Genomic DNA, 66,313 nt, shown 5'->3' on the forward strand with positions numbered 1-66,313 from the left:
CCGACGGCCTGGTCCCACAACTCCTATCGCTGCCAGGTGGGCCTCACTTATTAGCTTCGTCTTCCACCTCCGGCTAGTTATCGCACGACGTCGCGTTGGCGAAGGCCGCCTGCACGGCGCTACTGCGCGGGCCCCAATAGCGGACGGCCGCGGAGGCGTTGGCCTCGAGCGCGCAGGAGAAGCCGTCGCCGGAGACCAGAGACCGGAAGGTCCCACCAGCCTGCGCGGGGAACCGGCCGCCGCCGCGCCACCATAGGACCCTGCCCGCGGCGGCATCGTAGGCCGCGACGTGGTCCGCACCGACCGCGAGGTCCCGGAGCGCGCCAGGCCCGTTGTAGAACTTCTCATGAATTCTTTTGTCTCTGATTCAGATAGCGATGGAAGGAGTCGGAGATATATAAACACAAATTAAACACGCTCCTCCAGAATTCAGCAGGAGACATGTCAAGAAACGCACTACACGTCTTGGCGCAGCAAGGAAAACCTTCGAGTTCAAGCTTGATCCCGTGTGCGTTTTCAGATAGGCACAAGTGATTGAGAAAAAATAAAACAGAGAGAAAGGAAATCACCTTGGATTCTAGTCCAAGATTGATGAAGAAGTCAAGCTAGGGCAAGTCAAAAGCTCTCCTGCTGATTTGTTGCCGCGTCGCCGTTGCTCCGTCGTTGCAGCGCCCCCAGTGGCGTGGGCACAAGCGCACAGACGAGGGTGCGGTTCTCCTTGGCGACGCCGCAGACGACGGGAGAGGCAGCGCCGGCGGCCGAGACGACGAGCGTGGCCGCGGAAGTAGGGGCCGAGGACGGCGCGGCCGCAATGAGAACGACGAGCAGGAGGGAGGGCAGCGGGGTCACTGGTAGGTCGAAGGGGGGAGACGAAGCTGACGAGTGGAGCCCACCTAGCAGTGATAGGAGTTGCGGGACCAGTCTGTCAAAGAGGAAGAGAGAGAGGAGCGAGTCAGGGGCAGGAAGAATATTTTGCATCTCCGAGTTGACTAGGCGCCAGCGTGTGATGCCTGCGTGGCTCGCTACTTCAGCAAATGTGGTAAAAATGAAATTTAAATTTCTCTCCACTGATAAAGTTGTAGATGACATTCTAAAAGTGATAATCTGATAGGTGATATTCGTTATAATGGTAAAAATGTAAAAAAACCCGTTAGACCACAAACAAATTTGCCGCAAATGGTTCGTGAGTTTTTTTGTCAACTTTCTTCCTTTCCGTCAGGGTTAAAAAAGAAACGAATTCGGACGCTGGAGAGAACAGATATGGACAAATTTCAGAAAATAACAAAAACACATAAGAAAAAAAAAGCTTGAGAAATGAAGAAGGGCTGCTGCACTGCACATTATTAGACGTCTACAGTGGAAGGAGCAAATACACTGTTTGACACTGTAGATGTACTGTTTGACACTGTAAACAGAGAGGGCGTGGGAAACGAAGAGGAAGCAAATTTACTCTTGCTCCCTCCGCTGTGGTCAGCCTTAACCCCCTCGGAGACCAAAAGCAAGACAGCCAACCAACCGGGCAGGATGGAGCACACCAAAGGGAGTAGCATAGTTGCCGGGCGCCAATGATTTGCAAGAAGAGGGATAGGATTTAGGCAGCTGGTAGGTAGGTTTCAGAGAGAGAGAGAGAGAGAGAGAGAGGAGCCAGATTGGGTCTCGGATAGGTCATAGGAGTCGAGAGAGTGGAGTGAGAGAGATTGGCCGCTGCCAGATTCTGAATCTCCTCCTACAATCCGTGCTCCCACCATCGCTGAGTCTCAGGTAAGACTTAATGATTCTGAATCTCCTCCTACAATCCGTGCCAGATTAATGTTTCAAAGATCTCCTGGGATCAGCCTGGCTGTGTAGGAGATTTTTGCTAGATTTAACAGTTTCTTTTGGGCTGGTCTTAATGCTTTTGAGGCGCAAATAAACTCCATTCTTGATTCCCCGTTCTGCCGTCTTTGGTTTGATGCGCTTCGTACGCTCTTTGTCAAATCTCCGTTCTTTATCACCTTCGAGTTTATTTTTTATTGCTTTCCTTAGGGAGGGAACAATTTGAGATTTCAGGGATCAGTTTCGGCGTCGTGCGTAATTTCTTGGAACTGTTCCGAATTCCGACACTGTCTGCCAGGTTTTTTTCTCCCTTCCTCAGTTCCTCTGATGCTGCACCTCGACAGAGTATGGGCATCAGGGCATGCCATACTTTGCTGCTGGTCAGAAAGACAGGGTGGCATTTTCTCGCCTAGCAAGAAGGAAAATTTTGAACATTAGTGTGTGGAATATCTTATCTGATCTTTTCAGTGTTATTCTTTGTTGGTTTTGAGAAAATTGAGAAACATTTGGTTACTTGATTTGAAGATGAGAATCTGACCGTCGTCAGAGAATCAGGACAGTTATGCATAAATTTTGGAGTTTGTCCTTTTCCGAACGAAATAATTTCCATAAACTGTGTGGATCTCGTACCGAGCCTTTTCTAACGGCTTGTTTGCATTTATATTTCAAAGAAATCTACTATTACATCCACCAGGTGTTTTCATGCAAGTACTGTTAGCACTTGGAAGTTATCATTGGTTATCTAAATTGGAAGAAATACAGAATGAATTCTTTGTGTTCATAAACAGGCCTGTTTTGTAATTTTTCTTAATATTATTGTTTATATTATGAACTATATGCTAAGTATTGATTTGTTGCGCAACATTCTCTTTACAGTCAACAATTTTCATGTACAGGCTTCTAGTTTATCCAGTCAGTAATTCTATGTGTTCATAAACAAGCTTCATCTATTTTTGATTTTATTAATATTATTGTTTGTATTATAACCTAGATGTTTATTTCGTCGCACAACAATCTCCTGACAATCAACAATTTTCTTGTACAGGCCAGCCTATCAAGTCAGTAGTCAGCATAAGAAAAATGAGCTCCCAGAGTGTTGCTACTGGGGAGCAGATTATTGCTCCTAACCAAATAGTACACGCCTGCACATCCACACAAACTTCAGTTCATAAGCTGTTTGATGCTAAACTGGACCACGGGTTCTTGATAGATGACACTTTGTCATCCACAAGTCAATCATCAAACATCAAGACTGAATTGATCCGGACATCGAGCTTGTCAAGGAGCCTATCAGTTAACCTTCAGAAAAGAAGCCCTGAATCTGATCCAGAAAGCCCGCTGTCTCACGTTTCACATCCCAAATTTTCTGACCCAATATTGTCAAACTCGTCAACGTTCTGCACAAGTTTGTTTTCTTCGTCTTCAAAAAACACAGATCCATGCCGGCAAATGGGCACTTTACCTTTCCTGCCTCACCCTCCTAAGTGTGAGCAGCAGGTTTCAGCTGGGCAGTCATCGAGCTCCTCTCTTCTCTTAAGTGGTGATACTGGCAATGCTTTAGATGAAGCTGGACAGTCAGATGATCTTAAAGATTTTCTCAATCTTTCTGGAGATGCTTCTGATGGGAGCTTCCATGGAGAGAACAATATCTTGGCTTTTGATGAACAGATGGAATTTCAGTTTCTGTCTGAGCAGCTGGGAATTGCCATCACTGACAACGAGGAAAGTCCTCATTTAGATGTAAGTGAAGTGAACTGTGTCCCTTGCTGAAAGTCTAAAACCTGCTGCAGCACTCCAGACTCCAGAGCCTCCTTTTCAGTTTCTAGATCTTTTCTTAGTATTATTTCTCTGACACAATGTTTTAGGACATATACGGCACACCACCACAACTGTCATCGCTTCCAGTGTCATCTTGCTCCAACCAGAGTAAACAGAATCTAGGGTCACCAGTTAAAGTCCAGCTTAGCTCATCTCGGTCATCTTCTGACTCTGCAACAACTAACAAGTCGAGATTGAGGTGGACACTTGAGCTTCATGAGCGTTTTGTGGAGGCTGTGAACAAGCTTGAAGGACCAGAAAGTAAGCTGGTCATTTTGCTTCATCTCCCACTTGTTTTCAAGTTGTCTGTATTTACTCTACCACATGTTTCAAGTTCTATATTTGACAGACCATCCTTGATGAATTGTTTACTTTCATATCTCTACAGAAGCAACTCCTAAGGCTGTGCTGAAACAAATGAAGGTAGAAGGCCTAACAATTTATCATGTAAAGAGTCATCTGCAGGTAAAAGTATACTCATTCTTTCCACTAAAAAATCAAATCGTTCGTTGCAACTTACATTTTCCCCTACACTTGTCATGTAGAAGTATCGACTTGCGAAATATCTTCCTGAGCCTAAAGAAGGTAAGCTAAAATTAATTGTAGTGGGTGCTCAATGCGGACTTCTATATAATAGTATTTTTTCTGGAAAAAAAATGCCATCCTAAATGCTTACTCTGTGTAGACAAGAAGGCTTCCTCTGAGGATAAGAAAGCACAATTGGGTAGCAGCAGCAGTGATTCCAGCAAAACTAAGTGAGCCCTCTAATTGCTTAAACAGGGAACATGCTTATAAGCATCACAATCTTAGATTCTTACATCGCTTTGTTTGTTTTTATTTTAGGAATTTACAAGTAGCAGAAGCTCTAAGGATGCAAATGGAGGTTCAGAAACAGCTTCACGAACAATTAGAGGTGGGTCTCAGAAGATCCAGATTTTAGAGTGTAGGCCATGTTATCACGTCCATGTTGCACGAGTACTACTGTTGGATCATATGCTTGATTAAATAAATTTATCCAAATTCATACTGGAATCAGTCTGGGTTTCAGATCTAGATCAGCATGTACTTAGATATATTGGCCACTTGTATTCTGTTCGTCAGCCATCACTATCCATCCTTGAAGTTGAACAGGCCAACTTATGTCCATCAGTGGATACATACAAAGAACTAATTGCCACTGTGAACTTTGACCGTAATAATTAAAATTTAATAGTTGGAATCGAATATGTCGCAGGTACTCTGTACTTCTGGTTTAATATATATCTGAAACAGTCAGGAAGCATGTAGTGCACTGACAGAAAGCTCGATGATGAGATATTTCCAGAACTGATAATTTGAATTTCACCATCAGGTCCAAAGGCAATTGCAGCTACGGATAGAGGAACATGCAAGATACTTGCAGAAAATACTGGAAGAGCAACAGAAGGCTGGCAACTTGTCGATGAAAGCGCCAACCGAAGCACAAGCAGGATCACCTGAGACGACTTCAAAGGAGAGAAGCGAATCTGAGGGAGGCACCACTTCGCCGCGGCCATCCAAGAACAGAAACCCGGACGTAGACGCAGAATGCAAGTCGCCTGGAGGGAGCAAGAGAACAAAGGTTCAGGTTGATCCTGAGAGAGTGGCCCCGTGCTCGTAGCCGTGCGGCCGAGGCCAATGACTCTGAATGTTTGCCCCCCGTTCTATCTTCTTTCAGGAGCTACTTGCTACTGTCTGTAGCTTGCACAACCGTAGTATCTCTAGACTCTAGTCACCTGTTGATATCTTGGCATGAATTGTGGAATGATGTTTGGTACGGACTTCAGGTCTTTGCCATTGTATCATATAGCTCCACTTTGGAATGGAAATTGGAAGTTAATGACTCTCTGAATGTATTGTTGCCGCTATATTTTGGCGGTAGCCTCGATTTGGAACATCCAAAAAAAATATAGATACGTAGCTATGTGGAATTCGCCAGGTAGCTTGTCGAAGTAAAAAAATTCACCTGTTCGGCTTGTGTGCTTTTTTCTATTCCAACTTATTTCGATTTATTTTCTCTCACACAATACTATTGAATCAGCCGAAATTATACTAGCCTTGAAGAATATTTGTGCTTGTAGAGGTTAGGGAGGACAAAGTCCCCCCAAGCTATAGGCCCCACCCACCCACTAGGCATACATATTAAAAATGTTGTAGTGATTTTTATTCCCTCCTCCACAAAAAAAATGCAACTTTCATTTTTCAAGGAGTTAAACAATTTCAAAATTGACTAAATTTATACAAAATAACACTGAAATTCACAAAATAAGTACCTTTAGATTAATCGTGAAACATATTTTCATACTAAATCTACTTAAAAACATAATTTTTTTTTTATAAATTTCAGTCAAACGTAAAATTATTTGACTCCTCAGCAAGCTAGAGTTGCATTACGGAGGAAGGTGATCCGTTTTGAAAGGGTTCTTAGCAGCTCTAGCTCCCATCAGTGCAGGGAGAAGCCGAAGCTAGAGCTGGCGTACGGCTACATGCTCTAGCTCCCATCACGGCGATGTTGGAACGACGAGATGGAGATCAGCCACGATGGGGGAGCTGAGCTCTACGGATGCAAGCTGCTGCTCCTCTCGTGGCTGTCCGTGGCCAGGGGTGTGGGCCTGTGGCGATGCTGCTGGCCTCGCCGTCGCCGCCGGCCGTCGCTTCGTTTCCCCGGCACGACCTCGTCTGCCAGGGGTCCCCGACATGCCGGTCAACAGTCAACAAGGGTCCAACGTTGACAATGTGGCGACCACCCACTCAGGCTGGCCGTCCGATCTCGTTTGACGCGGCGGATTCGGCCCCCGAGGCCCCCCCAGGGTATAAATGCCGAGGAAACCTAGGAGAGGAGGGCCCCACCGGATATCGCCGTCGCCGTCGCCGTCGCCGACCACGACGCTCCTGTCTCCTCCGTTCCCCTCTTCCGGTCGGCGTCAGATCCCCTCCACCCGACCGCTCTCTCGCTCCCCGTTCCACCGCGTCCATCTCAGCGCCGCTCCTGAGGATCGGTTTCTCGCTGCTTGGAAAGGTAGTTCCTTGCCTGCGATGCTCGAGCGGATTCAATCTCCCTTGTGCTGTTGCCTATCGAGTGCTAATCCTTCTCCACTCTGCTCAGTGAACTACGGATTTGTCTGCCTGTTGGGTTGGCCTCCTGCCGCGGCCGCCTCAACCTTGCTAGTTGCTACCGATCGGTTCAGTGGAGCGGAGGTCGACCGGGTAGTGGATTGGGTTTCTTCGCTTGCTGGAAAGGTAGTTCCTGCTTGCAATGCTCGGGTGGATGTGGATTCGATTTCCCTCGTGCTGTTGCCTATCAAGTGCTAATCTTTCTTTCTTCTGCTTAGTGAACTGCGGATTTGCCTCGGTGTGATGGCCTCTTGACCGATCCGTGTACCCTGAGTCCATCAGGTTCTTCTTCAGGTACGGAACTAGCTTGCTCAACCTGGAATTTTCTAAGTGTGGCTTTTGTTTTTGGTGCCTGTTTCATTATCTGTGAGAAATCGAGTCCATTTCTTTCATTCTCTGTGTACTGTTAGTCGCGGGTTCATTTGCTGCAGCAGCATGCTGATTAGTCCAGCCAACCATGCATCCAATGGTCTAAGTCAGCTCTTCAAATCACTCTAAGAGCGTCCAGCCCATGGAATCTCAGTCAATCCCATACTGATGGTGGGGTGGTGGCTTTCTGTATGCAAGGTTCAGTCGTTGAAGGAATGTGCATGGTTGTATAACTAAACAGCCATGGGAACATTGGACGCGGGAGATTCTTTGCTGCCTCTGACAACTTCAATAAATTTTAGTTGTTCGTTCTCATCTCCACGTGGCGGGTATTAAAAGCCAAATTGTCATGTGCGCATCCCCTCACTTCACCACTAGGAAATCATGAGGGACCATGCTGCGTACAAAAGAAAGTTCTTTTTGCCCCTTATGTATGTAGTTAAGGAGTTCAAAGTGTAATGGAGCCTTTTAAAGTATTTTATGCAAATCAGAGCATGGTCACGTAGTGCAGTTTCTTAATTTAAAAGCATAATGGTGGCTTTTTAAAAGATGTCATGCCAATTGGAGCATGGTCACATGGCTTGTTGTCTTAGTTTTAAGAACATGCATACAAGGAAGTGTTCTCTCTAGATCCATGCATGTTTACATAGAGCATGGATGTGTCAAGCACATGACTAGCTACACCGTTGCTATTTTATTCGTTGTGTGCCCCTCAAGATTTGAATATGCTAAATGCAGATAGCAGCAGCATTGATCTACAGTATTCAGTCTTATGGACCTTTGAGGCCTTGTTCAGTTGCAAAGGAATCAGAGGGGTTAGGAGGGATTAAATCCCCAACAATTCAAAATCCCCCTCTATCCCCTTGTGGAGTCGATTAACCAAACAAGGCCTGAGTGGGAACTCGTATTGTCATTCTAGTATTGTTATTTATTCTAATTTGTGTCGACAGGTTTTTGCTATGTACTTCAGTATTTATTTATGTGCTTTTCCTTCTTTAATTTTCTGAAAATTAATTTGACTTTATGAATTGGAAGTTTATTTCTAATCACAATTGGCTTACTCCTGAGACAAACCAAATATCGTTTGATCATTTTTTTTTTCAGTGGACTGCATATATGGTAATGCTATTGTTCTGTTCCCTACTTCTACTTGTAGGATTTCATTTACAATTCCTCAGATGATCCTGAGCTTTGTTAATTTTTCCCCTATCGGATTCTATATCCTAGTGTTTGGTTCCAGTTTTCCCTTCTGCATATATGGCTATGGAAGTTCAAGTGTAATGTTATTCTATAGTTAAATTTCTTTGCCATGGCATTGCGCTAATTCAATTCTGCCATTCCTGATTTATATTATACATTTATAGGAGTAAAAAAAATCCAATTAGCCAGTTAAAACAATTATTTAATGTGGATACTCTGCTCTTGATTTTGCATTTTTTGTGCATGATTTCTGTTACATCAAACATCATCTGGACAAGCATGGGGCTCCTAAATGCTGGACAAACATTAATTATTATTGCAGAAATAAAAGAAATGCTGCATTTATAGATTGTATCCCAAGGTGTAAAGAAATGCATGGACATGGGGTATAGCTACCATTATGGTTAGAGGGAAATTTTCGTTGCTACCTATTGAGTTGCATGCACCGACCAGTTCAACCCAAAAGCTTAAGCTGATGGGGAGAGGTGGGGCAATTCGCTTATATTCCAACACTCCCCCTCACGTGGAGGCTCCCTCAGGCCTCAGACGTGTAATAGGAGCGAGCAACAATTATTTTATTTAATTGCGCTAACCAGGATTCGAACTCGAGACCTCTGGCTCTGATACCATATTGAGTTGCATGCACCGACCAGTTCAACCCAAAAACTTAAGCTGATGGGGAGAGGTGGGGCAATTCACTTATATTCCAACACTACCAATTGCCTGGATATCACTTACTCTGTCAGCAATTTCATACTGGACCGTGATTGCAAATCCTTGTAGCTTCAAGGTTGTAGAAAATCAATGTATAGATAATTGTATCCATGATTATATTGTTTCTCATTACAGCATGGTGAAAATGATAAATGGTTGAACTCCCCTGTCATGATTATTGTAATTCATTGTATTGATGCCCAAAGCTTTGTAACTCCGTAACTATAGGTTTTTTATTTGAAATTGGAATCATGCAACACATATAAATGGTTGAACTGCCCTGTCATGATTTTTCTTTCTAAAAAAATAATTTGCTTTTATGGTGACAAGGAAGCACCTTAATTCTGGTAGTTTGTGTATATTACATTTCTGATGTGATTTTTAGAAATAAAAAACTGTTAGATTAATTTTCCTTAACAGCCTGTCTTTGCTCCTTTTCAGGATTTTGCATCAAGGAGTTTATTTAGCAAACTGACTGGGCTTCCTCTGATGAGGAATCTGCCCCCCACCAGGTCAAGTGTGCCAACACTTTTGCAGCTGGCTAGTACATACTACAAAGGAGAAGGGGCTTTGTCTTTGTGAAGCGCTTTTATCAAGTTCACACATGATTTGAAGACAATTTGATGCAGCCCATGGCAACCACAAGGACAAATGCAGATGGTGTTTATTTGGATGAAGGTGCTTCTAGGAAGGAATTCTGTGTTTTGAGTAGGCAAGCAGGACCATCACCATCATCATCAGGCCAGAAAATAAACTCATGCAACCGCTACGAGGACAAGTCTGTGTCACATAGGCAGGAATCTGAATCCTCCATGGAAGCAAGTGATAACATTGATTCTCTAGTGGCGAATTCAATAGGCAGGCTCATCTTTGAGGCTGGACTTGAGCCTGATTTTGTTCACTTGCCATCTTATAATGGAGTGATTGATTTGCTCACCCGCGGGGTTCGGATTGTAATGCCTTCTTATGAATATATTCTTCAGGTGCAACTAAGTGAAGTTCAGCAGCGTGAAAGGGCTTTGAGGCAACAGTGGGAAAAAAGTGGCTGCACTGTGATATTGGATAGCTGGAAAAGCCGATGTGGGAAAAGGTTCGTTAGTGTTTTTGTGCATTGCAGAGAAGGCATGGTGTTCCTCAGATCCATTGACGTATCTGCAATATTTGATGATGTTGATGAGCTTGCAGCAATGGTCTGTCATGTGATTGAAGATATTGGTGTCCGCAGCATCGTTCAGATTATCATAAATGATGTATCGCCACATATGCAAGCTGCAGAGCATGCTGTCTTAAAGAAATATAAGCAGTCATTCATATTCACAGTATGTGCCGATCATTGCATCAATCTACTGCTTGAGAATATAGGAGCACTTGATAATGTGAAAGATGTCCTAATGAAGGCAAGGGATATCACTAGGTTTTTGTATGGACATGCACTGACAATGGAACTGAAAAGGCTGTATATCGGGGATGCTGAGATCATAAGTAATTCTAACCTGAAATTTGTGTCTGTGTTTGACACACTAGAAAAGCTAGTGTCTCACAGGAATAATCTGATGGAGATGTTTGCCTCTGAGGATTGGGTTTCCTCTGATCTGGCTTCTACAAGCCTATCCATGCATATCTGTGAGGTAGTACATACGGAAGATGCATTCTGGAGTGCTGCTGCCAACATTCTGAAGGTGACAGGCCCACTTATCAGCGTTTTGTATAAACTGGAAGGTGATAAGTGTCCAGTTGGTGTCCTGTATGATGCCATGGATAGCGCAAAAGAAGACATAAAACAGAATCTTGGTGACGAGCATGGCAGTTACTGGCTGATGATTGATCACATCTGGGATGATTACTTGCATTCCCCAGTCCATGCTGCTGGTTATTTTCTCAATCCAACTATTTTTTACAGTGATCGATTCCGCAATGATGCTGAGATCAGCAGTGGCATCACGACCTGCATTCTACGAGCATCCAAGAGTCATTACGATGCATTGCTCACTGCTGAACAAATGGAAGTCTATCTGAGAAAGTCAGGGACGTTTGATTCTGATTCAGCCATTGAGGAAGCCGTGGGAACACCTCAAGGTAAAGGCCTTCATTTCCTGTGCGAGCATATTAGATTGGTAGGATGTATCTCACACACACTGCACACTTCTTTTTTTTGCTGGTATAATGCATCACACAGGTGGACACACACTACTTGTTGGAACAATCACTCTATCTCCAAACTGAAGGAGTACACCCTTGCCTTGGTTTATTTGGAATTGCAGATGTGTGGTGGGTGAAGCATGGGACTGGCACGCCGGCGCTGCAATCCTTTGCGAGCTTGATCCTAGGGCAGACGTGCTTCGGCGCCTCCAGGTACAACCTGGACAAGAGCTTGTCCGAGAGGCTGCACACCGAGCGGAGGGCCTACACCGAGCAGGAGAGGTTCCGCAGCATGGAGTACATCTACTACAACCTCCGCCTTGCGAGCTCGGTGCCGCGCGTGGCCGGCCTTCCCGCGGACCAGCACAGTAAGCTCACTACTCATCTGGGCGATTGGCTCTCAGCGCAGTGATTGCGCTCGCCAGTGTGGTGGCTGACCGACTGTTTGTATCATTTGCGCCTGTCTGTACATACTGGGCCGGCCGGGCCGGGCCGGGCCGGGCCCTTGAAAGAAAGCCTGTGCTTGCTCCACCCATATCCTTATTCGGGCCGGATGACTAATTTTCCATTTTTGTGATATCTGATTCGATGATTTTTCCATGTGTGAAATGATTTGGTTGGCTGACGAGTCGACTCTTTGCTCGTTGATTGACCCCCCGTGACGACAAAGCTTTGCTGTGTGCGTGCCCTGCGGTGTTCATTGCTCACCGGCCAGCGGCACTAGTTTTTTGGTGCCAGTAGGCTCTGCTTTTGGGCGGCACGGGCACACCTGCTTCAATGCTGTCCAGTCCTGCGCGTCGCTCTGCCGCCTGCTTCAGCTCACTGCTCCCGCATTACTCTCGTCTCATCGCAACGAATTGAATCGGGGCTGCGCCGGCGCCGGCGCCGGCATGGCAGCGGCATGGTGGGTGCCGGAGCCTGCGCCCGTGCAGAGATAGTAGTGGAGCGGTTGCATTTGGTTTCCCCCAACTACCCGTGGCAGCTTGCGCTTCCCCTGCGTGTCTCATGCTGTGTCCATGGCTCCTGGAGCCTGAGGGCGTTTAGTTTTCTTTAATCAGGTGCGTTCAAGTTTGAACTCGGCTATGGATCCGTGACGGGCAGGCAGCACAGGCTCCCTGAACCTGATCCGATCCTTGGGCTCCGTACCGTAATGGGCGTGTCGGGCGGCGTGCAGGGGCGGCACAAGGCTGGCGAGCACTAGCGGCGGTTCGCAGTAAACTAGTACACGGAAAGCCGCGGCGGTGCTGGGAGTAAAAGAAGAAAGCGTAGCAAGGCAACAAGCGGGGCGGGACAAGGGAGGCGTCTCGGGTCCGGCGGCGCCCCAGCCTTTTGCTCCTCCCCCCACCCCCAGCTGCTCCGGCGAGCTCGGGCTGGACCCCTTCTGCTTGCGGCCAAGCATGCACGGGCGCGTCGGCGCGCGGATCGCGCCGCCATGCCGCTCGCACCCCGCGTAAAAACAAAACAAAACGCCGTTCTAGGCGGCTGGCTCCTGGGACCGGAGCGGCTGTTGGAATAAACACGCCATGGATGTGTTGCTGGTGTGTGTTGTGTGTGTTGGCGCCATGCAGTTGAGCTGCTGTGCCAATCAGAGTCCAGGTCTTGGGGCAGAACGAATGCATGGTTGTTGCATCCAGGCTGCAGTATCCTAGGAGGAGGTTAGGAGCAGAGGGATGCGCCTGTTAGCACGGGAGGTGGCCGAGTCGTCCGGAACGAGCATGCATGACGTTGAGGGTAGGATCGTGCGAATCTTGGCGAGATGGCCAGGCTGGGAGTTCGTGGCTCCTATGTGTGTGTTCCCTGGCTGATAAATAGCCTATGTACTCCACCGTTTCTTTTTGCCAAGTCCAGTGAAATAACAAGCCAAGATACAGACGTTCGTCGCCGCGGCGTTCGTCGCCAACATTTCTTGTGTTCATCGTCTCCCTCGCCGGCATCGTGTGTTCGTGAGTGTGAGAGAGTTCCTGGGCGAAGCCAACAATTGGTATCAAGAGCAAGGTTAGGTCGTCAGGAGATCCGTTCCCCTCGTCGGAGGTGTGCTGGTGGTGGCCGGCACGAGCTGGCGTTCATGGCGGCGGCTGGCGCAAGCCGGAGTTCGCCGGCGACGTGATGGTGTTGTCCGGTTGCGAAGCGACGAGGTTAATTGCCGGGCCGTGTGTCGGCCTGTGCGTGGTCGCCGGTGGAGGCGCTCGGCAGCGGATCGTGTGTCGATCTTGCCGGGCAAGATGTGCTCAGCGGCGTGTGCGTCGCACCGGGGCCGAAAGAAGATGGTGTGCTGCTCCGCGGCGTTCGTCGCCAGGGATAGGGCGTTTGTCGCCCGGACCGTGCGGCAGTCTGCAAGTCATGGCGCTTGGCTCCATCGCAAAAAATTGTGTGGCACTCATGGCGCTGATGAGGAGGAGGCGTCAACCAGTTCGCGTTTGTGCGCGGCGTGTGTCGCCGGCGTACATGGAGCTCGGCATGTGTCGCTGAGGACGAAGATGGTGGCTGCAGTGCGTATGGTGCTGTCCATAGCCACAAGTTGCTTGTGGAGAAGAAGCTCGGCGTGTGTCGCCGGAGCTGGAGACAACGGCGTGTGTCGCCGGAGAAGATGATGAAGGCCATCAGGTGCTCGGTTCGCGTCGAGGGTGGAGGCCGTGGCGGCGAAGGCAAGCGTGCAGCATTCGCCGGAGATGGACATGCAGAGGTGGCTCGTGGCCGTGTCATGTCGGGAGGGCGTAGCGGCGGCTGTGGCGATGAAGACGACGGCAGCTGCGGCAACTCCGACAATGACATGTCGTGTTTAGGGAGAGTTTGTTGGAATAAACACACCATGCATGGATGTGTTGCTGGTGTGTGTGTGTTGTGTGTGTTGGCGCCATGCAGTTGAGCTGCTGTGCCAATCGGAGTCCAGGTCTTGGGGCAGAACGGATGCATGGTTGTTGCGTCCATGCTGCAGTATCCTAGGAGGAGGTTAGGAGCAGAGGGAGGCGCCGGTTAGCACGGGAGGTGGCCGAGTCGTCCGGAACGAGCATGCAGGAGGGTAGGATCGTGCGAATCTTGGCGAGATGGCCAGGCTAGGAGTTCGTGGCTCCTATGTGTGTTCTCTGGCTGAAAAATAGCCTCTGTACTTCACCGTTTTCTTTTACCAAGTCCAGTGAAATAACAAGCCAAGATACAGGCGTTCATCGCCGCGGTGTTCGTCGCCAAAAATTCTTGTGTTCATCGTCTCCCTCACCGGGTGTTCATGAGTGTGAGAGAGTTTCTGGGCGAAGCCAACAGCGGCCCGGTCTGTGGAACACAGGACGAGACCGTGCCGAAACTGGAAGATCCCGCTACGCGAACCGTGCTCTCTTGGTTTGGGTCCTGGCTGGACGTGCCTGACGCGGCACGACCAGGAGCGGCAGGTGGTTCTCGGTTGGTTGGTTGGTTGGGTCTTGGGTGTTTGCTGCCTCGCATGCGCACTCCGTCTTGTCGCGCTCGCTTCGCACCGCACCACCACCACCGCCTCGAGTGGCGAGTTCGGCCACCCACTCCCCTCCACGGCCACGCCACCGCGCGGCCTAGCCCACCACGTAGCGGCGGCGTCGCCGCCCCGGCCAATAAGTGACCGTGCATTTCAAATTTTCAAGACCAGGCGGTCAAACCAGAAGATCTCTCCGCCGTTAAGTCTCCTGCTGCCGCCGCTCTCTCCACACCGAAAGCTGCCATCACACCTCTCGCCGTTCCTATCCCGGAGGAGAGGAGGGAGAGGCGGGGAACCCGTCGGGCCGGCCATGCCGCTGCCGCTGGCCAGGGCGAGGAGGGGGTTCTCCCCGCAGCCGCCGGCCCGCCCTTCCTCGTGCAGGCTGCAGCTCGAGCAGGATGTAAGTCACCACCGAGTCCTCTCCGTCTTCTCCTCTCTCGGCAGGTTGCCCCCGCGGCCGTGCCGTTCTCTCGCCCGACCTGACCGCCCCCCGTCTCTCGTGCGCGCGCGCAGGTGCAGGAGCTGCAGAAGGCGCTGCGGGAGGAGACTGCGCTGCACTCCGTCCTCGAGGGCGCGCTCGAGCGCGCCGCCGTCACCCTCGCCGACATGGCCTACCTCCCCACCAACGTACGCACGCGCGGTTGCTGATTCCAACCCACCACGGTGCGTGCGGGTGCTGACGCGAGATGCCTCCTCCTCACCTCCACTCCCACTGTCTGTCTCTGCAGGCGCAGGAGCTGCTCTCCAACACCTGCATCCTGGAGACCGCGGTCACGAAGCTGGAGGAGGAGATGGTCTCCCTGCATTTCCAGCTCATCCAGGAGAGGAACGAGAGGAGGCTCGTCGAGTACCGCCTCAAGCAGCTGCCGCCGCCGGCTTGCTCCTGCCACTCGGGGAAGCTCGAACCGGAGGTACGGATTCCTGTGCTCGTTATGATTCTTGCTTAATTAGAAGATCCTTTGAGGATTACAGATATAGTAGAATCCCAATCGAGTCTGATTTCACTGAATCGATTTGATTAATGTGCGTTGCCACCACTGTCATTTCCTCTAAATCCGGTGTTGCAATCCAAAACTTGCAATATGCTGTATGATAGTCCTGCCAAATAGCTTCACCTCCCATTCTGACCTCAATGCACCGATTCCTTACTAAATTAAGGAACTGTGTCGGGTATACACGAAGTCGAGATAGAGCTCACTGTTTTATTTTTGTTGGCTTGGCAGTTGGCACTCAAACGTGTAATTCATGTTGCTAGCAGGATACCACAAGAGGAAAATGTAATCAAGGAGAGAAGGTTTATCCTCGTGCTGTCCTGCATGAACAGGCTATGAAGTTACAGAGACAGATCTCTGTTAAAAGCCTAGTGAATCCTAATCAGCTTTCGGAGGACATCGTGCGCTGCATGAGGAACATTTTTATTTCCTTATCAGATTCCTGCAGAGACTCCTCAAGGAATTCCTCCATGGAGAATCAGCAGTCTGTTCCATCTCCCAGCGGAAATTATTCAATTTCTGCATTCTGGTCTCTATCAGAACCGTCTTCCATATCTTCTTGGGTACAGAGCCCTCAAGTTGATTTGAACTACAACAATAATTTATTAGCTTCGGAGACTGTTTTTGACCCTTACAAAGCTCGTGAGAAGCTTAGCTGGGCTGACATAGGAAGCTACGGCGCAGCAGCTGAAGTTTCATGGATGTCAGTTGGGAAAAAGCAACTTGAATATGCCGCGGAGTCACTTCGCAAATTCAGGTAATGTGTTAAACAATCTTTGTAATATCCTCAACTTACTATTTGTTATTAACTTGACAACCAGTGCACCTAATCATACTTACTACTATAATTCACTGGCTTGAGCTCTACGATTCGGTACATTGTCTCTTTAGTACTGCATGACCTTTTATTTCAATGCCATTAAAGATGAGCGCCTGTTTCTTCATTCATGATATTTTGGTTAATCCAACAGTACTAATGATTGCCTATTAGAGTGCAGGTTATTCATTGAGCAGTTGGCAGAAATAAACCCTGTTCACCTCAATGATGATGCAAGGCTGGCATTTTGGATCAACCTATACAACGCGTTATTGATGCACGTAAGCGATTGTGCAAACTCTAATTCTAATGGTAGTTGAATGTGGGAGAATATCTTTTTTCTTTCTTTCTCAATGGGCGGGAGAATATTTCATTCTGAACATTAGTGACTTTTTGACACTATTCACAGGCTTATCTTGCTTATGGTGTTCCACGGAGTGACATGAAACTGTTTTCACTGATGCAAAAGGTTTGCTAAAAAAAACTTACTATTGTACATTAATTTGTTCATATGTCTGCTGTTACTTCAAGTAAATAGGATGTCAGCATCTTAAAATTTCCATTTTGTGACGCATGTTGTCTAATATGCTTTTCTTTCTGGATAATCGTATTTTTATATTTGTTGTCCCTCTAGGCCGCATATACAATTGGGGGGCACTCATTCAGTGCTGCTTTTATTGAATATATAATTCTGAAGATGAAACCACCAAGTCATAGGCCACAGATGGTATGTCACTTACTAAAACCTTGCAGGGCATATAGCTCCTGTGCTACTTATTTTCATTACCTTCTGTTAATCAATAATTATTTCATTCTTTTGTCAAGGCCCTGCTTCTTGCCCTTCAGAAGATGAAGGTACCTGAGGAGCAAAAAAAATTCTGCATTGAGGCACCCGAGCCACTTTTGACGTTTGCTCTCAGCTGTGGAATGTATTCTTCTCCTGCAGTAAGCTCAGATTCCTTCTTTGGCTTCATCTAACATGGAGAACTTTTTTTTTTTTGACAAAAGGCCTTCATGATTATTTCTAGTGCAGAGATTTTATGGCTGACTAAGGACTAATTGTCACTGTAGGTGAAGATATACACAGCAGATAATGTGAGGGAAGAACTTCAAGATGCACAGCGTGATTTCATTAGAGCAGCAGTAGGAGTAAGTCGAAAAGGGAAGCTTCTGGTCCCTAAGATGCTACACTGCTTTGCCCGTGGTTTTGTTGATGACAACAGCTTCCCTATTTGGATATCGCATTTTCTACCTCAGCAGCAAGCTACATTTGTTGATCACTGTGTGTCTCAAAGGCGGCAAAGTCTCCTGGGCACCCGTACTTTTGGCATCATCCCATTTGATTCTCGGTTCCGGTACCTCTTCCTGCCAGATACAGGATCATTGAATTAACTGCCATCAATATTCAGATTCTTCATTGCCCAGATAACCTAATTGGTAAGCTATAATAATAGCCTTTAGTGTTTATTTTTTCTATCATGGATTCAGGTCCAGCATAAAACCATATTTTGTTGCTTCTGCTGATGTGTTTGCATGTTTTCTAACAGCCTAACAGCCAACAGAACATAAACAGCTCACATCTCCTGTCCAAGCCTTGGTAGACAGTTGAAACAAGAGAGTATCTGTCTTTGGAGTCGAGTATATCTCGGAAAGTAACTTTATATCCATGGATCATGGGATGATGGGAGTATCGACTTCGAGAAAAAAGATGCGATCTGTATTATTGGAAATCAGATGTATATCTTTGGAATGGCTTATAGTTTCCCTTGCTTTGACGCCCTGTCGAGTTTCCTGAAAAATCTGTACATATCTCCTACTTCCAAACAAAAATAAATTCCTCATGGTGCTGCTTACCAAGTAAATCTGTTTATCATTGATCTGACAACACGTATATCCGCATGCATTGTGCACGAAGAACCCACTGTCATGGATGAGCTAGAATGTAAAATTAGACAATTCCAATCCCTGGAGAATTTAATCTCTACATATACCTTCTATCGCACCGGGACCTACCAAAATTACTACTATGCTGCAATCCTGCAGTAGTTTCATTGGACTGCAACTTCTGGGAGCAATCCTAGCGGATTTGCTCAGGTTGTTGCATACAATTCCAGCTACCAAGTACCCCTGAATCCCATGTGCTACCTTACCTTTAACGCCTCTGAAATGCTGCAAGGCCTGGCAGAACTCGGTCCCCATTGCAGTTGCTTCAGTAACCCCGTACAAATTTACAAATTAATTGCTCTGTTACTCTGTCACGGACGGCTCAGGGTCCATCCTTCCCATCCTTGATGCGATTGCAGATATCCGAGCACTCTATCAGGCTAATGAAAACAGCAAACTGATCAGAGTTCAACTATCTTTGAAAGAAAAAAAGAAGAGAACAGGGAGCAGCAGCTACCAGTACTGGCGGGTCCGGAACCCGTCCTTGAACACCACGAGCGGCCTGCGCACGCCGAAACAATCAGAAACCATCAACAAAACAGCCGGACGAATCGTCAGGAACCGTTGGCTCTTTGCAGCTTAGGAGCAGTTGAAGAGCAGTTGGTCAGGTCACCTCCTGACGTTGAGGGGCCCCTCGCCGGGCGCGCCGCCGCCGCCGCGGATGCAGGTGCCGACGCACTTGGTCGTGCACTGCAGCGCCTTGGCCGACCTGGGGTGCTTGATCCGCTCCGCCTTCCCGTCGCCCCCTGCCCAACTCAGCTCAGCTCAGGACGCCCACGTCAGCGAGTGACCTGACAACCGAAATGGAAGCACGTGCCGTGCTGGATCGGAGACGCACCGGAGAGCGTGGGCGGGATGTTGGAGAAGGTGTCCGGCTGCGGAGCCGGCGTCGAGAGGATGGCCGCGAGCGCCACCGCCACCACGGCCTGCGCCACCGCCGTCATCCCTCCGGCAGGCGCCTCTCCGGCGACGGCAAGACGCGCCGTGGCCTCGCGGAATCCAGGTAGAGCCTGGTGTGGCCACCGGTCAGCCACTCGGCCTCGCTGCCGTTGCAGATACAGCGAGGCGGCGATACGCGAGACCAGTGGCTGGCTGCGCGCCTCCCTGCGACCGAGAGGAAGATACGATGGGCCCACCTGCTCCTCCTTTTTTGACATGCGGATGCGGGCCCACCTGCTCCTCTGCTGGGCCGGCTCTTAAGTGGGCCTGAAGCCCAGCCCAGATCCGGCATTGCAGGCCCAGGCCCAGGTCCGATCACTATTGCTTCGGCCCGCTGCTCACCCTCGTCGTGCCGGTCTGCTTGGACTCCGGCCGCGGCTTCTCCCCCAGTCGGGCTCCGTCCGCCCGCGTGCCCCGCCGCCGAGGAAGGCAGGCTTGGGAGGTCCCTAGTGCCGTTCAAATTTCGCCAGGCCAGGTCCGTGCGTCGCATCCACGCAAATTCCTTGGCGGTGGCGGGAAGGAGCAGGGGCTTGCAGGCGAACGCGGCGGCGAGCGGGGACGAAACCCTAGAGCCGAGCTCCAGCGCCGCGCTGCTCGCGGATCGGTACCCCCCCCCTCCGTTCCCGGCGATGAACCGGCGGCAGGAGCTCTGCAGGAACTTCCAGCGCGGCAGGTACGGTGTCTCCGTTGCCCCGGCTGGCATGTGATTGGTTCCCGCTGGTTGCTTAGCTCGATTGCAATGTTCCCTCTGAATTCCCGTAGCTCGAATGGGGATCAACTTGTGATTGTAACGCTCGTTCTGGGTGGTGCAGCTGCAAATACGGAGCGCAGTGCAGATTCGTGCACGCGTCCTCTCAGCAGCAGCAACAGCAGCAGCAGGCGAAGCCCAACCCGTTTGGGTTCGGCTCGGCGAGCAGGCCGCAGCAGCAGCAGTCGTTCGGTTCGCAGTTTCAGCAGCAGCAGCAGCAGCAACAGCAGAAGCCCAACCCTTTCGGATTCGGGGTGCAAAGTGGGCAGTCCCGAAACGCTCCTGGCCCGGCTAAGGTTTGTGTTTCTAACAGGGAAAGGGAATGGAACCTGTTTCTGTTATTGGTCCTCAGTTGTAGGATTCAGCATGTGTAATGGGTCTTTTTGTGTGTGTGACTGATGGATTTTGTCAAATCAGCCATTTCAAAATAAGTGGGTAAGGGACCCTTCAGCTCCAACGAAGCAACCGGAAGCGGCGCAGGCACCAGCAGCAGCCCACACGTGAGTCTGCGATGCTAAATTGATGTACTTTTGATCCTACTTGATTTATTGTTGTTATGTTTGAGTAACTAACTTTGCAAGTTGTTTGCCAGATCCTGTACAGATCCTGAGTCCTGCAGACAACAGATTGCTGAGGATTTTAAGAATGAAACTCCACTCTGGAAGCTTACATGTTATGCTCACCTCAGAAGGTAAATATACTCATTGTGCTTCAACCAGTGCCATATGCCTTCCCCCAATGTTTTTGTACTCAACCTTTTGTATTTTTTGCATTTAGTGGCCCTTGTGACATCAAGGGGGATATCAGCTTCGAGGAGCTGAGAGCTAAAGCATATGAGGAAAGCCGACAAGGGCATCCTCTGCAGTCAATAGTAAGCTTACTGCCACTCTCAACTTGTTACTAGAATTTCGTGATTGGAATTTTGCACTTTGAAGTATGTATCTTGCACTTGAAGTATGTGATAAAACATTACTAGTGAGCTCATCTTCTGCAGTTCAACTTCATTATACTGATATATCAAAAGTGGCATGGAAAAATATATCTATCTATCAGAATTGTTTGAAACCATCTGTACTGATTCTCTAATGTCAGAGGCATGTAAAAACTACCTGTGTGGGCAACATGACCTGTACTCATCAGAAAACTGCAATCTGGGGTCTTGGGCATTTTTAGCAACGCGATGCCATTTACTTTAGCTTCACTTATATGTTTTGATCACCATAAATCTGATTGTTTTCTGGATTTACAACAATAGACTCTCATTCATTGGTTTTGTTGCTTCAGATCGAGGGTGAGAGGAATCTGCAAAATGCAAAGTTGATGGAGTTTACTAATTTCCTGAACAATCCACGTGTATCAGTATCACAAACTCCAAGCTTTCCAACTGTGGCTTCTTTCCCTGAAGTGAAGAATAACTCGTCTTTTGGGGTTCCTCAAACTAATGGACCACCAGTGTTTAGTAGTTTCAGTCAAGTTGGATCAGCAAATAACTTTGGACCTGGGCCCAGGTAATATTTGCATGATCATCTTAGAGTAGAGGATAAGCACTCAAAACGATCTACTGGCATTATTGTGCATATGATCAGTCTATTTTTTTTGTGTGCTCGTGTATATTAATTTCGAGGAGTTATCTCATGCAGAACTGCACCAGGAGTCCCAACCAATAGTCTCTTTGGTCAGTCTAGCCAGGCAAGCCATCCAGCATTTGCTGCACCTACTTTTGGCCGTTCTGATATGAAATTTGGAGTTTCAGGTATCATTTTCTTTATGTGAGCAACAGTTTCTATGATTATGTCTATTGAATATTGATGTATAGATGGTCTTTAACTATTCTGATTCTTGACTCTGTTAATTTTTTGGCATACAGTGATAAAGAACTTAACCATCTTGTAAATTGCTAATGTACATGTCTATGTTTGGGGATGATCAGAAACCCAGAGGCCCAGACCTGTAATTTAGGCTGGTTTAGGGTTATAATTGGACTCAACAGGAGCTATCTTGGACTCTGGACACTAGTATAGGCTCAGAATCTCGTAAATCTCATAAAAAATCCCATAAAATCCTACTAGCCACTCACTGTTGAATATTTCTGCATATCCTTTTTTGTTTCTTTCATTTCTTAATTTATGAAATAGATTCTGCCTATTATTTTGGTTGCAATTTGAACTATATAGGATTTTACAGGTTCATTTGGAAGTCAGACATCACAACTGCCATCTGGTAGTTTGCAAGGCTCAAGCATGTCCAGTGTTGGCAATTTCCCAAAGCCTCCTGCACGCTACCCACAGTCTGCTTCCTCTAACCATCACAGAGACATTGATAGGCAGTCACAAGATTTACTTAGTGGGATCATAGCTCCTACAAGTGCCATAAACCAAGCTCCTGTTGAGTAAGTTCTTCAATAAGATGTACATAATATAACTAATCAGATTTGAATGTTCAGAAAAATTATTCTATACATGTTTGCTTTTGTTGATATTTGTTAGTGATCTTTGAAATTATTATGTGCAACAAGCAACATTGTGAATTTATTGTTGCTTATCTCTATTTTCTCATCCAACAGGGAGAATAAAAATGAAAATCAGGATGATAGTATCTGGTTGAAGGAAAAATGGTCAATTGGAGAGGTGCGAAATACTTTCCTCATGGGCCATCTTGATTGCTTTGTTTACAAGACATTGTTTGCCTGCAGACATTACTACTCCTGATATAGCACAATCATGTGTTTTACAAATGACCACCCATTTAGTTGACAATCATTCACATGCTATTGCATGCGATGTGCATTTGTGTCTGATGTGCAATTATCTCTAGCATTTGAATCAGGCTGATAGCAAGATTTTGCTTCTCCAGTACGTCTTGATTGTATCTTCATAACTTGTTACATCTAGTTTCTTTCCTTGTTGGGAACAGTACAATGTACATTTCTCATGTTTGGTTCTTTGGCTGTTTTTCTAAGTTGAACTGTTGTGAGACTTATGTTATTAGGACATAAATTCATGTCAGTAACAATTAGGTAATTAACCCATGTTTCTGTTTACTCAAATGCCACCCATAATTAGTCCTACTCATTGACTATTGATGGGAACCTGGTTATCTATCTTGTGCTACATTTTTATTGCATATGCAATTATATTTAGTAGTCACTAGTCACAAATATTTCTGCTTTTGATTCACATAAGCTGGTTTTCAGATTCCGTTGGGCGAACCGCCACAGAGGCACATCAGTCATGTGTTTTAGGAATTCAAGGTATTCTGTGTTGCGGAGCAGCTATCAAGTCAGCTTCATTGACCGCTTATATGCTGTCGAGATGCCATCCATCGTTTTTTTTCTCATCCAAGGTAAATGCTCTCTGGTTTGCTCTGTTTCATCTGAAAAACAAACTCTTAATTTTCCTCATCATGGTCACTCCATGATTCTACTATGTTGCAGCTTCGGATCGGAATTCTACAGCAAACTGGAGGAGGACAGATGTACATTAAGGGCTGATAGGCAGCGTAAAGCCTTTGCTGTGTCTGGCATCATATACTCTCTATTACAGTGTTTCATTCCCATGGTCATGTGCTCTGTGAAGTCTTATCTAGACACCTAGGGGCTGAGCCGTTTTGTGTTTTCGAACTGATGAAACTAGTTCTGATTGCTCCGTTCATCAGTTCCGGGGGTAGTGTGACCTGCAGTGCCTTCTGAATATCCTGGATGGCGCCTCGGCCATTCCACGTGCATTTGGGCTGGGCCTTTATCAAGAAACCGGGCCGTCACTTCTGGGGTAAGTCGGCCATTCCACGTGCATTTGGGCTGGGCCTTTATCTAGACACAGGTCTTGAGGTCCGCTGTCTATCTCGACTGGCCTCTGCATGTGTAGTACACTTGTACTGTAGTTGGTCTACGACCGTGATCGATCACTGCTTACGTGCTCTCTAAAAGAAGAGAGAAGAAAAGGATCACTGATCCACTGCCTTCACAGCCGCGTTTCACCTCCACGCCCATGCACCTATGGCACATGCGTCTCTCTGAAAGTAGCTAGCAGATACGTACGCCAAACTGTGGCCAGAAGTTGGGCCCAGGCCATGGCAGAAGGTTAATTGCTTTATCCGGTCGTATTGGCAGCACCCATTGAATGCACCGAAAATGCAGGGGCTGGCTGGAAGAAGATTCGCAGCACACAGCACACAGCACACAAGCGGCGTTGGCCCTCCCAACAGGCTCTAGTGCTCTACTACAGTCAGTCACTGCCTCTCTTGCTCTCGCCAAAAAGGAGGGGGGAAAACACATTTACGCGTGACACGTCACTGTTACAGGCGAGCTGCCGGCGCTGTAGTGTCGGCAGCCGTTGACCGTCCGCCAGAGCGGTAACGGTAAGTGGTGGTGGGAGGTCGAGCGGAGAAGCTTCCATCCAAAATTCGAAAGTGTTTTGGACGAGCCCTCCTGCTCCTTGGAGTCCAGATCAGGCGCGCGTCGTGCCTGGCTGCATTGAGATTCACGAGCCCACGCGGGCGCGGTGCAGATTACAAAGCCTGCGACATAAATTAGTGTCCCTGATGATTATCAGAGGAGTTGGAGCGGACGTCGGTTCTGGGAACTTGTGACTGGCGATGAAGCTCCACTCCGGACAGCTCGTACAGCGTGGCACCATCACCTGCGTTGCCGACCGGATGAACCTACGAGTTGAGAGGGCAATGCTAATTCGCGCACGCGCGCCAGCAGGAAAGCTAGCACACGATCGGACAACCTAACATATTCTATTTTGGGCATCCACTCAATTCCCTTTCCCTTTTCGGACTAGCCGCAAGCGCCCACGCCATTTTCCTTCTCCTTTCACTGCGCGAGTCCTTCTCCTTGTTGGGCCGTGAGCATAATTATCTTTCAGGTCGCATAATTTTTTTTCGGGAACGTGGGAAAGAGGGAGTAGTATTTCGGGTGGGGGGAAGTGAAATAAAAGTTAGATTCAAACCGAAAAATTATTTTTAGAAAAATAAGAAAAACAATAATTTTAGTAAAAACGTTATTTTCCATTTTTCCAAGATGCAGTAGAAAGTTACATATATAGGTTATACGAAAAAGTTGGGTAGACAAATTTTTATATAAATCATTCATTGTTCTACGTATGTAGCATAAGTTATATATCTAAATATGTTCGAACAAAAAGTTATATACATGAGTTTCTATTTTTTTCATGGATGCACTGCAAAAAGTAAAATATGGGTTATAACAAAAAGTTATGTATACAAATTTTTATATTAATCGTTCGCTGTTCTGCGTATCTAGCATAAGTTATATATCTAAATATGTTCGAAAAAAAAGTTATATACATAAATTTCTATTTTTTTTATGCACTAGCAAAAGTTAATGTGGGTTATAAGAAAAAAGTTGTGCATACAATTTTTTATATCAATCGTTCACTGTTCTGCGTATCTAGCATAAAGTTATATATCTAAATATGTTCGAATAAAAGTTATATACAAAATTTTTCTTTCTGGATAAGTTATTACATCCTTTTTGCATAAGTTTAATATATAAAACGATAACACTGATGATATTGAAACAACTTGCTGGCTAACATAGCATTATCATATATAAGTGCGTAGAGAAAATTAGGTACGCAAGTTTTTACAAAGTAATTACAAAACTTATGTGTATAACTATTTTGTAAAAAGCAAAAATTAGGTACGCAAGTTTTTACAGTAAAAAAGTTTGAATAAGAAAACTTTGCAAAAAAATAAGGCAAACAACTTAGGTAAATAACTTGTTTATATATATGATGGTAAAACGTTAGTGGATTTGTGCTATATGTATAAGTTATGTGACCAATTTTTATGAACTTAGGTGTAAATCTTTAAATGAGATATATTTATTTTCAAAAAAATTAGTCGTTATAATTTGTATGAATAAATAATAAATTTTGCATTTTTTGGTGTAACAAAATAGCATATAATTTGCGTTTTGGGAAAAAAAATAGATCCATCACATTCCTAAAATAGTTAATGGGAGAAAAGATCCAAGTGTATCTGCACCAACCACTCCCCACACAGGTCCTAACTCGTTGGGCCGTCGTATGACTTGACTGACCCTAACTAGTTAGGACGAGAATGCCAGTATTACGTGACTGACCCTAATCAGTATGGCAGGTCATCCTTAGTATATTGAAAAAACCCATTATACAAAAGTATATGGGTCATGGAGTAGAACCCTTAAAAATCCAGAGTACCCTAACTCGTTGGGTCGAGTATGACAGTATGGCGTAACTGACCCTAATCAGTTAGGACGAGAATGACAGTATTACGTGACTGACCCTAACCAGTTAGGACGAGAATGGCAGTACTACGTGACTGACCCTAATCAGTATAGCATGTCACTATTAGTATATACTTAAAACCCATTATACAAAAAGTATATGGTCATGGAGTAGAACCCTTAAAAATCCAGAGCACTCTAACTCGTTGGGCCGAGTATGACAGTATGACGTGACTGACCCTAACCAGTTAGGACGAAAATGACAGTATTACGTGACTGACCCTAACCAGTTAGGACGAGAATGGCAGTACTACGTGACTGACCCTAATCAGTATAGCATGTCACTATTAGTATATAGTTAAAACCCATTATACAAAAGTATATGGTCATGGAGTAGAACCCTTAAAAATCCAGAGCACCCTAACTCGTTGGGCCGAGTGTGACGGTATGACGTGACTGACCCTAACCAGTTAGGATGAAAATGCCAGTATTACGTGACTGACCCTAATCAGTATAGTAGGTCATCCTTAATATATAGTAAAAACTCATTATACAAAAGTATATAGTCATGGAGTCGAACCTAAAAAAATTCCAGAACACCCTAACTCGTGAAAGGAGAGAGGGAGACGAAAAGGCCAGATGAGATGAGAGGGGAAACGAAAAGACCAGATGAGGGAGAGGAAAAAGAAGGCACAGATTTCAAAAATCCACCGCCGTCCCTGTCTGTGGTTTGGAGAGTTTGATATTTGTGGACCCCACATATTTTCAATTTCTAATATCCCAAAAATCTGGGCTGTAAAAAATGAACTAATGACACACATAACGGGCCACGCCGGTAGCAACAAACTAGGCCAAAAAAATAAACCACATGCGAACTGGGCCAGACAAAAACGGAACAGTGGGAAAGGGAAGGAGAACGCGCTCTCGCGCCGGATGCCGGCCCGCGCCTGTGGGGTCGCAGCGGCTGTCGGATCGTTTGTTGGAAGGAGAAGTAGCGAGCGATGGCCAGAATGGAATCCGCGAGTTGAGATGCTGTTGCTCGACCATTGCGAGCTGCGAGTATTTCATAGTAGTATTTCCGTAGGGCGTAGCGCAAGTACGTATTGTGAGGCCAGTATTAGTGGGAGTTTTATAGAGAGTTTTACGACATTAAATATTATTAATTTTGCTGACGTGGTAAGGAAAGAAATGATGAAATTTTATAAAATGTGAGGAGAGTTTTATCACTATAAAACTCATCTGGCATAGTTATCTAGTTTCTAGTCTAAATATAAGTGTCCATAAAACTCTCAGCGAAGCTCACCTAACGCAGGAAACCACCCCACTCCAAACAGAAAACGTCCTGCTACCGTGCTACGACGACCGGCGACCTCACCGCCGCCACCACCCAAAAGCACACGAGCCCGCCCGTGCCGCGCGCCGATCTGTTCGTCTCGTCCCAGGCTGCAACCGCTAGCGCGCTCGCACACGGACGAAACGGCAGCGCAGACGCCACGCCACGCCACGCGGCCCTCCCGTCCGGCACCGCCCCGCCGTGCCGCGGCCCACGCCTCCGCGTTAACACTCGCCGCGCCATGTGATTCCCCTGACACCGCGAGCTGCCACCCGCCGGCCTCCTTCACTTCACTCCCCCAATCCCCCCCCCCCACCCACTCCACCACTCTCTTCTCCCCTCGTCCCCACCTAAAACCTCACGCACCCCACCCCGCGCCGCCGCCGGGTGCCGCGATGACCGCTGCTCCTCTCGACCTCGGGGGTGGGCGGGGCCTCCGGCTGCTGCCTCCTCTCCTCCTCCTCCCGCTCCTCCTCCTCGCCGCGCTCGCGCCCCCGGCGGCGTCGCAGCTGCCGGCCACCCCGCGGCTGCAGGCGGCGTACGCGGCGCTGCAGTCGTGGAAGCGCACGGCCATCTTCTCCGACCCCTTCAACTTCACCGCCAACTGGGTGGGCCCCAACGTCTGCGCCTACAACGGCGTCTTCTGCGCGCCGCACCCGGCCGGCGGCGGGCTCGCCGTCGCCGGCATCGACCTCAACCACGCCGACATCGCGGGCTACCTCCCCGACGACCTCCCCCGGGGCCTCCCCGACCTCGCGCTGCTCCACCTCAACTCCAACCGCTTCTGCGGCGTCCTCCCGGACGCCTTCCTCCACCTCCGCCTCCTCCACGAGCTCGACCTCAGCAACAACCGCTTCGTCGGGCCCTTCCCGCGGGTGCTCCTCGCCCTGCCGGCGCTCAGGTACCTCGACCTCCGCTTCAACGACTTCGAGGGCCCCATCCCGCCGGCGCTCTTCGACCGCCCGCTCGACGCCATCATCCTCAACAACAACCGCCTCACGCGCCCCATCCCGCCCAACCTCGGCAACTCGCCGGCCTCCGTCGTCGTGCTCGCGCACAACAGGCTCGGCGGATGCATCCCGCCGTCCATCGGGAGGATGGCCGCCACGCTCAACGAGATCGTGCTCATCGACGATGAGCTCTCCGGCTGCATCCCGCCGCAGGTGGGGATGCTCAGCCAGCTCACCGTCTTCGACGTCAGCGGCAACCACCTCCAGGGCCAGCTCCCGGGGACCGTCTCCGGGATGTCGGCCGTCCAGCAGCTCAACGTCGCGGGCAACCTCCTCAGGGGGCCCGTCCCGGCGGCCGTCTGCGGCCTGCAGAGGACCCTCAGGAACTTCACCTACGAGGACAACTTCTTCAGCTCGCGCCCCGCCTGCGCCGCCGCCACGGCCGACGGGAGGTGGAACTGCATCCCCGGCGCCCCCGCGCAGCGCCCGCCGGCGCAGTGCGCCGCCGCGGGCGTCCCGTTCGACTGCAGCACGGCGCAATGCCAGGCACCACCGCCGGCGTCCGGCCCCCCTGCTGGCGGCGCGCAACAAGGAGGTGGCAGCGGGCCGCCTTCTCCGCCTGGGTCGGGCTCTGGCAGTCAGCCATTGCCGCCGCCAGGCTCCAACACGCCGGCATATCCGTCGCCGCCAGGGAGCTCCACGACGCCGCCAGGTAGGTCCACGTCCCCGCCTGGGGGCTCCACCACGCCGTCATATCCATCGCCGCCAGGGAGCTCCACCACGACCCCGCCGGGGGGCTCCACGACGCCGGCGTACCCATCTCCACCAGGAGGCTCTTCGACCACGCCGCCCAACGGCGGCGGCGGCGGCCCCAACCCGTCAATGCCGCCTTCATCTGGGCCATCCCATGGTGGTGGCTCGCCTCCGTCCTCCGGCTACCAGCCGCCGTCGTCCGCGTGGTCGCCGTCCGGTCAACCCGCGGGAGCACCTCCCACTGAGCACCCCGGTGGCGTCTGGCCGCCGCATTCGCCGTCGGTTCCAGGCACGCCAGGGTCGACCCCCGGCGCACCAGGATCGCCATCCACGCCGACAACTCCCGGCGCACCAGGATCAACACACCCGCCGGCAACTCCAGGCACACCAGGATCGCCGCCGTCCACCCCGACGACTCCCGGATCACCAGGATCAACATTTCCACCGACGACCCCCGGCGCACCAGGATCGCCGTCCACCCCAACGACTCCCGGCACGCCAGGATCGACGTTCCCGCCGACGACCCCCAGCGCACCGGGGTCGCCGTCGGCACCAGGCTACCACCCTCCGTCCCCAGGAACACCGTCTTCTCCAGGATTGCGGTCGCCGCCACCCCAGGGCGGCGGAGGCGACCACGGGAACCAGCACTCCCCTCCATCCACGCCTGGCGGCGGCGGAGGCCTCCCATTCCCGCCTGTCCACGGCGTAGCATACTCCTCGCCGCCGCCGCCGCCATCCGACCCCGGGAAGCTGCCGTTCCCGCCCGTCCACGGCGTGGCCTACACCTCGCCGCCGCCGCCTCTCCCGCCGCTCAACGTCCATGGCGTGTCCTACGCGTCCCCGCCGCCGCCAACGACGCCGTACAAGAACAGCAACTAGCTGTAGCAGCCGAGCCGAGCCGAGCCGACCGGCCGGTCGCCTCCTCCGCGCCCGGGCGTTGGGCGCATCCGCCAGGGAGGGGAACAACAGAGCGTCGTCATCAGCACATCTTGCACTGTAGCTGATCCTCTTCCCCCATTTCTTCCTTCTTCCTCCTGCTCCTCTTTTTCACTGTAGCTTTAAGTTTCTCTCCTTTGAGGTTTGTTCGATCAGATTGGATTCAGAGGCTCTGCGGATTCTTTGTTCTTTCTCTACTAGTTCTTTACTACTACAGTAGCTTCCTCACTCCATGATCGTCATGCTTCTTCCTTGTGCATTTGTGCTCTGCCTGTCCACTGCAAACGTCGTTGGTTGCTCTTGGGTTTGTGAGGGCGAGGCAACTCAGAGCAGAGATGAGCAGATTAGTTGGTGGCCATTTGATTGATTTTGAGACGCGGCAAACAGCCTGCTCCGATCAATTGGAAACATGTGAATGAAAAGCGAAGCGAAAAAGCTCCGAGCGTCCATGGGCCACGCGTGGTGCCGGGACGAAGAGGAGGAAGTACGGTGGACTCCACACCAGTCACCAGTGGCTACAGACCAGCAGAGTCCAGTGGCGCCCCTTGCCCACCGCCCCCCGACAAGGTCACATGCGAGGCCGGCCGGCGAGCTCCAGGCGTGGCAACGGGGTGGGAGGGCGACGATGGCCCTCCCCATGGACGGTTCAGGACGCTTCTTCCTTCTCGACCATTTACTGCATCGATGCCGATGGGGGAAGGGAGGGCGACGATGGCTGGCGCTGGCGCCATGGGAAGCCGTAAACTACTCTACTCGTACTCCACCACCAGCAGTTGCAGCCGCTGGAACAGGAACAGTTGGGTTGGGCAAGTGCAGCGCATCGATCGAATTAACTAGCGCAAGTGGCACTGTCTTGGGAGCTAGAGCCCCCCTCTCCGATTTTACCCTTCGGTGTCCGTGCGCGTTTCACGTGACCCTGTTCCTCGCCTCGCCGGCTCCATCTCCGTCTCTCTAGCTCTCAGGCTCGGAGGAGCAGCCCAGCTGTAGCCTGGAGGTGGTGGTGCTCTTCCGCTTGGGCTTGCCGCGGCGGCAACGGCAACGGCAAGCAAGCAGCTGGCGGGCGTATGGGTTGGTCTGCTTCGTTGCCGGTGCAGGGCGACTCGAGATCCGATCGACCAGTGCCTGCTGTTACTGTGCTGCTGCTGCGGCTGACACATCCATATGCGATCGATCGATCGATCTGCCGTCGGGGCCTGCGCCCGCGCTGGATCGCTCGGCCACCGTTTCCTCTTGCGGCAATCGAGGGCGATGCCGATGAGCCAGCCCCTCGGAGCTGATGATGGGGGTCATGCGAGACGCCATGAATGTGCGCTCGTTCTTTGTTCAGGCAATGTAATCAACCAGATGGGGAACAGTGCTCATCTGTGCCTGATCCACACACACCATTTCAAAACGGAAAACAAGCACCATTTAGCCCAATGGAGTATTGCGCAGATGCTCAGTTCTGTTGTTCTGTTATTCTGTATTAGTACCAAAATGCAACTCTGATTTTTTTTAAAAGAAAAAAGAGAGGGAGGAACTTGACAGTGTTTGCACGACTATTTCTGACACAAATCATTCACGCGTGTACACTACTTGTTCGAGGCCTCAGGTAATCCAAGTTCAAAACATCCTCAGCACGATATTTGCAAGTTCGACTAATACTAGCAACCAATTGGAGGGGTACAGGATGGTCGCGTGACGCTCCGCGGCCTTTCTCCAGGGTTGACCTACTTGGATCCCATGCCGCACAGGACGCCCGCGGCCTGACGGGCGAAGTAGGTCAGGATGACGTCAGCGCCGGCGCGCCGCAGGCACATGAGCGACTCCATCATCACCTTCTGCTCGTCGATCATGCCCAGCGCCCCGCCGGCTTTGATCATCGAGTACTCGCCCGAAACCTGAACACAAGGGCCAGGGGATTAGTAGGCTCAAACATACGTTGGTGCCAGCAAAACATTTCAGATGGGTTGTTCTAAAAAAAAACATTTCAGATGGGTTAAATATACGCTCTATTGATGCCGAAGAATGTATTTTTCATGTAGGACATAGATATGCAAGCGCAGAACTGAACAAATCCATGGGAGATGAAACAACATAAGGATCAGGCATAGGCAGGGGCGCAACATAGCAAGCCGCAATGATCATATGTGGCCATGCTCAAAATAAAACTGACTGTGCTTAAAGTATTTTTTAAGCTACTGATGGTGCTAAAAATAAGCATTGAATAATTTATGAACAATGTGATCTGGACAAGAAAGAAAGCTTCTTCGCAAATGAAGATAGGATTAACCGGTAAGAGTTTTTTTTTATAAAAAAAAGGTTACCACTAAGGTGTCCAGCAAATGGAAACACTGCATTCTTATATGTAGTAGAGCGCCGATGCAACAGGCAATTGAATAAACCAATGGCATTGGCACCGCACGTCGACACCAAACATGGAACGTGAACTTTTTGTTGAAATACAAGGGAAAATTGCACAGTAGACTTGGTTACACAATGAACTAACCTGGTAAGCAGCAATCGGCAGTGCTGAATTATCCCGAAGAAGTCGGATGATATCCAAGTATGGTAATCCTGGTTTCACCTGTCAAATGAGGACCATGGTTTTACACCAAAACATAAACATTCCATCTTCATAACAAGCCACTGTTCTTATATAGAGCAGGATCATTACTAGAAGAATGTCAGCTCCTTCCGCCTCATCTGCTGCAGTTTCTATTAGGGCTTCTCTGTAGTTGGCTGGGTTCATCTGATAACTTCAGGATGAAGAGAAAGCAGGCATTTAGATATCAAGCCAATAGATTGTTAGTTAGATGGAAATAGCATCTTTGGTGTCAATTTCATACGTTTTCTTATCTCCAAATCTTGGATTTGAATCTAAAGCTTCTCTGAATGGGCCATAAAATGAACTGGCATACCTGCAAAAACAGACATTACAGATGTAGCAGGATGGCAATATGGGGGGCACAGAATTGATATGGCGATATGAACAGCATAGATACATACTTCGCCGTGTAGGACATAATGGAGACATCATGGAAACCCTCAGCATCAAGAGCAGCACGAAGTGCTCCAACACGGCCATCCATCATGTCACTAGGGCTGACAACATCAGCACCAGCACGAGCCTATTTATATAGGGAAGCAATATTTGAGAAAAAAAATAATGCAGTTATGACATTATCAGAATATCAAGAGAGAGTTTGACCTGTGAAACAGCTTGCTTGCACAACTGATAAACTGTTTCATCATTCATAATTACTCCTGATGCAAGACAGAAACAAGCGAATGATTCATCATTCATAATTACTCCAGATAAAAAAAACAGATTACTTATTAAAAGTGCTTAATTAAAAATAAAAACTCAAGCATCATTGTCCAACATAATGTAAAAGCCAAATCGACATCTCGACTAATGTGTTTCTTAGACGTTACTCCATGAAAGGGAAACATTGAAGTCACTGATTGAATAATAAGAGCAGTGGTGAGCAGTTTAGCTAGGCAAACAAAAAGCATAAAACATGGTTCAAACCAATGTTCTTATGGCGTCGCCTAGGCGACAAGGCGCTCCCCTATTTTGGCCCGCCTAGGCGTCGCCTTAGCCCGCCTAGGCGGCTAGGCGGTGGTGACTCGCCACAACTCGCCTTAACGCCGTAAGAACATTGGTTCAAACTAACTTCTAGTCAACCAACATTACAAACACTGTATTGTTTAGGCCTCCCAGAAAGAAACTCTGACATAATGCTTACTGTGGACAATTTATGAAGAAATGGTAATTATTTGTTTACATCATCTTTAGGAAAAGGTGAACAGTTGTAATCATCTGAGTTTTCAGTCCAAATCTGTGAAACTACTTTGGCCTACAGTTTTTTTTTTTGAATAGCAAGATCGATATGCAGCGAATGGATGAAAATGGTCACATATCATATATCGCTTTTCATTCTCTGATGTGTGCATGACAAAAAAAGGATGACCATCTTTCATACCATCTTCCCTCACAATACCATCATGGCCATCAGACGAATAAGGATCCAATGCAACATCAGTGTAGATAACCTAAATCAGTCAAATTATTTAGAGGAAGGATACTAAGAACAATGATGCAAACTTTGGACATTGAATGAGGGGCACAAAACTTACAATATCAGGGAATTTGTCTTTAAGCAAGCGGATTGTACGTGGAACAAGTCCATTATCATTGTATGCTTCATCTCCTGTTGGAGTCTAGAAGAAAAGAAGAGTGTGAGCCACACAAAGACAAAACAAAAAAAAAGATTTGTTATATTTGTTAACAGACCTTCAATGCATCAGGAACTTTTGGAAATAGCACGAAACTGTTAACACCAACATCACGTGCCTTGTAAACCTGCATATAACATCAGTTTGAACAGTTAATACTAAGGATCAAAGAAAATATATTTCTCTGTCTCCAATCTAAAATAACACCACAATATACACTCATGATCTGAAATAAACACTAAGACTCCCAATACCTCATCAAGAAGCCCATGTCTCCACCCAAGCCTATAGCATCCTGGCATAGCTCCTATAGGAGCATCATCTTCTCCTGCAGATCATCACCGAGCAAACTACATATATCAAAATATCTCATGCCCAACACTCATGTCAGTGCATTCCACCACCAACCTTCATGGATAAACAATGGGAGCACAAAATTGGCAGGTGAGATGCTCGTCTCCTGGAATGCAGCCCTAAGAGCAGGAGATTTCCGGTTGCGACGTGGGCGCTTTGTCATGTCCTGAGAAATTCGTGGGAAAGGAATTCTACAATTCAGAATTTTGCAATTACACTAAAGAGCATATAAATGCATAATTGACACCGGTATCCAGTGAGTGCATACAAGGGGCCTGATCTCCGGTGTTCCTTCAGGAGCCTTTGGTCTAACCAAGGGCGGGGGAGCAGGGAATTTCCCAGCGACAGCGTCGGCCTCGCACTCCTCGATGGTCCTCCCTGACGGCGCCCTGACGGCCGCCGCCGCCTCCTGCTCGCTGCTGACCCTGACGGCCGTGGAACGCAGCCTTGGCCCGGCTCTTGGAACAGCGAAGCAGCTCCCGAAAGCTGAGTGACCGCGGCCGCTCCTACCCTGGAGCATCTGCACGTTGGTAGGGGAGAAGGAGACGGTGGACGCCATGGCCTAACTGCAACGTCAACGCCAATAAGATGGATTCCGGACATGGTCAGCAATTGGGAACTATCTTATCTTCAAATGCTGCATAATTCGACTAAAATTTGGGATCTTGATGAGAACAGTAGGTGGAGCAGTTGGATTGAACTGAGAGGTTGGGATTGGAAGTGGTAATTCTCAGAGGAAACCGAATCAGGGGATTGATGCTGTGCAGTCAAGACTTCCAAATCTTGGAGAAGAAGAAGATGCGGAGGAAGAGATGGCAGCAGGCTTACCTGGACGCTGGAGAAGAAGATGAGGGGGAGGAGACGCAGCAGCACGAGAGGGATTTCGGAGAAGGCTGCTGATCCTGTGGCCTCGGTTTGCCGATGGCGATGCCCGCCTTAGACCGTCCACAGCGATATGAGGAAATGGAGGAGTAAATCTACTATTTGACACTGTAGATGCACTGTTTGGCACTGTAGACAGAGAAGGCGTGGGAAACGAGGCAAGAGCAAATTTGCTCATGCTCTTGCCATTGTGGACAGCCTAGAGGCTTGCGTTTCTTTGTCGCCATCCTCTCCCTGTTTGTCTGTCACCTACTCCCCGTTCAGGTTCGAGTTCAGACCACTGTCAACAAACTCGCCAAAAAATGGAAACCCTTTTCTTAAGAAAAATCCTACTTTGCAAAATTGCTCCAATTATGTTGTCTCGAAATTTAAATAAACTCATTTCAAAATAAAGTTGCTCCAATTATGTTGTCTCGAAATTTAAATAAACTCATTTCAAAATAAAGTAACGTTTAGGGTAGGCTTACTTGATTACTCAATGGTAACATTGTTTGTAGACTATATTTATAGGAGATGAGGCCAGCTCAAGCGTGTGCCAAAAACAAATCGTTGGCAGTTCCAGTTAAACCGTCACCACTATGGCATGCGAACCATAGTTGTGAAAGTAAAAATCAACCTGTGCAGACGAGTCGACTCGTGGAGCTGGTGACTTGAATTAAATATTTCCGTCCGTTCGCGGGAGAGGGAGGCCGCCTGGTGATTTTGCGATTTTTTCCGTAGATGGTCTCACATGAACGACGCGAACATAGCAGACACATGAATGATGCGAACATAGCAGGCGCCGAACGCTGGTTTTGCTCGACTTGTGCTGTCAGAACCATTCGAATCAGCGCTGGAGCTGGCCTGATACGAAAGCGGAGTAAACACAGTTTAACTCCAGCCCTATCTACCGTGACAGAACCAACAAATCACCTACTCATGACAAATTTGCTGGAAGAGACTAACCAAGCAAAAACTTTTTTTTTCCTTTTGTGAGGGCATCGGTTGTAGAGTTATGACATGGTGAATGTATCAAGACATTGCAATCTACACTTAGAAGTGGGCCAGGTTTGCATTCAGAACTTGTGGCTACAAGTTTATGACTTTAAAGATAAGTATACATATATAAATAACTTTGTAAAGAAATCATATCATCATTTTATACGGGGCATTGCTTCCGTGTTCCAAAAGTTGTTCTCTTCTATTTTCTTTTCTGCTGTCAAAATGCGTATGGTTACGTTTTTAAAAGAAGAGTAGGGAAGGAGAACTTATATAATTGCAACAAATCATAGTATTGGTTTCCTGAAGTCAATCTGTGCGACGATCTTTACAAAAAGTGCCGAAACGGCCTACCTTGTGAATTCCACACGGCTTGTATACAAAAGTAAAACGTATGGCTTTACAAGAGGAGAAAATATACACATTACATGACCCATATATCACACATATCTGAGTCTCGAGGCACATCAATCAGGTGTTCTTCTCTAGAACAGATAATGCAGGTGTAAGATAGTTGTTAGCCTTGTCTGGCAGATGAGCCACCTGAAAAACATTCACAGTGCATTACAAAACATGAAAACGAACAAGAAGCACCAATTTATGGCCTTCACTGGAATAGGAAGATCCATCAATTTTGGATTTCAGTTACAAACTTACAAGTTCATATAGCTCGTTCCCTTGGTCAGCAACGTACTCGTAACATACCTAAATGAGTGCATAGCAATAAGTTAGTCATGCATAACTACTTATTTTTGTCAGTTTGGAGATCAACGCCATACATGAAAGAGAGAAGAAGATGAAATCTTACATCAAAACTTTTGTTTCTTGCAGTGGAATCATGCAATGCTTTGACACAAATATCTGCTACATCAGCACAGCTAATACCCTACATATGGAAGTTAAAAGATATACTGTTCAAATTAGCATATGATCCTTATAATATGGCATCACACAAGCAACTAACAGTTCATGGTATATCACCTGAGAGATTCTGTTCCCTTGATCAAAGATCAGGGCACGCTGACCACCAGGTTCTTCCTGAAACAATATAAAAAGGATCGTCATGGTCATCATGCAACCAGGTCAAATGAAACACAGGTAACAAAATGAAATTAACAGCCATATTGGCTCATAAGAAAGAAATAGATTGCTTCTGGGTTAACCGGTTAACCATATGTCTATTTCTGCACACTGCTAATATCAAGAGCCAAAATTGAATTGCTAGAAACTTCACTTCACAAATATCAGTAAGTTTTTTAGTAGATACCTGCAGCGGGCCCGGGCGCACAATTGTATATCCAAGGCCTGACCTCCTCAGTGCATCTTCTCCAGCCTATAAGAGTATCAAAATCCTTAAATATTTGAATTAGATAGACATACAGGTGTCTAAGTGGTTATGCAAAGTAGAACCTTCTTGGCTTTCAGAACTTGTTCTCTTCTGTTAGGTTCAATTCCTGAACCTGCACATGACACCAATATGAAGTCTGTTTCTTGTCCGGTCTGCACAAAAACAAGGAGACTATGCTTATAAGTTCATGAGACAGAGGAGTAACATTTCCTGGTAAATGATCAGATGGAAATGTTGAAGAAATTTCAACAGAAGAATACTTGTGTTTCAAGTTTTCAAAGTAACTAGGGGAGGGGAAAGGAAAAAAGTAGATCAGTGTAGGGGCAACTTACAGGTAAAGCTTTGATGTATTCCAATTTTAGCTCAAAGTTTCGGGGGTCACTAGCATTTTGAGATCCATCACCAGGTCTCTGCAGAAAGCATTAGTTGCTAAGCCACCCTTTTGATGTCATAGCCAAAGCTGCATTTACTGTCTTATGGTGACAACGGAAGTTAATACAACATATCACTAACCTGCCTTTTTGGCTCAAACCTAATGGTCAGTGTATGCACAAGAAAAGGGTCCAGGGGAGGATCTTGTGGGTTTACTGGCCGAAAAGATGAAAATGGCACTCTTACCTGCAGCAAACAAACACAAAAAGATCAAATTCTGCATGTTTTAATTGCCTAGCATTCATCTTTCTCGTATAGATAAGATATCGAGCACTACCTAGTACTTACCCTGCAAAAGCCTATTTTTGTAGTCATCCGAGCAAAATACTTCTTGCTCTGGGACGTATCTGCCAGAGGACCAGTCTCAAGAATAACAACATATGATCTTCCATTTCCTCCCACTGAAAAAAGCAAGCCATCGTACCTATGCATAGAGCGACAGAAGTGAAATGTCGTACTCACATAATACATTTTGATGCATATTTTCACGCATAAAGTTTTGCAACATCAGAGAATAAGCAAAACATAATAGCTCCTATTACCTGTCTAGGGTGGAACCTAGAGGAAGAGAGAGCCTTTTTGATATCTCAACGTATCCACCTCTTGTGAAAACAAATCCTGAAATAAAGAAGTTCCATAAGAAACCTAAGACATGCATAATAAACCAGAACAACCTGGCAAATCAGAGTAATTTTTTTCCACTGAAAATCATATCCTGAAACTTACAAAAAAAGAATATGCTACCTGAGAAAACGACCTTCCTGTCTTCTGAAAATTCAAATGCTGCATCGATACCTTCATCAAATCTAGAAGCAAAGGTATTAGGGAAGTAAGATCCCTGGCGCACCTCCCAACCATTCAAGGACTTTGCTGACTTGAATTTTGCTATCCGTAGTTTGCTCTTGCTGCTTTTACCAGCCCTGAGCTGGGCCAATTCGTTGTAGTAGTCCTGCAGTACAAAGCTGAGCTCCATGACATGCTTCATTTAGGAGTGGTGGTTCACAGTAACATTAATACAAATAGATGTTGACATGAGAAAAATTAAGTTAGAGGGAATACCTGGAAAGCCTTGCTGGCATTCCTTACTCCTTGGTTATCAACTCTATTGAGGTCTCCTGTAATAGTTGAGCGCGCAGTTGCACAATATATTATCTTGCTGCAGCCTGATACAGCTGCTTTCACAGTTGCAGGATCACCAACATCACCAACAACAATGTCCACGGACCTTGGGAGCATATCTATCACTTCGGGATCGTTTCTTCTTACTAAAGCCTGTCATGGTAGGAGAAACTTAGGTTCAATTTTTCCTTATTTATTGAAAACAACACAGATAAGAAGTCTTTAAATAAAGTAAAACACTACAACAGCACCAGTTGCACGAGAAACAGATGTTGGAGGAGAGAAAATCCATCATTTTTAAAATTTTCAGATTCTTTTCAAAAAGAAATTAAGGGAGGTGGTTGGTTTCTGTAATATTTGGTTGTTCCCCACGAGCCAACTAGCAATATAAATCATCTTGGCATTTCATAAAAAAAAATGTGCATCGTTCATTTTGTACTGTAGATCGTTTCAAGGGTGTTCATGTTCATACTGCTCCAATGTTGTGAGATCTAACAGAAGAATCGAAAGCCGTTGCATTTCAGCCAAATCACCGAACACCATTTCAGGAGCAGATATCATCAAGAAGCAGAGTGGCGGGCGTATGCTGACCTTGACATTGTAGCCTCGGAGCATGAGTTTGCGCACGACGATGCGTCCGATGCGGCTGGTGGCGCCGACGACGAGGACGGTGGTGTCCTGCGCCCCCGGCACGGTGAACTCGCACATGGGCCCGCCGCGGATGAGCACGGCCTGCTCCTCCTCCGCCAGCGCCGTGGACGAGGCGCTGGAAATCTGCCCGAGTCGCGAGAATTTGCGCCACACCTCGTCGAACACCTGCCGCGACCGCCGGCCCAGCCCCACGGGGTTGACGATCACGTCGTCGAGGCCAGCCACCAGCGCCCGGGCGTTCTCCTCGGCGCCGCCCTCCTTCTTCCTCTTCTTCGCCTCGTCTTCTGCCGGCACCGCAGCAGGCTTGTCCGTCCCCTCGTCCTTCTCTTCGAGCTTGGCGGTGGCAGACTTCTTAGCCTTCCGGGACCGGCGTTTCTTGCGCGGCTTCGCGGCCTCCTGCGTGGAGGCGGCGCTGGCCGTCGCTGGCTCGGACCAGTCCTCGTCCACGAGCTCCGCCGCCACGGGCGTGGTGGGCTTGGCGGCGAAGCAGCACGCGGAGCCGTGGTGGGACCGCCTGGTGGCACCGATGGAGGCGGCGGCGGCGGCCACGGCGCGCGGGAGCGCCCGGGAAGGGGACGCGTGGCTGTGGAACGCCGCGATGGTGCTCACGGCGGCCGCGCCGGGCGCGGACGCCCGCGCCGCCACAATGGCCGCCATGCCCGTGCCGCTGCTGGTGACGGACGGACGGCTAATCCTCTGGCGGGATCCCGGCGTGGTCGCCGCAAATATTCCGGGTGAATCTCGCTGCCGGCGCTGATAAATCCGGACGCCGGGGGGCGCGGCCTGAGTGGCTGCCGTGCGGGGGCTCCAGTTGTGGCTGCGGTTGCTGCGCGGGCTGGGGGCACACTTGGCGCACAGGCCAGCTCGCCGGCGGGGCCCCCGGCGCAGGGAGACGAGGTGAGCGGGCACGACACGCAGGGGTGGCCGGGGTGTCGCCGTCAGGAACTCGCTGCTTGCCATTTCTGAAACGGATGAAGGGAGGGCGTGGGGTAGGGGAGGAAGGGAGCAGAGGCCGGAGGCGTGGCCGCGCGGTGGCGGGCGGCGCGGCGCGGCGACGTGGTCGTGCCGGGTTCACGTGTCCACCAGCCTTGCAAGTTCGGCGATCATTCGGCGTGGTTGCTTGCTTTGCTTGGACCCACAGAGACAGAGGACACTTGCAAATGGGTTGTGTGACGGCAGGTGAGTACGAAAAGATGAGGCGATTTGATTATTTTCTTTATATAAATTCAAATTTGAATGAAGGTCCGTCCTACACAGATTACAAAATGTGAGGGCGGAAATCAATGAATAAAAAGATATCTGTGTCTTTCCTATAGCCCCTTTTCTGCATGGAAACCACGAAGGAAAAAACTACAACAAAAATTTCTCATCAATTGACACTTGCCTAGAAACCTATCTATCATACATCATGAAGCACCAGCTGCAGTGCCACTTCCAGGCAGGTGGACTGAGAAAGGAGGCTAAAAATGGAAGACGTTTCGTCTCCAGTGTGCCGGTCCTCTTAATCTGCCTTACACATTCACACCATTTCCTGCAGCCCGGTTACTGGACTCCGACTGCCGTTGCATCATCATTTGGTTGACAGCAGCACGCCTACGGGACTCAGACTGCCATTGCATCAGTTGCAGCTTTCTCCAATGCTCATTCTGCTCCCTGTTCCCAATCACAGTTCAGTTTGATCCCGCAAGAACGAACGATGCATGATGCACGTCTGTGCTGATGTCGGTGCATTGTGATTGTGTTGTTACAGAGAGATGAGAAAAGGATCGGACCATACCTGCATCTGGGCATGTTGCATTGCGATTCTTTGCAAACTCTGGCATGGAATTGAATTAAGCTCCACACTTTCTTACACAGACGACAGCCTCCTGATGAACGTGTCTTGCACTGTGCTCCATGATGGAAGAGTGACTTCAGTTTTCGGCAGTTGGGATACTGGCAACCACCACGAGCTGGGCAGGATCCCGCGTGTGCCAAAAGTCGAAGCAATTTCTCTGTCTGCAGCATAAAAAAAATCATAATGTAGCTTAGTCAAGACAAAGTCATTCTGGGATTAATCAAGAGGTGTAGCTAAAGTAACATAGTTAAAGATTTCTACAAAATAAAAATGCATAGGCTGGCTACCCGCTAGCCCCAGCTATGTCAGTTTATCATAACCTGGGAAGATCCAATCAGGACCTAAGTTAGTTCCCATTGGTTAAGTTTATTGACAACAGAAAAGGAACCTCAACGTAAGAAACAAGAAAAGCTATCAGTTATGTCATGTACAAATGATAGCATATGCATGATTTATTCGTGACTAATAGATCTTAGAAATGTGAATGGCGGTATATGGAAGCAATCAAGTCTATAGTGATCACCGATGCTAAAACGGTCACTAAAAACAGATGAATTATGACAATGTAAGAAATAGAATACCGTTTCAACACTCTTCTTTTGGTGAGCATCCATGTCTGATCCTGCTGGGTGCTTAGTTAACTTGTGGACATGATTGGCCCCCTCATTGTGTTTGTAACAAGCAGCACACTCATCATAATCACATTCTTTGCACCGCCATCCTTGCCCAGTTCTGATATTGTTCTTGCAGATATCACATGTGGTAACGAAAGCTGGTTCAGTTGGATTATGAAGATGGTATAGTACCATCATTGAAGAATGCTTTGCACCGCGAAGGGTATCATATTGATAATGGTTTCCTTGACAGAGACTCAGGAATGCCTGCCTGGTGTCAAAAAATTCACTTTCTAAGAAGCCATCTCTGTCCTTGGTATCTTTCGGCACCCCATCAATTTCAACCTAAATGATGATATCAAGTAAAATAGTTAGTATTGTTGGCATTTTTTCTTTACATTTGTCCAATTAGTTAAAAGTTTTCGAGATGGGAATATATCAGGTGCAAACCAACCCTTTCATGCAAACCGTGCAAACTTCAATCTGAACCACCGGATCAACATCCAAGGGGCATGGGAGGATTGGATAATTTTACAACTAACCACCCACCACTAATCATACTTTTGCAAATCCCCAGTCTCACTCCCCCTACGCACCCCCTTAGATGTTGATCCGGTGGCCCAGGTTGAAGTTTGCACGGTTTGCATGAAGGGGTTGGTTTGCACCTGATATGTTCCCTTTCGAGATAACTTACAGGATGTAATATATGGAAATCAGTACTGTTACTCGGGTGCCTCTCCTTCCCTTCACGCTGTTCTTCTACATGATAACACCTGTAGCAGAAGACTCATTAGCTGTAACAAGATCAAAAGAAGAAAAAAGCCATGCAATAATTTATGTTGACATTTGAACTTATGCCATGTACAGACGATGATCATGCACATCTATTGCATAGAAGGGGAACATATCAGGTGCAAACCAACCCATCTATGCAAACAGTGCAAACTTTAATCTGGGCCACCGGATCCACATTCAAGGGGGAGTGGGAGGGGGATTTGCAAAAGTGTGATTAGGGCGGGCGGTGTAAAATTACCCATGTCCCTTGGATGTTGATCCGGTGGCCCAGATTGAAGTTTGCACGGTTTGCACGAAAGGGTTGGTTTTCACTTGATATGTTCCCGCATAGAAGTACTCAAATAATTGTACCACGTTATATTTTAAAATTTATCATACCACGTTATGACTTATGAAACAGATCAACTTACTTGTCACAGATATAAAAGCTTTTGCATTGATTGCAGAGCCAACGTCTTCCGGACACCATAGGGACACAGCAGTGATGGCAAGAATATTGCAAATGGACCATGATGAGATCTTCTTTCATTGGGTAAATGGCTTCTCCGAGCTGCACAGTATAAGTTGATGGTTAGGTTATGAGAGGACTGAAATAAAACTTGGTTAGGTTATGGAAAGAACATATACCTTTTGCATGAGCATAGCATCCTTCGAAGCATTCCCACTTAAATCAGTAAGACCAGCAAGTTTCAAAGTTCTTTTTGTGATATTCTTCTTTAACTTTCCCTTCTTCTGCATGTTTCTGTCATCTTCTGGTAGGCAAATTTGGTTGATTATATCTTCTGCAGCTCCAGGCCAATAATCACCATCAAAATATGGCAAGCGAGCTGCGGTCACTTTAGCCTTGCAGTCTGTCTTAGGGTTAAAAAAGTGCTCGTATAGATTGGTCAGCTCAACGACTATACCCTCATTAGTAGCTTTCCGAAGCATAGATAAGTACCTGCATGCAGAATAATAAATCATACCCCAAGAGGCGAAGACTTACAATTACAGATGTTATATTCATTAATCTATACTTCAGAACCTTATTACCAAGCAGAATGGTACAATGGGAACAAATGTTCATACCATTCTCGAAGTTTGTCGGACTTTGGTGTCTTCTGAATCTCTGGATGGCAATACATAATGTAATCTTCACCTTTGAAAGGTGGGCACGCCCATATGTAACAACTAGTGAAACCCCGCTGCTTACAATACTGGAGATAACCTATCTGTAACATATACACATGGAAAACTACAGTTAGACTGAAAAATGGGGCTGTAATCTGAGTTCATCCGTTCCCCTACTCTCTTTGGTTGACCCATACTTGTCATAGTGAATTACCAGAATTTCATGGTAGACAAACGTTCGTAAGGCTTCACCAGAAACAGTTTCAATCTCAGGTCTAAAGTATTTGACAGAATCAAGGTACGACAAATAAACCCGACGTTGGTTTGGGAATGCACATTCTGCTCCGAATTCTTGAACATACATGCCAAATAGGCATACTTCCACGCCTTCTATTCTCTGAAATAAAAGAATGGCCTGCACGAAAATTGGCAAAAACCAGATAAGGAGTCTTTGTTTACAAAAGTTTTCTTCCCCAAAAAGATGACAAAGAATAAACTGTAGTCATATGTGTTTTTTCACTTCACATAACCAGAGAACTCTTTTACCTTGGACCTGTAAGGAAACTCTGCTGGGTAATTCTCTTCTCGGAAAATCTCCAAAAAATGTGGTTTAACTTCCAGTTTCTTGTCCACTGATGAAACAACTCTGACGACAAGCCCCTCTGCTCCAGGAACCTAATAAGTAAGGGAAACATAAGTACAACAAACTAACTCTAGAATTTGTAGACCGAGAAACATGTGATCAATGCAAATTTCTTGAAGCTTTTTAGCAGCTCATTTAACTGTCAACTTGCATATAAAAGGAATATGCATGATTAGCCTGAACAGGAAATGCTATGGTGCAGTGTAGGAGGTTCTGAATGATGTGCAAAAGGAAGTCAGATACATCTACAAACTTTCATGTCGGCTATGTTACCCCTGTAACCAAGGAAACCTATACTCAAAAGTTGCACCTGCAGTAAATAAGAACATAACAAAACCAGTAATGCCAAAAAAGTCATAAATAAGAACCTAGCAGAACCCAAAAAAAAAAGAAAGTATATAGGCACAGATGCACATAACAAAATGGCCTCACAAATCCTTAGTACTTTATAAGATGATGAGATTCCAAATTGTAACCATAATGTAAATCTTGAAAAGATAGTTTTGTAGGCTTTACAAATTTGTAAAGTACTTTGAAAGGGCAAAACAGGAAGGAGTTATGTTAGTTATCTCCCGAATCAGCTTTTATTACCAACCTCATTGAAATTTTTCCCATATTTGTTGGCCCTGTTCTGTCTCTCCTCTTTGAGGCGTTGAAAAAGGCGCTCTTCAATATGATCACTAAGCACTGTCCTTGGCAGATCTTTTGCCCCAGGAACAGTATTCTGTGGTAAAGGCGTGCGCATGCCATGTTCTATCTCTTGAATATAACAACTATGGCAAATATATTCTGCATCTTTTTCTTCATCATTCCTTTTGGCATTAAAAAGAGCACAAATCTGGTGCTGCCAGCATTTACATTTGTCACATGCAACCCACTGTGGAGCCAATTGATTAGGTTAATTAGTATGCAAGGAAAGGAATGCATAACTATGAGGATACAGCCAGGAAAGAGGGAAACTGAAATGCTTACTGCTTCTTCAAGCTCATCATCGTTTCTTTTTTTTGCAAGTTTTGACTTGAGCAGTTGAATACTGTTAACCAAAATCGAGTCACTGCGAGACTCACTGTAACATGGTACACAAAAATAATAGGAACCACTTTCAGTGATAGAACCACTATAATATGGTGCATTCCGTTTTATCCGAGCACCACAAGAAGAACAATATTTAGGTGGAGGTTCAAAGAAAAGCTTTTCTACTTTGCAAAGCTGGCATGAGTTCAAGTTCTCGGAATGTCCTATTACTTGATTCTTTTCAGCTTTAGCCTTACTCTGTCAAAAATGAAGAAAAATTATTGCAAATAACTTCACAGTGCCATAAACACTCCTGCATATGCTTAAATTATGTATCGAACGAGAACAGTAAACATGAATCCAACCAGAAGATTTATTAATAAATCAGTAGATATATAGATTTTACAAATTCCAATGGTAACTGACCATGGATCAGGGTAAAAACTTTTGGCAGTGACCAGCTGGGTACTGAGGTATTAAAACATGATAGTTAAAAAAAATACTCAGGGCAAGAAAGCTAAGACTACCCTAAGCTTTCTGGATGCAAATTTAACTTTTCTAGCACATGGGCATTTCTTATCAACATCCAGATCCACTTCCAGCAATTTACAAATTTCTTAGCTGCTAACAATCAACATCTAGAGATTTTCATTTTGAAATTTCGCTAATGCTATTGCATGTTCAGCATTCTTCCCAAAAGACCTGATGCACGGTGCTCAAAACAGTAAAATGCTTCAAATTTTGTTTGTCTGCAAAAAAACCCAGGACATCAACTCCTTATTGTTTCCATATTCAAATTGTATTTTGAATTTTACAATTCAACCATCTGATTAAAAAACTATTTATGGCTGAGGAGAGGAAATTTTCTGTAACTGTTTTTTTATTATAATAATAGGTACACATGAAATAGTCATGAAACCAATACAGAACTCTTGAGTATTTATTATTTCCTAATTTTGAAAACTTAAAATAAGAAATCAAGGGAGCATGAATCTGAGCATTAACTAAGGAAAAATAATAGAGTATGTGATACCCCTTTTTATAGTCAAGAAGCATACCTGACCAACCCACTGTCTTAGACTATGAACATGTTCATATATTTGCTCTGGAGTGAACAATTCCATGAGTGAAATACCTTTTCTCTTAGTCTTCTCTATATTGGACATCATGGCATTTGTAGAGACATTTGCACTATCCTTAATATCTAGAACACTTTCATTTGTATCTTTGTTGGGCAGCCAATTTTCTTTCTCGACATGAGAATCTAGCTCATTTGAAACACCAGGAATCACATAACTATGAACTGCACTTGTTTTACCAATAGTACCAGACCCAATTATCTCTACCCTTTGCGGTGGTTGTATATCAATCTCAATGTTTTGCTCTTGTTTTGGGAATATCCTTCTATCCTGCCCAAGATGCTTAGGATGAGCCTGCCGCGACACAAAATCCTGGCATGATTGAGGAATATAGGCATCAGCACTATCAAACACATTAGGAGGCACAGGTTGCAACCTTAACCGCTTTGATATAGGTGCTTGATCATCAAAGGTTTCAGCTGCCACCATGTTGATGCCCATTCTGTCACCATGCACCCCATTGATACTCCTTTCAATTGTATTCTGCTTCCTTGTTTGATCACAATAGCGCCTCACACTTTCAACTGCTTCGCTACATATAAGACAATGCTTATTGACACAATTATTGTAGTGATAAATAGCCTCCTTTGATTGTTTACATTGACCATACAAGCAATCTCTTACTTGGCAGTCATGAGAATGCTTCAATATCTCCTGTGCATGAGCACAATCTTGTGATTTACAACCTCTAAGTGGACCTGGACAAAATTTTGCATGAATGAACATGATCAGCCACCGTGATTGTAGATAGCATTTATTTGTTGCCTGTTCAGATCCTTTTGTTGGAAGCTTGGGTAGTTTGTGATCAACCGGAGTCATAGTACAACCAGTATTGAGCCAATCAGGTGAAACATGTTGTTCTGCTGCATCTTGTGATATGGTTCTCTGAAACATACTATTCCTCAGTTCGGTATTTTTCACATGTGAAGATAATAACTGCTGAGAATCCGTGGTGACCTGAATGTTATTATGAGAAACATATTGTCGATACGTCTGGTTGCTTTTGTCTGAATACATTAATTCATTACATGGTAAAATTCCTTGATAAGATAGTTGCTCATCATGACAAGAGCCAAGCTCTGATTCCTTGACAAACTGGGAACAAGGATGATTAGGCTCAAAATAATTTTGCTGCTGATGTTGGTAAGGAAACTGTGATTTCCTAAAGTTCACCTTTTCTGTTTGATCCAATACCTCGGATTTTATAACATGTTTTGGTTGAAACAGTTGCTTGTTTGTCTGACCTGTAAGCAACGCTAACTCCGTTCTTGAAGTGGACATTATTTGTGCAGCATTCATGTTCTGGTTACCTGTAGGTGTTGAACTTGAAGAAACTGTGCCATAAAAATTCCCAGAAACACATGCTGATGCTGGGAAGAAAATAGCAAATTTAATTGTTTTGTAATGCTAAATGCCTGCAGTAGAGCACTAGTTTGCTAACTGATCGTAGAATGTAACAAGGTAACCCATGTGGAACTCATATAAACTGTATCAAAACATGTAGCAGTATCTCCAAGACTTCAGATAAAATTATTAACAACAAGACGAGTCTAGTACAGATCAAATAGAAGCTAAAAGATATATTTGGAAAAGTCAGAAACATCTTTTTCATTTTGCTCCCTAAATATGGAAAACACTGCAAAGACCAGCCATGGATATGATATAGATCGAGAATAAAATTTAAAGAATCTGCATTCTGCAGGACTTGCTGCAAACAATTAGTCCTATAATTACTAACCTATCCAAATTATAATGGCATAAATGATTAAACATTATAGCATAAGGGAGATATTGCCCATGAAAAAAATATAGCACACATACTTGGTGTTCCTTGTGGGAGATGACAAATGAATTCTTGCTGCATTGGTTTCTCCGGTGAATTTCCATAAAGAGGTAAATTCATAAATTCTTTTGCTGCTACAGTTCTGTATGGTAGCTGCATGTTCGGGTCAGGCAAACCCACATCACCATTGATTTGTGGATCTGACAAACCATATGGGGAGGAATCCTCCAATATTCTTGAATGTACTCCAGAACCGACATGGGTACCTAGATGCTGAATTGGATAGCTACTTTGGTTGATAGAAAATGGCATTGGTTTCTGCTCGTGCACTTGTTGTATGACATTCGACTCCCCATCGAGGTATCCAGCTCCATTTGGGTAAACAGGATTGGGAGGTAAAAACTGATGATGGCTAAATCCTGGAGCTGGAATCATATGAGCTACCTGTCGTTGCATACCCACTGGAAACATCGCTGACGAGTCTCTAATAGCCATGGAATTTTGTAGTACATTGATAGATGGATCCTGGTAGTCATTGGACACTGAACCTACAAGGAGAATATATAGTAAGTAGCTGCATATGAAGGAACCAACAAAAGGAGGATGAACACATTCATAAACGTTAACCATTTGTACTTTGAGAGATACTAGGTGTTGGAACCATTGTACCATAGCAGGAGGAAGTTGGTGTCTGATGCGACATTTGTTGACGCTGATGACCATGCTCGGAAAAGACCTTAACAGCATATTGCAAATGTGGCTCCATTGGTTCTTTCAGCATTGCATAGTAGTCAGCCTGCTCGTAGAATATTTTATTAAAAAAAAAGGAAATAAGCGCATGGTAGCAAAAAAATGGACACAAAATACTTAGAGCTGCTAATAATGAAAATGAAATTTGGAATATGGACGTTTTACCTTTGTTGAATGCTGTTTGTACAGAAATTTCTCTAACCTATCTGCAATTTTCTCAAGGCTTTGGCGGCTCTCAGCATACTTATTCACCTTTATAAGCCAATCAACTCTGGCAATGATAATTTGGCATTAATTAGCATCGTAGCTTACTCTTCTGGTTAAACACAACACCTTCCGGTTATTAGTAGTCCTTCTATTACCTCGATATGCCCTTCGACAACTAAGCAAAAATTACTACACAGAGCCAGTTGGGATATGACAAGGATGTAAAACTTACATATTCCGGTGCATGACGCTGCGCATTTTTAAGAACTGAGGATCCATGTCAAGGTGGCGCGAAGCAACTTGCAGAGGCTGGTGCTGGTGCTGCTGCAGCTCCCTGCCGCCACCTAAGTTCATCTGAACTGGCTGCCCCGACATCTGCCCAGGCACGTTCATGTTGCCACCAGAGTGGAGTCAATGTTTATATATATTAGGGTTTGGGGTTGCCGGTTTCGCACACAGCAGGAAGGGAAGACAAGGGTCGGGCATACCCGGCGAAGGGCGGCGGCGCTCGCCCAGTGGTCAAATGAAGGGCAGAGGGGAGGGAGAGGGGCGATCGGAACGGGATCGGAGGCGGCGGGAGCGCCGTCGCTGGTGCGCGGCGGCGTCGGACGAGGCGGCGCGCGTGCAAGTCGTGATCAGGGCCGCTTTCACCTGATGCGATCGGTCTCGAACGTGGATCACATCACAGGGGGATCGGTCGGCTCGGCTCTCTCGGGAGTATTAGAATGGAAAGCGTTTTTATTTTTATTTTTATTTCAAAAATAAAGCATCTTAATTTTATTCTGAAACAGACAATTTTAATTCTTAGCTTTGGAATTTTTTTTAAAAAATACACTAATATTTATATTTGTTGAATAAGTTTCATTAAATCTATGTGAAATGTATCTCAAGGGCGTATTTATTTAATATTGTGTATGTAATATATATATCTGCAAAAAATATATGTCATATATCTATATAATGGCTCCTTCCCTTGCATTTTTTATTTAAGATTTTTTTAAGGACAAACTGTGGGGAGTACCCCAAAGCACTTCGAATTTTGAATAAAAGAGAGAAATGTACATGAATACTTGCAAAGAAAAGGGGGGATATACTACAGGTCAGGTTACAAGATTGTCTCCATCCATTGACGGATTAAAATTCTGCTATCCTCCCTGAATCACCAGGGATTGGAGAGTTAACTGGTTCTTAAAGTTTCTTAGCCAAATATGCAATGTTTTTTTTATTTGAGCTTGTAAATGAGGTAGGGAACTCGTGTACCCGGTGAGGAGCGAATCCAGCCAACATATGAAAGAAGGGGCTTATCTCCCTTCTGTTTTCTTCCTTCTCCTTCTTCATTCTTTCTTCTCAAAAATTGGAAGATGTTATCCATCCATCTTTTGGGGAGATATGGAGCTTAAACTCCCTAACCGTGGAAGGAGAGACAAGTAGATTTCTTTGAATACCTCTATCAGTAAAATAAAAAGGAGGCAATACACGCTTTGCAGTTTGCACAGGTGGATGCATACGGAAGATATCATGCCCCCTTGAAGCTTGAAGATGTTGCACAAAGATGTTGCAGAAGCATAGCTTGAAGATATATGGAACGGCACAGCCTTTACTACAATCTAGCTATTATTACAGTTTGATGTAACATCACAGTTTTCATCACGATTAAGGGAGAGTGTTGAAATATATAATGCAAACTTCTAGAAGGTTCTATAAAAATAAGGATAAACCATGGCATAATTTTGTTCACCATGACAAGGTTCTAGAATGTTCCACAAGAATCATAAGAAGACATGAAGCTTGGATATTTTCTTGTCATGGTAAAATTTAGAATTTTCTAGAAATAGATATTTGTAGGGAACTTAGATATTTGTAGGAAACTTAGATATTTGTAGGGAACTTCCTAGAGTGTGGCATGTGTCACTCATCCAAGAGGGTATGTGTGCCTCTATAAGGAGGGTGCCACCCCTTGCCATGCCATACTACTCCACTCCATCCCACACATCCAAGGGCATGGTAGAAGTGAGCATAGGTAGAGTGTGCTAGGTGTGTGTTCCTTTGTTGCTCCAATAAGGTAAGCGTCTTTATAAGTGTTAGTCTCCTGGTTAAGCTTAGCACTTAGTGTATAAGTCGTGATCCATCGAAGGTTGGCTCTGCCACCCGGTATCACAAAAGGGTCTGTGCTTCATCGAAGGTTGGCTCTGCCACCCGGAAGCTAGCTTCATCTGTTGGTAGGCTCTACCTCCCGGAAGCAAAAGGCGGCTCTGCCGTCAAAAGGACCCGGTACACTAAGTAACTAGAAGGTGACCGACTCTGAAGTGAGTTGGTGTAGATCCTCAACTTAGTAGGGCCACCTCAATTTCCAACAATCACTAAAATAAAATTTATGTTGCAATTAAACTAGTAATATAAAATAATACTAACGTTATACGAGGTATTACGTAACTACTAGGTAAACTAGTTTATACTCTTGCCTTGTGTTAGTACATTCGTTCCCTCCAGTAACCAGCATACGCATGCTTGCACCTACGACAAAAATCATCTCGTCTCTTTCCATAGAAGCCTCTCGAGTCACCGTACCATGTCATAATTCCCAGACAATCATGACAGCGCCTACCTCATTTGCCATAACTTCATCATTCCCTGGAAGCCACAGAGTACCCGCACCATTGACCTTGAAATGACCCGTCATGGCAGCACCCACCTCACTATAAATCGGGGTCGCCACGCACAGTGCCGGCCGAGATTTTTTCCGCCGAACCGCCTCACCCGCTCGCTCTCGCTCGCGCACGCGCGACACGCCGGCCTCACAACGGGACTGCGCACTGCCGCCAGCACCACGCCGTGCCGCCCACCCCACGTCCCCACCTCGCCCACGCCGCTGCAGCGCCCTTACCGGCTTTGCCGCCTCGGCGCTCGCGCCTTCAGTGCTGCCACTATTCGCGTTGACGACGAGCTGCCGCAGCCCACGCCGTCGCCCGTCCCCGCACGACGCCGCTGCTGCTCTCCTCGCCTATAAAAGGAGCAAGGCTGTGACGAGCCCCGTCACCAGCCCAAGCACACCGAGCCGCTTCGCTCCGCAAGCTGAACCACTCCTCCCGAGCCCAGCTCACTCACGAGACGAAGCTCCAACAATTGGCCCTCTTCCTCGAGCTGTTCCGCGCCAAGGTGAGATGGCAGGCAGCTCCCCCGACCATTAACTCCACAACACTAATAAAGGCCAAAACACCCACCAGGCCGTGAGCACTTAATCCAACATATTCTACCAATCAATACTGTAAACTCAATATCTCCTTCATATCAACTCCTTTTCACATAACTCTTTTTCCTTAACTCTCCTCAAATCATATACTATCTATTCCTCCTATTTTCATCTCCATTTGAGCTTATTTTATTGCTTGCTTGTGTTTGTTCGCCGGTTGTGCCGTTTTCGCCCGTAGATCACGGAGTGACCGAGGAGGAGCCTGCCAAGGAGCCTGAAAACCCGTACCACGAGCAGGAAGCCGCCGCCGCCGACGCGTACGCAAGCGAAGGCAAGTTTCATCGATCCCTACATGAGCGGATGCATCCATGTGAGGATGTTTAGCTGTAGCCTGGGTCTAGGATCGATTACATATACCAGTCCTTGAGTGATTGAGTGTGCTCATGCATGCATCTGAGTAGTCATGCATATCCAGAGCTGAGAATAGGATATGAAGGGATCTGGCTGAGACCAGGGCAGTTGGGTATGCTGGAGCCGGCGCTACCGTGGTGGTAGACTGGCAGGTGAGTGCTACCGTGGTGGTAGCCTCGAGTTGACATGTTGAGGGATGGTTGCTGACCTGGTGAACCATAAGGACCGAGTTGTTTTGACATGTCACCTAGCTTACTTTAGTACGACCACAGGTTCCGATATGGGCCGGACTTAGCCTAATCCCACTGGTTAGCCTGACGGTCGCAGGGATGGTTTACGGGTATAGACCATTGGGGTTAGGGCCCAAGGGTTTGTGCGGCCGGGCTGGGGCGTGACCACGGCTGGGTGTCGGCTATGTCGGTTGTCCGTTCGGGCAGCTGAGCGTGTGGGTACAGTGTACAACCTCTGCAGAGTGTATAATCCATTCGAATGGTCCGTGCCCACGGTATGGGCAGGCTACGGTGTGGTCCTGACAACTAGTGAGCTACCTACTGTGGGTTGTGTCAGGAAGAGTTGCATACCATTAGTTGCATTGCTAATGCATTGTGCTCAATGTGCGTCGTGCATGTCATTTCCCCTCCCGTAGGGCGAGGTGGAGCTTGCTGAGTACTTTTGTACTCACCCCTGTTGATTTTTCTCCAGAGGATCCTGACTTTGTGCCAGAAGACTATGAGTAGATCGTGTCTGCACCCAAGCTGATCGAGTGGAGCCGTGATGGATGAAGAGCTAGTCCTGCATGTCGCTATGCTAGTTGTTATCCTATGGTTGTTCTGTGTAGCTTTGTGTTGTCACTTTACCCATCGTGTACATGTTAAATAAAGCTCTGTATGACTCTGGACTCCACTTGATGTAACATGTATTATGCCGAAGACCTTATTCGATAATTAATACATGGTTTAGCCTTGATCTTCGGGTCGGGGCGCTTCAGGTGGTATCATAGCCATGCTTGGCTGTAGGACGCGAACCGGTAGTGAACGATGACCGTAGGAGCCCTAGGATGGTCAATCCTTGAAACCCTATTACTCCTTAAAACTTATTATGCTAACCCTACCTTTGTAAGTCAGATGGCGGATGACTGGACCACCACCTACTGCATCAACGAAGATGGATTTCCCAGGGTGCTTTATGCTGCCACGGTGCGACTTGGTATTCCGGAACGACCGGAGTATGTGGGTCGCGAGTTCATGGAGCATGGCACCGAAAGCTGTGAGATCACTATCCATATTGGCGCCAGTGATAAGTACTTGGAGATGCAACCCTGGAGCGTCACCGCCACTAGAGCCCGTATGCCTGACACCATTCAACTTGCAGCTCGCAAGGCGTTGCGGTACCTGTGCCAGATGTTTGAATGGCACTTGGGTTCCACCCCCATGAAGTACTTTCCCCCGCTGGATCAAAACCGTCCTGCTTGGGCTGCGAGGATCCGCAACCTAGAGAGCCCCGCAGGGACAGAGAAGAACCCCACAATTGTCGTTATGTCTGGCTATTTGCTTAGCCTCGACGATTTGTGCGACCAACTGCATCAGCGTGTGAGAGATTTAATCCAGCGTGCTGAGGGAGTGGAGTCCCATTGGCGTAGGGTTAAAATTCCCGTAGCCCAGGCAGAAGCCCGAGCAGCCGAAGCTGAAAGCCGCCTTGACGTGGCCGAAGAGAACCTTAGGGAGCAAGCAGATCGCCACAGTCAGCTCCTTAGGGGTGTCTACCTAGTGGACCATGCCAAGCGCAAGGAACGCCATCCCAGGACTGCCGCAGAGCCGCCAATCCTAGAGGGAATCCCGCTGTGTTCCTCGTCCCAACCACGCAGGAGGATTTGTGAATCAGTGCCGCCCACGCCTCCCGCGTCTCCCCGAGATCCCGGAAACAGTGACCCCGAAGACCGTGTTGTAGGGTTCAGTAGTCGAGTCGTCCCGTCTGACCCTTAATAGTCGAGCCGCGTTATTGTAATCCGTCATGTCATGTATCCTTGCTTGTTTGAATGAATGCTTGTGTGGTGCTTGAATGATTCGTTTGTGTTGTGTGCTATTATATATATACAAATCTACCCCAGCAATATACTAGGGGAGTCACCTAATCTTGCCCTCCTTGACCGTAGATGTCCCGTCATTCGAGCCGAGTCCAGGGACTCCATGCTCAGGAAGACGGTGACGAGGTCAACCCGAGAAACCAAGCCCCTCTGAATGTAGCCCCAGAAGCACCAGAAAATGGACACCTACCGCCGCCACCTCCCCGTGCCCCGGCACCCATTGATCTGGCAGCCATATTACAGCAGCAGAACCAACTCCTCCAAGTTCTTGTGACCACTCTCACAGCCCAAGCTCAAGGCAATTCTGGCAACAATAGACCTGCAATGCATCATAATGGCAATGGCAGTAGAATTGCAGATTTCAACCGCTTGCTGCCACCTAAGTTTGGAGGATCTGATAACCCTATTGAGGTAGATGATTGGCTGCGAGAGATTGAAATGAAGCTCGAAGTGGTCCATGCAGATGACACAGACAAAGTTTTGCTCGCAGTACAGTAGTTAAGGGGACCAGCCCTTGCTTGGTGGCAGAGTTACCGGGAAATAAATGAAAACGCTAATGAGATGGTATGGGCTGACTTTGTCAAGATCTTCAGAGAACATCACATTCCCAGCAGTGTTATGAAGCTCAAGAGGGAGTCAGAAGTAGCTTCGTCAAGGTGGTATGACTGTGACAGAGTATCTTCATAAGTTCACAGAGTTGTCTCGTTATGCATCAGAAGATATCAATGATGACGAGAAGAAACAAGAAGCTTTTCTTGGTGGGCTTAACCTTGAAATCAGGACCTTGGTTGAAGTCACCACCCACATTAATTTTAATGCTATGGTCAACAGGACTATCACCACTGAGAGAAACAGGAAGGCGGAACTCAGTGAGCGCAAACGTCGGTTTGAAAGCAAGAAACCCCAGCAGTTGGAGAAGTTTCAGAGGACCCAGTATCCGGCTCACTCAGGCCCGAGGAGCCAGGGTGCCTTTTCATTTCAAAGTGCACCCCGGTTCTTTCCAGAAGCCAGCCCAATCAGCTCCTGTTATGAAGACCCAGAATACCTTACGCACCCAACCATCAGGTGGAAGTCAGGTGACCAATGTGAAGACTTGTTTCCACTGTCGCGAAGCCGGACACTACAAGGCCAACTGTCCGTATCTCAATCAGCCCGTCCCTTCTATTTTCTCCAACTCTGTTCAAGGACTAAAGCAGCCGACTGGAGCCAACCGTACAACACCAGCTAAGAGCCAGCAACAGTCCTTCAGCAAGGCAAAAGTGAATCATGTGAATGCTGAAGAAGCAGAGGATGCACCAGGAGTGATTCTCGGTGAGTTTCTGGTCCAATCAGCTCTAGCCTTAGTGCTTTTTGATTCTAGAGCATCGCATTCCTTTATATCCGCCCACTTTGTGGAAAAGCATGATATACCTACTATAGCCCTTAAGAGGCCACTAATGACCCGTTCCCCTGGAGGTCACATACCCTGCCACTTAGGTGTCTTAGATATCCCTATAAACCTAAGTATTCCTTACTTCCAAAGGGATAGATGTCATACTCGGTATGGACTAGCTCACCAAACACCGCGGAAACATAGCCTGTGCTGAGAGAGCAGTGACAGTCACCAACCACCAAGGGATTACAATCACATGCCTAATCCAGCCTAGCCTGTCAAACTCCATGGTGAACCACATCCAAGCAGAATCCCCAGAAGATGTGCCAGTAGTTCGGGAGTTCGCATATGTGTTTCCAGATGAATTACCCGGTATGCCTCCAGAAAGAGATGTAGAGTTCACTATTGACTTAGTCCCTGGAACCGAGCCTATAGCAAAGAATGTCTATCGGTTAGCAGCCCCAGAGCTTGCCGAGTTGAAGAAGCAGCTTGAAGAGCTTCAACAAAAGGGATTTATTAGACCTGCTGCTTCTCCGTGGGGAGCCCCAGTGCTCTTTGTGAAGAAGAAAGATGGAAGCATGAGACTTTGTGTGGACTACCGTGATCTGAATGCAGTCACCATCAAGAACGAGTACCCTCTGCCTCGGATTGATGACCTGTTTGATCAGCTGAAGGGAGCTAAGTTCTTCTCCAAGATAGATCTAAGGTCAGGTTATCATCAGCTCAGAGTGCGACAAGAGGACATCTCCAAGACAGCCTTCAGGACCCTTTATGGCCAGTATGAGTTCACAGTGATGCCTTTTGGTCTGACCAATGCCCCTGCCTTTTTCATGACCCTCATGAATAAGGTGTTTATGGAGGAGTTAGATCGGTTTGTCGTGGTATTCATAGATGACATACTGGTCTACTCTAGAGTGCTGAGGAGCATGGACAACATCTCAAAGTTGTGCTGGGAAAGCTCAGAAAACACCAGTTGTATGCCAAGTTTAGTAAGTGTGAATTCTGGTTGCAGAGAGTCAGTTTTCTGGGTCATGTCTTAACAGCTGAAGGTGTTGAAGTGGACCCAGAAAAGGTCAAGGCAGTATCAGAATGGAAGCAACCAACCTCAGCCTTGGAGATCAGGAGTTTCTTGGGATTAGCCGGCTATTACCGGAGATTCATCGAAGGTTTCTCTAAGATAGCCCAGCCTATGACTGAGTTGCTCCGGAAGGACACGAAATTTGTCTGGTCTGAAGCTTGCGAGAGAAGCTTTCAAGAGTTGAAGAGGCGACTAACTTCTACCCCAGTGCTAGTTTTGCCAGATAATCAGAAGAGCTTTGTCGTTTATTGCAACGCATCCTGACAAGGATTGGGTTGTGTGCTTATGCAAGAAGGAAGAGTTGTAGCTTATGCCTCAAGACAGTTGAGAGCACATGAGCAGAACTACCTCACCCATGACTTGGAGTTAGCTGCAGTGGTGCATGCCCTCAAGATTTGGAGACATTATCTGATCGGGAACAAGTGTGAAATCTACAGGGATCACAAGAGCCTGAAGTACATTTTCACCCAGTCAGACCTCAACCTTAGACAGAGAAGATGGTTGGAGTTGATCAAAGACTATGACTTAGAAATTCATTACCACCCTGGAAAGGCTAATGTGGTGGCTGATGCGCTCAGTCGTAAAGCATATTGCCATCACTTAGTCACACAAGCCCCGGAGCTGAGTGAAGAAATGAGGAAGTTGAACCTAAGGGTTGTACGCCGCTCTTGCAACTATAATCTTAGTGTCCATCCCGTCCTGGATGACCAGATAAAGGAAGCTCAGATGGAGGATAAAAGATTGGTATGGATTAAAGGTCGCAACAGTGAAGGCAAAGCCCCAGATTTCAGAGTAGATAAAGATGGAGTCTTGTGGTTCAAGAAGAGATTATGTGTGCCTAAACAAGGTCATTTCCGCAGGACCATCTTGGATGAAGCCCATAACTCAGCCTATTCCATTCACCTTGGCACTACGAAAATGTACCTGGACCTTAAGGAGAAGTATTGGTGGAATGGTATGAATGGGGATATCGCTCGATTCGTCGCTCATTGTGATGTGTGCAAAAGGGTTAAGGCAGAGCATCAGAAGCCCAGTGGATTACTCCAGCCGTTGCCGATCCCAGTATGGAAGTGGGATGAAGTTAGTATGGATTTTATCACCGGTCTACCAAGAACCCAGAGCGGTCATGACTCAGTTTGGGTGATTGTTGACCGACTCACTAAAGTGGCACACTTCATCCCAGTGCGTACAACTTATGGAGGTGATAGATTAGCCAAATTATATATTGAGCGTATTGTGAAGTTGCATGGAGTACCTAAGAGGATTGTGTCGGATAGAGGCACCCAGTTCACTTTGAGATTCTGGAGCAGGTTACATGAAGCACTTGGTACAAAGTTGGACTTCATTTCAGCCTATCATCCTCAGACTGATGGCCAGACCGAAAGAGTTAATCAGATCCATGAAGACATGCTAAGAGCCTGTGTTCTTACTTATGGCAAAAATTGGGAAGACAGTTTGCCATATGCAGAGTTCTCTTACAACAACAGCTACCAGTCAAGCTTAAAGATGTCGCCGTTTGAAGCCCTCTACGGGAGGAAGTGTCGCACACCTCTCATGTGGACCGAAGTCGGTGACCGCATGATTGAGGGCCCAGATTTTATTAAATAGCGGAAGACAAGATAGCAGAAATCAGAGAGAATCTAAAGGCAGCTCAATCCTGCCAGAAAAGTTATGCGGATAAAAGAAGACGTACTCTCAGCTTCGAAGTTGGAGACTATGTGTACCTTAAAGTTTCCCCAATTCGCGGCACACGCAGATTTCAGGTACGAGGAAAGTTGGCTCCACGTTACATTGGACCTTTCCCAATTATCAAGAAAGTGGGAGCGGTAGCCTATAAACTTCAGTTGCCAGCAGAGATGTCAGATGTACACGATGTATTCCATTTGTCCCAACTCAGAAAGTGCCTACGAGTATCAGAAGAACAAGTGGCCCCAGAGACAATCTACCTGCAGGATGATCTCAGATATCAAGAGGTACCAGTAAAAATTCTGGACACTGTGACGCGAAGAACTCGCAACTCAGAAGTCAGGATTTGCCGTGTGCAGTGGAGCAGGCATTCGGAAGCACAAGCAACTTGGGAGAGAGAAGACGCGCTCCGAGCCGAGTTTCCCAGTCTCTTTAGTGGTGAAGCTGAATCTCGGGGACGAGATTCAACCTAAGTGGGGTAGGTTTGTAACATCCCAGTTTTCATCACGATTAAGGGGGAGTGTTGAAATATATAATGCAAACTTCTAGAAGGTTCTATAAAAATAATGATAAACCGTGGCATAATTTTGTTCACCATGACAAGGTTCTAGAATGTTCCACAAGAATCATAAGAAGACATGAAGCTTGGATATTTTCTTGTCATGGTAAAATTTAGAATTTTCTAGAAATAGATATTTGTAGGGAACTTAGATATTTATAGGGAACTTCCTAGAGTGTGACATGTGTCACTCATCCAAGAGAATATGGGTGCCTATATAAGGAAGGTGCCACCCCTTGCCATGCCATACTACTCCACTCCATCCCACACACATCCTAGGGCATGGTAGAAGTGAGCATAGGTAGAGTGTGCCAGGTGTGTGTTCCTTTGTTGCTCCAATAAGGTAAGCGTCTTTATAAGTGTTAGTCTCCCGATTAAACTTAGCACTTAGTGTATAAGTTGTAATCCATCGAAGGTTGGCTCTGCCACCCGGGATCACAAAAGGGTCTGGGCTTCATCGTAGGTTGGCTCTGCCACCCGGAAGCTAGCTTCATCTATTGGTAGGCTCTACCTCCCGGAAGCAAAAGGCGGCTCTACCGTCAAAAGGACCCGGTACACTAAGTAACTAGAAGGTGACCGACTCTGAAATGAGTTGGTGTAGATCCTCAACTTAGTAGGGCCAACTCAATTTCCAACAATCACTAAAATAAAACTTATGTTGCAATTAAACTAGTAACGTAAAATAATACTAACGTTATACGAGGTATTACGTAACTACTAGGTAAACTAGTTTATACTCTTGCCTTGTGACCGAGGAGGAGCCTGCCAAGGAGCCAGAAGATCCGTACCACGAGCAGGAAGCCGCCGCCGCCGCCGACGCGTACGCAAGCGAAGGCAAGTTTCATCAACCCCTACGTGAGCGGCTGCATCCATGTGAGGACGTTTAGCTGTAGCATGGGTCTAGGATCGATTACATATACCAGTACTTGAGTGATTGAGTGTGCTCATGCATGCATCTGAGTAGTCATGCATATCCAAAGCTGAGAATAGGATACGAAGGGATCTGGCTGAGGCCAGGGCAACTGGGTATGCTGGAGCCGGCGCTACCGTGGTGGTAGACTGGCAGGTGAGTGCTACCGTGGTGGTAGGCTCGAGTTGACATGTTGAGGGATGGTTGCTGCCCTGGTGAACTATAAGAACCGAGTTGTTTTGATATCTCACCTAGCTTACATTAGTATGACCACAGGTTCCAATATGGGCCGGACTTAGCCTAATCTCACTGGTTAGCCTGACAGTCGCAGGGATGGTTTATGGGTATAGACCATTGGGGTCAGGGCCCGAGGGTTTGTGCGGCTGGGCTAGGGCGAGACCACGGCTGGGTGTCGGCTATGTCGGTTGTCCGTTCGGGCAGTCGAGCGTGTGGGTACAGTGTACGACCTCTGCAAAGTGTATAATCCATTCGAATGGTCCATGCCCACGGTATGGGCAGGCTACGGTGTGGTCCTGACAACTAGTGAGCTACCTATTGTGGGTTGTGTCGAGAAGATGTTGCATACCATTAGTTGCATTGCTAATGCATTGTGCTCAATGTGCGTCGTGCATGTTATTTCCCCTCCCGTAGGGTGAAGTGGAGCTTGCTGAGTACTTTTGTACTCACCTCTGTTGATTTTTCTCCAGAGGATCCTGACTTTGTGCCAGAAGACTACTAGTAGATCGTGTCCGCACCCAAGCTGATCGAGTGGAGCCGTGATGGATGAAGAACTAGTCCTGCATGTCGTTATGCTATTTGTTATCCTATTGTTGTTCTGTGTAGCTTTGTATTGTCACTTTACACCTCGTGTACGTGTTAAATAAATCTCTGTATGACTCTGGACTCCACTTGATGTAACATGTATTATGCCGGAGACCTTATTCGTTAATTAATACATGGTTTAGCCTTGATCTTCGGGTTGGGGCGCTTCAGCGGGGCGTCGAGGGTTCCGCAGATGGTGGTCTTGCCCCGGTCAAGGGTCGTACCGAGTTCGAGGGTCGTTGCCCATGCCTGCCGAGGGTTCTGTAGAGGAGGAAGTACCAAGGGTAGGTGACACAGTGGCGGGACGGTGTCAGACAAGTCCGCACAGCGCTCCGCACTATGCCAGAAATAGTGGCACAGTGACCGGAGCAGGCGGACGGGACGCCAGTCACGTCCGCTGTGCGGCATGGTGGCTGACGCCGACTGCCGTCGTTTGACTCCGCTCCATGCCGCGGGATGGTTGATCAATAAATATACCCGTCCCATCGAGTGGTTGAGCCGCAGCTCCAGTCTGCCGAGGGGGGTCTCGAGCGAGGCGGAGTTTCCCCGTGCCGAGGCCCCATGGTGGAGCCGCCGAAGGGACCTCGAGCGAGGCGGAGATTGCCCTCGCTACGAGGGGCCTCGGCAGAGAGCCCTCGAGCGAGGCGGAGTCTGCGCCAGGGCTTCCTATCTATCTTATGGAAGATAGATAAGTTATTCATCTTTAAAACTCATTTGGCCCAATTATTCTGTGTAAATTTTTACAACCATATTCAACATTTTGGTACAATTAATTCACCGTTTTTATTAAACAAGTTCAACATTTGACGATTAAAATGTTGAAATTGTGCAAACGAAATGTTGGAACGTCGAACTCGAAATGTTGAACGGTGACCAAGTGGCTTCTTCTCCGGCGAGCGGCGGCGCGGGCGGCGGCATGGGCGCGCGGCGCGCGGAGCAGGCAGCGGTGCGCGCAAGCCGAGGCAGCGGGGGCACGCGGCCCAGGAAGCAGCGCGCGGGAGTAGGCAGCGGCGCGCGCGAGCAGACAACGGCGACGACGCAGAGCAGATAGCGGCGCGCGGGAGCAGACTGCGGCAACGGCGGTGGGGCAAGCGCGGGGTAGCGCGTGGAGCATGCAGGGCGGCAGCAGGGCAGCGCGTGGAGCATGCAGGGCGGCGGCAGGGCAACACGTGGGCACGTCGTGTGGGGGCGGCGAGGTAGTGGGGGGCGGCGCGGGTGGCCGGCGACGGAAGAGAGAAGAGAGGGGAGGGAGAGGAAGATAAGATTTGGGATAGATCTAAGGGCTGTGATTCTTTGCACGAATCTCAAATACTGGAAATTATGTTGGAAAAAACTTCCAGAAAATAGATAGATTTTCCGGTCTGCGCCACGGCTGGTGAGGCCTCGGAGGGTCCGTGTCGTGGTGTTGGACCGTGGGCCAAGTGTGCGTTTTGGGCCTTTAGCACTTGGAGAGGATTTGTGCATCCCAGCACGGGGGGCAGCACTGTTTCAGAGAGAAATTTGGCCCAAGTGCCTAATAATATTTTACGTGTTTGAGGGCGCTTTAGTCCCTGGTTAGGGTGCCCATAGTTATGGTACTCGAGGGGTAGTTTGATCTTTTCGCAGTTTGCATCTTGGTTTAGTCCAAATTTGATAATTTTTAAGGACTAATAGACTAAACTTTGCTTGGGTGGAGCTGAATTTTAGTCTACATTTTAGACCAACAGTTTGAATGAATGAATCATCTAATGGACTAATTAAGCTTTAGACCATGATCCAAACGGAGCCTTACCCCATCGGCGAGTTCGCCTAAGTGATGTGTTTGCTCCTCCAGGTCATCTATGGAAAACCTTGTTCTAGCTCTGCACGATCTCTGCATGCAGATCTCTCCGGCGAGCGAGGGATTGGCGGCTTGTGCAGCCGCGAGGACCGGTGGGCGGCGGCGGGAGCGTGCGTTGCGTGGTCGCTCTCGCTCCGCCGCCGTCGCCGCCGCCTCAGGAAACTTGGACCATGCGAGGGACTAGGCCTACTTTTTTTTTGAGGGGGAGGGACCAGGTCTACTAAGGCCTCATCTCGAAGCCCGTTGGTGTATTGGAGCCCGAAACCTCGGCGTCTTCTTTATTTTTATATTTTTCAAAAAAAATTACAGAAATATATTTTTGGTTTTAGATTTTACAGTTCTATACCCCTACCGCCCGGCAGGGGGGCGGCAGGGGGCCTGCCGCCCGGCAGAGGGGCGGCAGGGACCTATATGTAAATAAAAATAATTTTTTTTACACAGAGGACCTTGGCGGGTGCCTGCCGCCCCCCTGCCGGGCGGCAGGTACCTGCCGCCCGGTGGCGGGGCAGTAGGGCAGGCAAAAGTTTATTTTCTTTTTAGTTTCCAAAACAGTGAAATTCTAAATTCAATTAAAAATCATAGAAAAATCAGAAAAATAGAAACTAAATTTTGTTAGGTTTCTTAAATCAAGATCTACAGATGAAAAATACTCATGCATGTGAAATGTCAATTTTGCCCCTGCTAAAATTTTAGGTTGTGTTTAATCTAGTTTATTTTGTATCTGTTGTTCTGTTTGTCTAAAAATCCTGAAAATTTTGTGGTAGCCTACTCTTTGCATGTGTATTCCACTGAAAAATTTTCAGGTGCATAGCCTAGGTGTATGTTTGTGGATCTATTATTGTTGGATTTACATCATAGGGCTAAATGATGGAAATCCAACAATAATAGATCCACAAATATGCACCTAGGCTATGCACCTGAAAATTTTCCAGTGGAATACACATGCAAAGAGTAGGCTACCACAAAATTTTCAGGATATTTAGACAAACAGAACAACAGATACAAAATAAACTAGATTAAACACAACCTAAAATTTTAGCAGGGGTAAAATTGACATTTCACATGCATGAGTATTTTTTCTCTGTAGATCTTGATTTAAGAAACCTAACAAAATTTAGTTTGTATTTTTCTGATTTTTCTATAATTTTTAATTGAATTTAGAAGTTCACTGTTTTGAAAACTAAAAAAGAAATAAATTTTTGTCTGCCCTGCCGCCCCGCCACCGGGCGGTAGGTACCTGCCGCCCGACAGGAGGGCGGCAGGCTCCTCCAGGGATCAAAATATGATTAAAAATAAATTTTATTTACATTCAGGTCCCTACCGCCCTGTAGGAGGGCGGCAGGCCCCCTGCCGCCCTCCTGCAGGGCGGTAGGGGTACAAAACTATAAATTATGAAACTAAAAATATATTTTTGTAAAAAATGATTTTGAAAAATATAAAAATAAAAAAACGCGAAACCTCGCCACCCTCGGAACCAGGCCCACTCGGCTCCCGTGGGCCCAAGATGTATTAGGCAGTTTAATTCACCACCTCGGCCCACGTGCCCGTCCGCCTCGACTCGCTCGCCCGCTGCCCCGCCCCCATCCGCCGCCGCCGCCATCTCCCGACCGCTCCGCCGCCGCGCCTTCCTGCTCCCGGTCCGCCTCGTCGTCGCCATGGGCAAGGCCTCCAAGGACAAGAGGGTACGATTCCTCCGCCTCCCCGCTCTGCTCCTCCGCTTTGCCTCGCGGCTTCTCACCGGGCTGCGCGCCGGCTGCTCAGGACATCTACTACCGGAAGGCCAAGGAGGAAGGATGGAGAGCTCGCAGCGCCTTCAAGCTCCTCCAGATAGACCAGGAGTTCGACATCTTCCAAGGTATCACCTTGGAGGCTTGGACTACCTGCTTGCTAATGCTCACCCTGTTGCTGTAGTAGCTTTGTCGACTCGTACCATGAACGAACAGTAGGGAGCTGATGAAAAACACCTTTCTTTGGGGCTTATTATAGGAGTGAAACGTGTGGTTGATCTGTGTGCTGCTCCGGGAAGCTGGAGCCAGGTATCCTTCCTTGTGCCCGTGCCCAGTAGCCCATCCGTACCAAAGTTTCTTTGTCTGGTTGCTTCATTTGCTGTTGGCACTTGTAGGTTTTGAGCCGGAACCTGTATGTACCAGCAAAACAGTCCCCTGATTTCAAGTAAGTATACGTGCCACTCTGTTTGTGCGTTTGTTTGTGGGTATCTGATGGCCTTTTGCTC

At 47.2% G+C, this 66,313-nt stretch overlaps 10 protein-coding genes across 15 annotated transcripts in view; 6 read left to right on the plus strand and 4 right to left on the minus strand.

The window, feature by feature from the left end:
* Positions 1–1,487: 1,487 nt before the first annotated feature.
* LOC120704409 (protein PHOSPHATE STARVATION RESPONSE 3-like) lies at positions 1,488–5,589 on the plus strand. Its single transcript, XM_039988780.1, has 8 exons — positions 1,488–1,761; positions 2,861–3,555; positions 3,681–3,894; positions 4,022–4,098; positions 4,179–4,218; positions 4,319–4,388; positions 4,477–4,546; positions 4,985–5,589. The coding sequence occupies exons 2-8, from the start codon at positions 2,896–2,898 to the stop codon at positions 5,270–5,272; spliced, it is 1,419 nt and encodes a 472-aa protein (XP_039844714.1). The 5' UTR covers positions 1,488–1,761; positions 2,861–2,895; the 3' UTR covers positions 5,273–5,589.
* Positions 5,590–6,486: 897 nt separating this feature from the next.
* On the plus strand, positions 6,487–11,815 carry LOC120704410. Of its 2 annotated transcripts, XM_039988782.1 has the most exons (6): positions 6,487–6,670; positions 6,758–6,891; positions 6,984–7,059; positions 7,873–8,084; positions 9,490–11,124; positions 11,310–11,815. In XM_039988782.1, exons 5-6 carry the CDS (start codon positions 9,672–9,674, stop codon positions 11,597–11,599), a joined length of 1,743 nt encoding a protein of 580 aa, XP_039844716.1. In that variant the 5' UTR covers positions 6,487–6,670; positions 6,758–6,891; positions 6,984–7,059; positions 7,873–8,084; positions 9,490–9,671; the 3' UTR covers positions 11,600–11,815. The 2 variants fall into 2 exon arrangements, with proteins under 2 accessions (XP_039844716.1, XP_039844715.1); XM_039988781.1 differs by lacking the exon at positions 7,873–8,084.
* A 2,907-nt stretch (positions 11,816–14,722) lies between these two features.
* Positions 14,723–18,279, plus strand: LOC120704411. Of its 2 annotated transcripts, none has more exons than XM_039988783.1 (10): positions 14,723–15,029; positions 15,143–15,256; positions 15,358–15,540; positions 15,885–16,378; positions 16,620–16,719; positions 16,848–16,907; positions 17,073–17,165; positions 17,264–17,383; positions 17,510–17,875; positions 17,986–18,279. In XM_039988783.1, exons 1-9 carry the CDS (start codon positions 14,940–14,942, stop codon positions 17,828–17,830), a joined length of 1,575 nt encoding a protein of 524 aa, XP_039844717.1. In that variant the 5' UTR covers positions 14,723–14,939; the 3' UTR covers positions 17,831–17,875; positions 17,986–18,279. The 2 variants fall into 2 exon arrangements, with proteins under 2 accessions (XP_039844717.1, XP_039844719.1); XM_039988785.1 differs by having other exon boundaries at positions 14,738–15,029; positions 15,888–16,378.
* A 65-nt stretch (positions 18,280–18,344) lies between these two features.
* On the minus strand, positions 18,345–19,483 carry LOC120704413. Its single transcript, XM_039988787.1, has 4 exons — positions 19,221–19,483; positions 18,996–19,128; positions 18,840–18,884; positions 18,345–18,762 (listed from the first exon to the last, which is right to left on the minus strand). Exons 1-4 carry the CDS (start codon positions 19,324–19,326, stop codon positions 18,705–18,707), a joined length of 342 nt encoding a protein of 113 aa, XP_039844721.1. The 5' UTR covers positions 19,327–19,483; the 3' UTR covers positions 18,345–18,704.
* A 185-nt stretch (positions 19,484–19,668) lies between these two features.
* Positions 19,669–23,758, plus strand: LOC120704412 (zinc finger CCCH domain-containing protein 46-like). The gene is made up of 11 exons (XM_039988786.1): positions 19,669–19,994; positions 20,134–20,365; positions 20,487–20,569; positions 20,662–20,760; positions 20,847–20,940; positions 21,354–21,577; positions 21,710–21,822; positions 22,254–22,458; positions 22,633–22,696; positions 23,263–23,411; positions 23,503–23,758. Exons 1-10 carry the CDS (start codon positions 19,951–19,953, stop codon positions 23,308–23,310), a joined length of 1,206 nt encoding a protein of 401 aa, XP_039844720.1. The 5' UTR covers positions 19,669–19,950; the 3' UTR covers positions 23,311–23,411; positions 23,503–23,758.
* A 4,176-nt stretch (positions 23,759–27,934) lies between these two features.
* On the plus strand, positions 27,935–30,506 carry LOC120704414 (leucine-rich repeat extensin-like protein 7). Its single transcript, XM_039988788.1, has one exon. The coding sequence runs from the start codon at positions 28,030–28,032 to the stop codon at positions 30,214–30,216; it is 2,187 nt and encodes a 728-aa protein (XP_039844722.1). The 5' UTR covers positions 27,935–28,029; the 3' UTR covers positions 30,217–30,506.
* Positions 30,507–31,697: 1,191 nt separating this feature from the next.
* On the minus strand, positions 31,698–35,791 carry LOC120704415 (delta-aminolevulinic acid dehydratase, chloroplastic-like). 2 transcript variants are annotated; one of them, XM_039988789.1, is made up of 13 exons: positions 35,677–35,791; positions 35,117–35,414; positions 34,903–35,014; positions 34,749–34,822; positions 34,553–34,621; positions 34,396–34,479; positions 34,242–34,311; positions 33,464–33,519; positions 33,262–33,383; positions 33,102–33,173; positions 32,930–33,011; positions 32,762–32,839; positions 31,698–32,153 (listed from the first exon to the last, which is right to left on the minus strand). In XM_039988789.1, the coding sequence occupies exons 2-13, from the start codon at positions 35,405–35,407 to the stop codon at positions 31,983–31,985; spliced, it is 1,281 nt and encodes a 426-aa protein (XP_039844723.1). In that variant the 5' UTR covers positions 35,408–35,414; positions 35,677–35,791; the 3' UTR covers positions 31,698–31,982. The 2 variants fall into 2 exon arrangements, with proteins under 2 accessions (XP_039844723.1, XP_039844724.1); XM_039988790.1 differs by having other exon boundaries at positions 35,117–35,410; positions 35,677–35,784.
* Positions 35,792–36,963: 1,172 nt separating this feature from the next.
* On the minus strand, positions 36,964–41,074 carry LOC120704417 (protein HIGH CHLOROPHYLL FLUORESCENCE PHENOTYPE 173, chloroplastic-like). Its single transcript, XM_039988794.1, has 13 exons — positions 40,199–41,074; positions 39,548–39,760; positions 39,233–39,437; positions 39,031–39,106; positions 38,777–38,912; positions 38,570–38,674; positions 38,389–38,466; positions 38,119–38,208; positions 37,976–38,041; positions 37,690–37,746; positions 37,517–37,594; positions 37,366–37,413; positions 36,964–37,251 (listed from the first exon to the last, which is right to left on the minus strand). The coding sequence occupies exons 1-13, from the start codon at positions 40,913–40,915 to the stop codon at positions 37,180–37,182; spliced, it is 1,941 nt and encodes a 646-aa protein (XP_039844728.1). The 5' UTR covers positions 40,916–41,074; the 3' UTR covers positions 36,964–37,179.
* Positions 41,075–41,454: 380 nt separating this feature from the next.
* On the minus strand, positions 41,455–50,558 carry LOC120704416 (probable histone acetyltransferase HAC-like 1). Of its 2 annotated transcripts, XM_039988791.1 has the most exons (16): positions 50,383–50,558; positions 50,109–50,214; positions 49,863–49,989; positions 49,232–49,741; positions 47,330–48,780; positions 46,230–46,529; positions 45,853–46,134; positions 45,161–45,289; positions 44,829–45,029; positions 44,573–44,715; positions 44,132–44,444; positions 43,915–44,054; positions 43,404–43,482; positions 42,677–43,054; positions 42,036–42,256; positions 41,455–41,911 (listed from the first exon to the last, which is right to left on the minus strand). In XM_039988791.1, the coding sequence occupies exons 1-16, from the start codon at positions 50,541–50,543 to the stop codon at positions 41,770–41,772; spliced, it is 4,683 nt and encodes a 1,560-aa protein (XP_039844725.1). In that variant the 5' UTR covers positions 50,544–50,558; the 3' UTR covers positions 41,455–41,769. The 2 variants fall into 2 exon arrangements, with proteins under 2 accessions (XP_039844725.1, XP_039844727.1); XM_039988793.1 differs by lacking the exon at positions 45,161–45,289.
* A 15,044-nt stretch (positions 50,559–65,602) lies between these two features.
* The window catches only part of LOC120704418 (putative tRNA (cytidine(32)/guanosine(34)-2'-O)-methyltransferase), a 2,611-nt gene continuing 1,900 nt past the window's right edge, over positions 65,603–66,313 (plus strand). Inside the window, exons 1-4 of one of the 2 annotated variants that reach the window (XM_039988796.1) lie at positions 65,603–65,762; positions 65,842–65,935; positions 66,067–66,116; positions 66,203–66,252. In XM_039988796.1, coding sequence (XP_039844730.1) covers positions 65,736–65,762; positions 65,842–65,935; positions 66,067–66,116; positions 66,203–66,252 — 221 coding nt within the window. In that variant the 5' untranslated portion in view covers positions 65,603–65,735. The remainder of the gene's footprint in view (positions 65,763–65,841; positions 65,936–66,066; positions 66,117–66,202; positions 66,253–66,313) is intronic. The other variant, XM_039988795.1, reaches the window with a different exon arrangement.

The sequence above is a fragment of the Panicum virgatum genome, chromosome 4K (assembly GCF_016808335.1).
Source record: "Panicum virgatum strain AP13 chromosome 4K, P.virgatum_v5, whole genome shotgun sequence".
In the NCBI taxonomy this organism is placed as follows: Eukaryota; Viridiplantae; Streptophyta; class Magnoliopsida; order Poales; family Poaceae; genus Panicum; species Panicum virgatum.

Excerpts from the sequence above, each read along its gene's own strand:
- LOC120704416 (XM_039988791.1), bottom strand. The coding sequence starts at position 50,543 with ATGAACGTGCCTGGGCAGATGTCGGGGCAGCCAGTTCAGATGAACTTA. Across the intron at positions 46,135-46,229 it reads ATGATGAGCTTGAAGAAGCA|TGGGTTGCATGTGACAAATG; the intron begins GTAAGCATTTCA and ends TTGGCTCCACAG. Across the intron at positions 45,030-45,160 it reads AGTTTCCTTACAGGTCCAAG|GCCATTCTTTTATTTCAGAG; the intron begins GTAAAAGAGTTC and ends ATTTTCGTGCAG.
- LOC120704417 (XM_039988794.1), bottom strand. The coding sequence starts at position 40,915 with ATGGCGGCCATTGTGGCGGCGCGGGCGTCCGCGCCCGGCGCGGCCGCC. Across the intron at positions 39,761-40,198 it reads TCCGAGGCTACAATGTCAAG|GCTTTAGTAAGAAGAAACGA; the intron begins GTCAGCATACGC and ends CTACCATGACAG. Across the intron at positions 38,913-39,030 it reads CTAGGTTCCACCCTAGACAG|GTACGATGGCTTGCTTTTTT; the intron begins GTAATAGGAGCT and ends CTCTATGCATAG.
- LOC120704409 (XM_039988780.1), top strand. The coding sequence starts at position 2,896 with ATGAGCTCCCAGAGTGTTGCTACTGGGGAGCAGATTATTGCTCCTAAC. Across the intron at positions 3,556-3,680 it reads AGGAAAGTCCTCATTTAGAT|GACATATACGGCACACCACC; the intron begins GTAAGTGAAGTG and ends ACAATGTTTTAG. Across the intron at positions 4,219-4,318 it reads TCTTCCTGAGCCTAAAGAAG|ACAAGAAGGCTTCCTCTGAG; the intron begins GTAAGCTAAAAT and ends TACTCTGTGTAG.
- LOC120704412 (XM_039988786.1), top strand. The coding sequence starts at position 19,951 with ATGAACCGGCGGCAGGAGCTCTGCAGGAACTTCCAGCGCGGCAG. Across the intron at positions 20,366-20,486 it reads ACGCTCCTGGCCCGGCTAAG|CCATTTCAAAATAAGTGGGT; the intron begins GTTTGTGTTTCT and ends TTGTCAAATCAG. Across the intron at positions 22,459-22,632 it reads ATAAACCAAGCTCCTGTTGA|GGAGAATAAAAATGAAAATC; the intron begins GTAAGTTCTTCA and ends CTCATCCAACAG.
- LOC120704411 (XM_039988783.1), top strand. The coding sequence starts at position 14,940 with ATGCCGCTGCCGCTGGCCAGGGCGAGGAGGGGGTTCTCCCCGCAGCCG. Across the intron at positions 15,541-15,884 it reads CGGGGAAGCTCGAACCGGAG|CAGGATACCACAAGAGGAAA; the intron begins GTACGGATTCCT and ends TCATGTTGCTAG. Across the intron at positions 17,384-17,509 it reads GAATGTATTCTTCTCCTGCA|GTGAAGATATACACAGCAGA; the intron begins GTAAGCTCAGAT and ends TTGTCACTGTAG.
- LOC120704413 (XM_039988787.1), bottom strand. The coding sequence starts at position 19,326 with ATGACGGCGGTGGCGCAGGCCGTGGTGGCGGTGGCGCTCGCGGCCATC. Across the intron at positions 18,885-18,995 it reads GGGCCCCTCAACGTCAGGAG|GCCGCTCGTGGTGTTCAAGG; the intron begins GTGACCTGACCA and ends CGGCGTGCGCAG. Across the intron at positions 18,763-18,839 it reads TTCCGGACCCGCCAGTACTG|CCTGATAGAGTGCTCGGATA; the intron begins GTAGCTGCTGCT and ends TGTTTTCATTAG.
- LOC120704415 (XM_039988789.1), bottom strand. The coding sequence starts at position 35,407 with ATGGCGTCCACCGTCTCCTTCTCCCCTACCAACGTGCAGATGCTCCAG. Across the intron at positions 34,823-34,902 it reads CCCATTGTTTATCCATGAAG|GAGAAGATGATGCTCCTATA; the intron begins GTTGGTGGTGGA and ends GATGATCTGCAG. Across the intron at positions 34,622-34,748 it reads GACATGGGCTTCTTGATGAG|GTTTACAAGGCACGTGATGT; the intron begins GTATTGGGAGTC and ends TGTTATATGCAG.
- LOC120704410 (XM_039988782.1), top strand. The coding sequence starts at position 9,672 with ATGCAGCCCATGGCAACCACAAGGACAAATGCAGATGGTGTTTATTTG. Across the intron at positions 11,125-11,309 it reads AGCCGTGGGAACACCTCAAG|ATGTGTGGTGGGTGAAGCAT; the intron begins GTAAAGGCCTTC and ends TTGGAATTGCAG.
- LOC120704414 (XM_039988788.1), top strand. The coding sequence starts at position 28,030 with ATGACCGCTGCTCCTCTCGACCTCGGGGGTGGGCGGGGCCTCCGGCTG.